Genomic DNA, 72,089 nt, shown 5'->3' with positions numbered 1-72,089 from the left:
AAGTGTCCTAGTTCTACCCTTGGCAAATCGAACTAGGGTAGACTTTGGATTCCAGATCTAGGTAGTATGGTCTTTGTCGGTTAATGCTTATTCTCAACATGTGGGATGTGCACTCTAGTATTGGATGGTTTCTACAATGTGTTGGTAGTGGAATGGTACACTATCTAAACATGGCACGATTAGCCCTTGAAGATGCTAGGATGAGTTTCGTATCTCTTTTCCAGACCGTTATGTAATGTTCTCTAAATGTATGATGATCTCCAAAAATGGCTTTAATGAATAAGGTTTTGTTTACTTAAAGTAGATTCTTTTGATGAATTATGTTGAATAGAATGAATCTTATCTATGGTAGCTTTGAAGATTGCTTAGGTAGGCTTTAAGAGGGTGTATGGACGGTCACTTGTTTTTAACTTAGATAAGTCATAATTAACCTTAAACTGAGAATCTAAATGATGTAAAGTCTTATATTATAATATGGACTATGTGATGTGTGATAAAATGGAATAACATTACTTACGATTGTCTTAAGGATTACTTAGGTGTGCTTGAAAAGGGTGTATAGGTTGTATCTTCTTGTCTTACTTAGGTGAGTCTTAGGATAACCTTTAGTAGGGGGTCTAAGTTAATATGGTCATGTGAATAATGTTACTTGAATATGCGATATATGTGATGTTTGAATTGAATTATGTCTCTTAAACTCTTATTATGAAGGTCTTTTTTTTATCATAATGCCATGAAATCATGTTTCCATACTAAATTTCTTTTTTACATATTTTTTGCATGTATTCCATACATAGTGCACTCAATAAGCTAAACTATTTTTTCTCTTTTTCACTAAAGGGTAGGGAATTGGAAGTCTTTATATGTCATGGATGATGGACATGTTTCTAAAGGTTGCAGATGAAGTATTCCTGAGTCCTTATAGATTTGAGCACAAGACCCATATGTTACTTTTATGTCATTAATTAATATTTTAAGTATTGTCGAGCTTAGTTCCTATGATGTAGTCTAAAGTATTAGATGCTTTATGAGACAAAAGTGTTGTAAAGTTTAATATTTGTAAACAAATATTTCTCTTTCTTGTTAATTAAATTATTCTTCGTGTGTGAATAAATATCTAAATTCTTGCTTATTTTCAGTATATTATGCAATGAATGATCTAAGAGGCTTGTGTGAAAATTCTTTGAGTTTTGTACATTGCTAACTTCTAGGGGGTGCTCCCCGAGTCGTTACAAAAATGATAGGGAAAGACCCAAGAGGTTACGCTATTGTTAATTGTCGAATGGTATCATGGATGCCTTCACGGATCATCATGATCATTACGGCCTTTCAAATGGGTCGCGAAGAATTTCTACATGACAACGCTTCACTATTTCGGGCATAATATTTTACCCCAAGATTGGAATGGTGAGAACTTTGTGATGTTGGAAAGACGAATAATCCATTTAATTATATAGGTCATGGACCTCCTAATTTATTTTCACGTAAGAGATATAATCATTTTAAGTTCACCATACATTCTAAGTCTAATGAAAAGCCCTTCAATTGAGTCTCCACAAGCCGTGATTTCTTCCATAAGTCGGGGTTCCTCTCACAATCATGATTAAATAGCTAGGAATCCTTTCCATTAACCCCTAAAAATCTAAGGTAGTACTTGTAACACTCCAAAATTCCATTACCTTAGCTAGAGTCTTGCATGTTTAACTAAGGTTGGTAACACTGTTATATGACATAAAATAATCATTTAGAATGTTTTAGAGTCAAAACGTCAAGGAATGTCGATGACGTCCAGAGACTAGTGAAATAGGTGGAAGTATACTTTTGCATGTTTCATGGGGTTTTAAGAGTCAGAATTGAATGAAATTTGGTAGAATGGTGTTAAACATGGATTAGAGTGTTTTTAGGGTGGCAACCTTTGGGTATGACTCGCCAAACACCACTCTATGGGTCCTTAGAGAGGACCCTTTCGAAATCCTAAAACGTTGTAAAATGATAATGGCTGCCTACGAAACCAATCGACGATTCGTCGTCAGATCCACCTGGCATCGATGTACAACTTAGGTAATTCCTTAGAAATTTTTAGAAGGTTATTGAAAGAACGGTGTGCAGTATAGGGGCATGAAATGACCTACAAGCCGTAGGTCGGGGTCTGGTAGGTCAGGTCTGGTTTGGACTTTTTTATTTTAAGTTGAGTCTTTTAATTAGTTAGTTGGTAATTTGGTTAATTAAGGGTTAACAGGTGTATAATTATGTTAATAAAGGAACTATATAAAGTCATATCCCTCATTAAACTAACACAACTCACTTCAATTCCAAACTCAAATCTCTCTTCTTTCTATCTACTCTCTCTTTCCCCAAAGAAGACCATTAAAATCAAAGGTCATAGATCATCTTCAAGGGCTATTAACTTATGAAAGCTCTTTACCTTTGAGACTTCTTCCCCCCAAAGGGTTCTTGAAATTTGATATCCAAAAGTTTAAAAAACATGGGTTTCATTCAATCAAAAGTTGATCTTCCAAATTGTATTGTCCTTGATTTATTTGATTAATATGGATGTATTATGATTAATTATTGGTTAATTAGGGTATCTTTTGATTTTATACGTAGTTCTATGGAAGAGATCAGGAATACACCTTATTCCCCTAACCCTAGGTTATGAATAGATGTTAAATTTGTTTCTAATGACACAATTGACTTATTTCTTGTGTTAATTACTATTATGTGATGTTATTAAGTCTATTAATTGATAAATATTGTTTTGTGATGGTAATACCATGGAAAAAGTCTTGTAAAGGTGAATTGTTAAGACCTATGACGTTGAATACTTACTCTAATTGTGACACCTTGTAGTTGATGATGATGTTCAACTGAAGTATTAATTGTGATTAGATTAGATATGTGATGTTAGGATGAAGGTAATTTAAATGTCTTGAATATAGGGATTGTTAGATTATGATTAAGGCATAATGATATAAGGTTGATTGTGAATTACTTATGTGCAATACTATGACATAATGATTAAAATGTGTTAATCACACATATGAGGGTCGTAGTTATCATGAAATTCTTAATGATCTAATGATTATTATATACAAGGGGTTAGTCTCCTATGGCCTATACTAAGTTATGATGATCAATAAAAGGCTTAAAGACATTTTAAAATGGAACTCTAGGTTAGTACTTAGTGAATTAGTAGTGATGAGTCTCTCTTCCCAAATAGTGAAGGTAGGTTCACTACATTCTTATGAGATAAATATTATCATGCTAATGGAATAAATAGGGTCACTACTAGGAATACTACCTAGTTGATCAATCTAAAAAGCTATGTTCATGTTTTGGTACTACCTTGGCAAGTTGTCCACCTTCTTTAGAAATAGGGTTTCATGACAACGGATTCCACATTAAGCTCATGTGGTCTACTTCAGTTAAGGCAAGTGTTCCTGAAAGTAAAATGAAGTATTAAACTGAACAATAACTAGGGTGACATAAGGGGTTTGACTTAGTAGGCTATCTTATGTATATTGGTTATCTTGTTTAAAAGAGAATCCTCAGTAAGCTTCCCATGTGAGAAGCCTATGTAAATTCCCTATGAGTAGTATCTGATAATTCTATGTAAACCTCATTATGCATACGTAGAAGTTTTAATTTTCCACAATTTTTTACCTACGAAATATTATGAAGTATAGTAAGAGGCTAGTCTTAGTCCTCTCTGAAGGGTGCTCCCTGATTTTTAAAAACTTGGTATTACAGCATGAGGTTAACTAAACTTATGATTGATGTCACACTAAACGACATCTATATAGATTCTTATGCATAATTATGAAGCGTGCCACACTTATGAATGAGATACTATGAGATGATTAGAAAATTCTCATTTTTTTATTCCTACGTTGTGCCTCTAGGGTCTTAAATCTATGTATTATTGTTACCTAAACCTCTTTATGTGGTTATAGGTATGAATACACGAAGGGCTACTGCGAGGAGAGTGGAGGAAGATTTGGCTAATGCAGGAGTTCCTCCCCAACATAACCAAGCCCCTCCACACGACAACCAAGTGCCTCTAGAAGACCAAGCTCTGGTCATTCGTCCACCTATGACGGATAGAGAAATAAGGTCTAAATTTGTGACTTTTTGCTAAATACATGAATACCCATGATCAAGCGGTATCCACTCAGGCACAAGTCATGACGTGTCAAGCCAATCGGAAGATTGGCCCTCTTATTAAACAAAATGATAGTACTACGGCTTCCTACTTGAGAGACTTCTTGAGGATGAATCCTCCTTTGTTCTAGGGGTAGAATCTGAATGAAGACCCCAAAACTTCATTGATAATGTCTACAAGATTCTTTAGTCCAAGGGTTTTACTTTAGATGAAAAGGTCAAGCTAGATTCCTACCAACTCAAGGATGTATCTCAAAAATAGTTTTACCATTGGAGAGATAATATGTCCTTGAGAGCGGGTCTTATCACTTGGGAGGTATTTAGAAGGGCTTTTCTTGATCGTTTCTTTCTTAGAGTGAAAAGGTAGGCAAAAGTGAAAGAATTCATCAACCTTCCTCAAGGAGGTATGAGTGTGTAAGAGTACTCCTTGAAGTTCATTAAATTGTCCAAATATGGTCCTTATTTTGTATCTAATCCTAGGGATGAGATGAGTCACTTTGTGATGCGAGAGTCTGATGAGCTAGTGGAATAATATCGTACAATGATGCTACATGATAATATATGTATATTTCTAGGTTGATGTTTCATTCACAATAAGTAGAGGAGACACTACTCAAGAGGAAGAGTAGTGAGTTTAAGAGGTCCAAGTCTTATGAGGGAGGTACATCCAAGAATAGGCTTGAGGTTCAAGACAATCCTATGTTCAAGAAAAGGCTTTTTGAACAGAGTTCCTTCTATCTATACCAAAGCTAACAAAGTTAGAGTGCCCAACCTTAAGTCTAAAAAAGACAAGAAATGGGAATTAACCTAGAAATAAACCTACTTTTTCTAAGCTTAGTAAGAAGCATTGGCATGAGTGTCTAGTTGGGAGGGGGAATTACATTGGTGGTGGAAATAGTGGCCATAATGTTAGGAATTTACCAAGTGTTAGAAGTCAATAGAAGGGTAGTGGTAAATGTCAAGCAAGAGTTACTAGTTCCGAAGCTCCAAAGACGAACCACTTTTATGCTCTCCGATCTAGGGTTGAGCAAGAAGAGTCTCACTATGTGGTGACATGTATGTTACAAGTCTTCACTATTGATGTTTATGCTCGACCTTATCCGGAGTGCTACCTTTCCATTTGTCACTCCTCTAATGTCTAAAGGGTTTGATGTTTTACCCGATATTTTTATTGAACCATTTTCGGTTACTATCCCGATGGATCTAAATCTTTGCCCAATAGAGTTACACAGTTTGATTTGGTAGATCTTTATATTGTTGATTTTGATGTTATTTTTAAAATGAATTAGTAGCATGTTTGTTTTGCTTCCATTGATCGTATAAAAAAGGTGGTGAAGTTTAATTTTCCTAATGAACCCGTCTTATAGTGGAAGGTGGTAACTCAATTCCAAGAGGTCGTATCATTTATTTTTTAAAAATTTGTAAAATGATCTCTAAAGGGTGTCTTTACAATATTGCAAAGTCAAATATCTTGAGTATGACATTCCTCCTATAGCGTCGGTCCCCTAAGTGAAGGAATTTTCGGAATTCTTTCCCGATGACTTGCCTAGAATATCTTCCGAACGGGAAATATACTTTGGTATTGACTTGTTACCCAATACGAATAACATTACAATCCCTTCTTACCATATGGATTTGACAGAGTTGAAAGAGCTAAAGTTTCAACTCAAGGACTTATTAGATAATGGTTTCATTTAATCTAGTATTTCATCATGGGGAGCTCTAGGGTGGTTTGTTAAGAAGTAGGGTAGATCCCTTAGAACAAGTATTCTTTCCCCGGATTGACGAATTGTTTTATCAACTCCATAAGGCAAGCTACTTTTTTAAAATTGACTTGAATTTAGGGTATCACCAACTTAGGGTGAGAGGTTAAGATGTACGTAAAAAAAATTTCAAACTAGGTGTGGTCACTATGAGTTTCTAGTAATGTTTTGTGATCTCACTAATGCCCCAGTGACTTTTATAGACCTTATGAATAGGGTGTTTCGAAAATACCTAGATTCCTTTGTCATTGTATTCGTTGATGACATCTTGGTACATTCTAAAAAAAGGGTGAACATCTAGACCACTTGAGGGTGGTATTGCAAGTCCTTAAGGAACACCTATTATTTTCCAAGTATAGCAAGTGTGAGTTTCGGTTAAAATTGGTTGCCTTTCTTGGTCATATTATCTAAAGTAAGGGTATAGAGTTTGATCCAAAGAAAACAGAGGTGGTTAAGATTGTCCAAAACCAATGACCCAAACCAACATTAGAAGTTTCTTTGATTTGGCCGATTACTATAGGAGGTTTGTGGATGGGTTTGCGTCCATTGCTTCTCTCTCAACTACCTTGACCAAAAAGAGTGTTAAATTTGAGTGGTCAGAGGCATGTAAAAGAAGCTTCCAAATCTTGAATGATAGTCTCACCTCCGCTCTGGTGTTGACTTTACCAATGGATACCAAGGTTTTTGTGCTCTATTTTGATGCATCCCGAGTGGAATTGGGTTGTGTTCTTATGCAATATATGTAGGTAGTATCCTATGGCTCTAGACAACTAAAGGTGCATGATAAGAATTATCCATCTCGAGATCTTAAATTAGCAGCTGTAGTGTTTGCTTTAAAAATATGGAGGCATTACTTGTATGGTGTTCATGTGGATGTGTATACCAACCATAAGAGTCTTCGATATGTGTTTACTCAAAAAGTATTTGAATCGCCCTCAAAGAAGATGGTTGGAATTGTTGAAACATTATGACATTAGTGTCCTCTACCACCCCGAGAAAGCCAATTTGGTTGAGGATGCTCTAAGATATATGACAATGGGTAGTGTGCCTCATGTGGTAAAAGGTAAGAAAGATGTAGTGAAAGATGTTCACAGGTTAGATCGATTGGGTGTTAGGTTGGAAGATTCTCGAATTGGTGGTTTAGAGGTACGTAATAACTCCGAGTCATCCTTAGTTGTTGAGGAGAAATCCAAACAATATCTTGGCCTGCTGTTGATTGAGTTGAAGAAATCGGTACTTAGTAAGTTGAATGAGTTATTCTCCAAAGGAGGGATTGTGTGCTAAGGTACCAAAATAGATTATGTTTACCGGATGTTGATGATTTGAGGAATCGGGTGCTAGAGGAAGTTCATGGTTCCCGATGTTCTATGTATCTGGGTTCCACCAAAATGTATAGTGATCTAAGAAAGGTATATTGGAGGTAGGACCTAAAAAGGGACATAGAAAAGTTTATATCTAGGTGTTTGAATTGCCAAAAGTGAAAGTTGAACATATCTAAATACTAGTGGTCTAATCCAAGAAATTGGTGTTCCTATTTGGAGGCAGGAAGAGATTAGTATGGACTTTTGTTGTTTAGTTTCCTCGAATTTTGAGGCAAAATGTCTCAATTTGGGTTAGTGTGGATAGGTTGACAAAGGCTTCTCACTTTATCCCCGTTAAGTCTACTTATTATGTTAAAGATTATGCAAGAATTTACATTACTAAGATTGTGAGTCTTAATGGGATCCCTTTGGGAATCATATCGGATAGAGGCGCACAATTCACTTCTTATTTTTGGATATCTTCCCAAAAAGGGTGAGGTACACAAGTAAAGCTTAGCACCACTTTTCATCCCCGAACATATAGTCAAGCGGAGCATACTATTCTAACCCTAGAGGATATGTTGAGAGCTTGTGTGATTGACTTCAAAAGGAACTAGGACGATCACTTTCCATTGATTGGGTTCTCCAATAATAGTATCTACCACTTTACTATTTCAATGGTTCCATTTGAAGCACTCTATGGTATGAGATGTAGGTCTCCAAATAGGTGGTTTGATGTTTGTGAGTCTTCACTCCTTTGTTCCCAAATAGTCTATGAAGCTTTCGAGAAAGTTTGTGTTACAAAGGATAGGTTTAAAATAGTCTATGGTCGGCACAAATCTTATGAAAACAACAGAACAAGAGATATTCAATTTGAAGTAGGTAATATGGTGTATTTGAAGGTTTCACCTATCAGAGGGGTGATGAGATTCAGCAAAAAGGGGAACTTATGTCCATGATATTTTTGTCCCTATGAGGTTTTGCAATAGGTTTAAAAGGTTGCATATGAGTAGAGACTACCTAATTAACTAGCTTCGGTTCATCCGGTATTTCATGTCTCCATGCTAAAGAAGTGTATTGTTAATCCCATATCCGTTCTCTCTAAAGAAGGGCTAGGTGTGTATGAGAGCCTTTCCTATGATGAGGTTCCGTTGAAATTCTAGATTGCCAATTAAAGAAGTTGAGAAACAAAAAGGTGGCCTCCGTAAACGTCATATAGAGAAACCACCTAGTTGAGGGAGAAACATGGGAGGACGATGCCAACATGAAGTCCCGTTATCCTCATCTTTTTCCTCAAAATTCTAGACAAAGATGAAGGTAGTGAAAATCCACTTAAAAAAATTAATAATTATAATTTGACTTTTTTGCTAAAATATGCATAATTATGATAAAAAGGTTCATGTTAAAATGAGTTCTCATGGAAAAATTCTTTGTTGCTTGATTTGCACTTATTTAAGTTATATGTATAGTTGCCTTCACGAAATTGTATTGAGCATGTTCATGTATTTTGAAAGATATTTAGGAATAAGTGACTTTTGATGTTGTGTTTAGCTCATGTAGTGATCGAGAAAGTAAGACTCGTGTTGTGATGTTGAGCTCTTATATGTGGTAACTGGTGTTTTGAATTTCTATGTGCAAATGCCATGATTATATGTTGTATGTAGTTGTGAATTACTCCTTTAAATTGTATATCATCTTTATTATGCATGTTTTTTTGTTGGGCTGCTATATTGAGTCTATCATTTCCCTTACAAATATTTTAGTGTCATTCGGGAAAGAATGTTCCTAAAAAGGGTATATTGTAACCCTCCGAAATTCCATGACCCAATCTAGAGTTTCTCATGTTTAACTAATGTTTTTAATACTGTTTGAAAGCATAAAATAATGATAATAAATCATTAAGGAAGTTTTAGAGTAAAAACATCAAGGAACGTCCATGACGTTCGTAGACTAGTGAATATGAGCTAGTGTGTCTTGGCATGTTTCATGTGGTTTAAGAGTTGGAATTCAATGAAATTTTGTATAACGGTGTTAAACATGTATTAGAGTGTTTTTAGGGTCTAAACTTACGGGTATGACTCCCTAAAGACAACCCTATGGGTCATCGGAGTGGACCCTTCAAAAATGCCCAAAAGATGACAAATGACAGTGGCTATCTACGAGACCAATCAACGATTCTTTTTGAAACTTGAGTTAAAAACTTAGACATTTTCAAAAATTCACCAAAAACCAAGACTCTGTCGCCAACGACGGTGTGCAGTACGAGGGCGTCAACTTACCTACGAGTCGTACATCGGGGTCTCGTAAGTAAGGTCTTGTTTGGACTTTTTATTTTAAGTTGAGTGTTTTATTTATTTAGTGATTAATTAAGGGTTAATATGTGTATAATTAAGTTAATCAAGGAGATATATAAAGATCTAACCCTCATTAAACTCGCACAACTCACTTCAATTCCTAACCTCAAATCTCGCTTCCTTCTCTGTACTTTCTTTTCCCATAGAAGACCATTGAAGAACAAGGTCAAAGGTCTTAGGGATAAAATAATTCCACTTTTTTATCCATAAATCTTCAGGTAGTTTTAAGGTATGGAACCTGTTCACCTTTGGGTCTCCTTTCCTGAAAGGTTTCTTGAAATTTGATTTCCAAAATTTGAGAAAAACACAGGTTTCATTTTTATTCGGAAAATGATCTTTCAAATTGTATTTTAATTTATCTCTTTTGATTGTTATGGATTTATTATTATTTATTATTTATGAATTAGGTTAGTTCTTTATGTTAGACCTAGTTCAATGGAAGATATCATGAATTGACGTTATTTCCCTATCCCTAATTTATGAATTGATGTTGAATTGGTTAATGATCATGCAATTAACTTAATTCCTGTGTTAATTACTTATACAAGATTTTATTATGTCTATTAATTGATAAATATTGTTGGTTAATAATAAGACCATGGAAGAAGTCTTGTGAAGTTGATTGGGTAAGACCTATGATCTTGAATACTTACTCCAATTGTGACGAATTGTAATTTATGATGATGTTCAATAGAATTATTAATGGTGATTATATTAGATATATTATGGTATGATTAATGTAATTGAAATGCCTTTTTAATATTGATTGTGAGATTATGATTATGGATAAGGTTGATTGTTAATTACTTATGTGCCTTATTATGACATGATGATGAAAATGTGTTAATCTCACTTATGAGGGTTGTGTTGGGAAGTTCTCATGCAATTCCTAATGATCTACGGATTATGATATACAAGGGGTTAGTCTCCTATGTCGTTTAATAAGTTATGATGATTATGAAACGCTTAAAGACATTTCAAAAAAAGGAATCTAGCTTAGAACCGAGTGTCTCTTACCATTTAGAGAAGGTAGGTTAACTACATTATCATGATATAGAAATACAATGCTAAAGCATAAAAAGGGTCACTACTACTTCTCCTAGTTGTTGAACTATGTAGCCCTTATAGAAATACTAGCTAGTGTATCAACCTTTAACTATGTAGCCCTTATAGAAATACTAGCTAGTGGATCAACTTAGAATGCTATGTTCATATTTTGGTACGACCTTGGCAAGTTGTCCACACCGGACTCCACATTTATCTAATGTCATCTACATCGTCTATGGCAAGTGTTCCCAAAAGTAAAATAAAGTAATAAAGTGAACACTAACTAGGGTAACATAAGGGGTTTGACTTAGTCTAGATAAGGGTATGGGACTACCAATACATTGCACTAGTTGTCCTAAAGCGAAGTCCTAGGAGTTTGTTCTTATTTTCTTATAAATTAAATGATATGCAGATGCTGACTTTACATGTTGATGATCCGATATGATGTAACTTTCACCTATAAACATGTTATTGGTCTATATTGTTAAATATGATGATGACTACTTTTGATGCTATGATATATGAACTTAGGCATTGCTTATAATTTTTTGTTTGGTTTACATGGATGAGGGGGGTTATGGAACTTCACTTAGTCATTGCACTAGTAAGATTGGTGATGGGTTATGAGTAGGGGTCTTGCATATGTAATAATTTTATCAACAATTGTACATACATTGTGATTATGACATTATTTTTGAGTCTCTTTGGTTATGTGCTTCAAGTATGTTACTACAAATGTTGACATAACTTTGTTGATAATGTTGATCTTGTGTTGTATATAGACTTGTCTTAAGGAATATATGATTATTGACATATATTTGGTCATGGTTGTGCATAATGCTTTCCAAATGACATAGCATGTTCTCTAAAAAAATGGTCCCTTCCATGCATGTCTCAAATATTTTATGTGCATTGTTTACATACATGGTACCAGTGGTGTACTAACACATATTTCTATGTTTTCTAGAATTATGTAGGTTGCGATAATTGATGTTTAGAAGTCTACATTTAAAGAAGACTTGGACACTTTCCTCCAAGTAGTTGATATGTCCTAATGTTCGAGGATTATAGGTTTTCAGTATTCTAGCGATGTCGTTGCCTATGTTTAGAGACATTGTTCTTTGCTTTATCATTTGATACATTGTTGCAAGCCTATATGACAAATTAAAATTATGTTGGCTAAGTCAAAATATTGTACTCATTTTTAGATTGTTTTATCTGAAACAATCATAGTAGCCTATCTTATGTATATTTGTTATGTTGTTCAAAAGAGAAACCTAAGTAGTCTTCCGATGTAAGGTGTCTAAGTAGACTCCCTATAAATAGTATGTGAGAGGTTTACGTAAACCTCATTATGTATAAGTAAAACTTTAAATCTTTTGCAGTTTTTAACCTACAAAATGTTATGATGAATGCTATGATGCAAGACTTAGTCCTCTACGAGGACGATCACGCAGGTTGCGCATAGGCTTGGTTTACGATCGTGTCTTCTCTCCGAACCTTCCCACGATCCGTGAAGTGGCTCGTGTTAAGGAGTATGTTAAAGGTAGACTTTCGTTTAGCCACTTCCTAGCCCTTAACGATCCACACCACGACCCATGGTGGTTGTCTTGGAATGTAAGGTAGTGTCCATGTAAGAGTGGAATTCCCTAGTACTCTTCCTTGTCTCTTTCCCTCTTCCTTTGCTCTAACCCTCAAACCTATCACTCCTTTTTTCCTTTGATATTTTAGTTTCCATATTAGTTTTCTTATCATAGTATGCTTATGTTATGCTAGAATTTTAGCTTGGGTCATTCATGGTCCTAGGTCCCGTGTTCATGCCTAGGAGGTAACCTCAAGGCGTGACAAAAGTTGGGATTGAAAACCATTTAAGCATTGCAGCTCGATTCTGCTTTTGATTTATAACCCTCACTCTAATGCCTTCACAAGATAAATCTATCATCCAACATACAAAGATTATACTACTGGGATGTATTATTTATTGGGACATGCTAAATTTCATTGCATCAGGGACAATAAAAATTATATAATATTTCTATTCCAAGTTCTTATCTACGAACTATTTAGCGGAGCGGGTATGACCTTTATGGCAAGGAGGATTGTTGAGGTTTCATATTTTTCTTCTTGTGACATTCGTTGTATTGAGGGGGGGATAAATGAAAGATGAAAATGAGAGAACGAAAAAGACTCTAGTAGAAACTTCTCGAATTTTCATTGTAGTGTCCGTGGAGGCCGACATTACTCACTTTACTCTGTCATTTGAGACAAAAGGAATACCCAACTTTTCCATCAACCTCTCCTACTAGTACTTCTTATTCATCTCGAGCATACCATGACATACAAAATTTTCAACCTTCCCCATTTGGATGATGAGCGGGCTATCGAGAATAGGAGGTTGTCTACTATGTGATCAACAGAGATATGTCTAATGCACTGGCTCCAATTCCTAAGGAAATGAGGGGACAAAATGAGCTGATTAAGGCCCAGGGCCTGACATTGGATTGTCTCACCACTAGGATCGAGGCATGTATATAGAGCGCTACATAGACCATTGATTTGAAAACCTTGAATTCTAATATTGCTAGACTCTGACATGAAATAGATGATTTAAATCAGATCGGCACCTCAATGTTGTAGGGCAATATAGATGTTCTCAAAGAACTATTTTTTATATGCTATCTGCTTCTTAGATACCTCCAGCTACTGTGACCAAAATACAGTTGTATGTGATGATGATGTAGAGTATGAAATAGTCAAGATAGATGAGGAGGATCTAGAGGCTTGTTATGAGGTAGTGTATAAGGACTTAGAAGATTCTGAGGGTTACATGGTCCAAATGGTTACAGAGACTTCCGTTCGTGCCACATCCATGATTGGGTCTAGACAGTTTCAACCCTCGCAAGAGGACAAGGAAGATCTTTTTAGTGTTGGCATAGAGCTGGACACTTTGGCCAAGGTTGATGCCGCCGTAGCAACACAAAGTTGACCTTAGGCCTATCCCGACATTGAAATTTTCTCCCTCCCTCCATATTGTGCATTGTTTATACTTTCAGTTTCTATTTTACATTGGAGATTCTTTCATTATTTTTGTGGGGTAAAGGTATCTATATACCTATACTCATGATTTTATTTTCTTTTTATTTCATTATTTGGGATAGTGATTTATGTTTTTTTAAACATCTCCATAATTTATTTAATAGTGAATGTTTGTTGCGGATCATTAGTCATTCTCTTGATTTCTTGGGTTTTATATCATTGTTGTTCTCTTAAAATTTTAATATCTCTTTATATTAATATCGATGACTTGAATATTGCTTCTGATGAAAAGATATTTTTGTACAAGTTGAACAAGGCAATTTATGATTTATAAATTGTGTGAAATCTTAGCATTTCACTTTAACTAGTTAGATTATCAAGGTGAGTCTTGCAATGACCTTTGCACGTTAAATTAGCTTGTAGAGTTGTGATCGATGATTCTTTTTATGTCATGTGTTGTGTGGTTTCCTTGAAGTTGTGCTTGATGATACCTAGAACTTGCCCTGTTGGTCAATTTTACTAGACTTCGTGAATGAAGGAAATGATCTTATGTATTAATTCTTTAGAGTGAGCATAATTATTATACATTTTTGTGGCCACCTTCTGAGCATGTGAATCTATATTGGGACAAGTTAATCCTACGGTTTTCTTTGGATAAACATGAATAAAAATTACATTGTCTTCCCCACCTAAAACCTTTGTGAAGCATTGGATTATTTTATTAGAAAACATAGGCCAAAATCATAACTTAAGAGTATAGTATGAATAAGTAAAGAAGTAGAGCAAGATATTCGTTAAATTCATCCTTGAATGTAGGTAGTGAAAAAAATGGAAACCTTCCATATTTTGTAAAAAATGATTCTTTATCGATTGTGCATTGTTGTGGAAATAAAAAGGGGTTTTCCATTAGCTATAAAAAAAACTTGTATGGCATGAAGAGGCCAATGATGAGTTTTGAAGATTAAAAGAATTATAGAAAAGGAAAAGAAGTGAAATTTGAGTACAACTTCATGAAGGTAGAAGTCATGAAGCAAAAATGATCATACATGTACACTCAGCCCAAAAAAAAGCCTTGAAAGACCTTTTTGATCTTTGATCAGTTAAAGGATGTGTTGGTTGGAAAATACGTGCAAACCTATGTTTAAAATCATCCATGTTTTTCTCATTAGGAGTGTGAGAGTTGATGACGATTCCTCAATTATAATCATTGATTAGCTTTGTGAGAGCGTTGAGTCATTCTATATGTAAGGGCATTCGAGTAATCCAGTTGAGCATGAATTAGCTTTTGAAGTTTGAATTTAGGAGCTTAAACTCTAATTGATGATGGATAGTTATAGTTTGAAACATTTAGAGCACAAATTAACATTACATGTTTGAATTGAACCTTGATTGCAGTCATGTTTAGCCTCAAGGCTCACTATTTGTATACATCCCTATTGACCTGATCGATCTAGAGTTTTACTTAAAGACAAGCAATAGTTTAAGGTGGGGTTGATGGATCAGAAATTTCAACTAATGTAGGGCTTATTATTCAATGAATTAGTGTCCTAAATGCCTTTTTTGCACATGACCGATATTAATTTTTATATGCAGAAATGAAGGCTTAAGAACAACACAAGGAAATTATCAGGTGAAAAAAAGTGAAGCAGTTGGTTGAAGGTGAAGAGCCCATTGATCAAGAAAAATCAGTAGAATAAACAACATTTCGTTACTCACTGAGTTGAACTGCAGTGGCGGTTCAGCTCGCCAAATCATCCTGAAAAATTGGACGCAAGAGTCAAGTCAAAAGGCGAGAAGAGGTGCATGCTTCATGATCATCAAGTGAATCAGCAATCCTGCTGAGATTTTTGGGGATATTTTTGAAACGTAACAAATGATTTTTAAATAGACAGAGAAAGAATAACTCAATTTTAATAGCTTTTTACATACGTTTACATTATTGATAACTATTAGAGAGGATGTGAGCTTTGATTTGAGGTTTTAAAATTTTAGTCTTAATTCTTGTATTTAGCATTGTAGATTATGAACAAATCTGATGGATAATCTCTTTTGTAAGGAATTCTTGCTTTTTTCCTTACTTGGATAAAACAAATTCCCTTAGGGTTGTAATCACCTCATCGAATAACTAAATTATCTTATGAGTATTGTTTATTGTTGAATTTAATGTTGCTTTGAAATGGCCTCAGTTGTTTATTCAAGTTTTTAGTGATGAACTAAAGTTGCAAAGTCAGTTTTATCTTCTTTCTCTAATATTTCTTGAAAAAAGTCTTAGAGTAGAATGAAAGATTTATGTTTGTATTGCTTTTTGTCTTTACAACCCAACTTGAGAAAGTGGGTTTAATTAAGGAATTGAGTTTCTTTGTATTGTTAAACTTGTAAAGGTTCGGAAGAACATGCTTGAAACATGATAGGTTATTGAAAAATGGAACCCATTGAGATTCAACAACTTAATGAAATTAATAATTACCCATTTAGAGAATTAATATTGCATTGATCACACTCCTAAGGTCAGATGTCAAATCGCTAGGCTCACGTGTTCATTATATTTATCATCAATTGATTACTAAATCCTCCCTTTGGTTTTTATAATTCAAACTCCTTGATATATTTTATGTTGCGTGGCCTTTTACTCCTACAAAAGATTAGAACTCTTATTTACTTCGTACTTGAATTCTTTACCATATCATTCCTTGTAGGCTCGAACCCATGCTTATCGTTAGATTTATATTTGTTAAAGATTGACTACATTGTGACCCAAATTAAGTGTAGTTGAACATTTTCATTGGGAATATCTCGTTTGTGTGCATAGGGTCCCGACTAAATTGTAAACACCCCTTCAGAGATTTTCAAGCTACCAAAACTAGCTTCACCTAATGCAAGCCAAAGTCACCTTCCCATATTTACAAGCCCAGGGTCGCGATACCATAGTCCTTATAACAAAGGAAGCCATATTAATTGTCCCTCATCAGTATGCAGGATTTTCCTTCCATGATTACAAAGGTTCAGTGTCCTCTTTCCATAATCATGGGCCATTTCACAAATTTGTGTGGCCCTTCCACGTTCGCAAAAAAAAAGTTTTTCTACTATTTAAATTAGACCAGACCCTCAACTAAAAACTATAAAGATATTTTAAAGTTCAGTAATTCTCTTAATTTCGTTCAGTTTTGGGTGGTTCAAAGTATTGTGCATCTCCAATTGTAATGGCTACCCTATGGTGTGAGTAAATAGTATTGGGAGATCATCATTTGAGGTGAATATTTTCTTTATTTGTATGCCTTAGCTCATTTCATTACACCAATTTGTGGAAATTATGCATAATGGTTGTTTTATTAGTTTCGAGCCTCATATCATTTCTAACTTATAAACACAAGTTCCTCGCATTGCTCAAGACCTATAGATGGAGTAAATTTTGGAACTTCTATCACAGGTACATAATTCTTTTTTGACTTAGTCTATTTCTATTTTTTGTGTTTTTCGGATGAAATTATTATATTGATCTTCTGATGTAATTTTTTATGGCGTCACACTATCAGAGGCAAATAAGAAGGGTAAAGCTCTGGTATTGATATTCAGACGTGCGTCAACCTAAAAGTAATCTAATAATTCTTTTCTGGTGTGTTGAGGTTTGATGTGTTAATGTGTTATGATAAGAGTGAATTGGGGACAAGGTACCTAGTTGTTATTTTTTTTCATTTGTTACATACATTTCTTAGGCTTTACTAGTCGTATTTCAATTTTAAGAATATGTATTGGGGTACATAGGAAACCCAATGCCCAATATTTAGTAATATTGGGCATGGTAGAGAAAATTGGATTAAGGGTGTTAGCCAATTTTTATGTATTAACAAGTAACTTAAAAAACACTTTGGTTGAATACCGCAATTAAAGATTGTTTAGGAATTGTACCTGCAATGAAGACCCTAAACTAAAATGCTTAGTTCCTTAACTCACACATTAGGTACGAGACATCCAAGTGTCAAGCCTACGTATCATAGCACATGATCATTTAAAATGATCACTTAGAGTAAGCAAACTCCAAGGATATAGTGAGGATCTTTGGGACAACAAAAAATGAGCAGCAACACATGTGCTAACCGGCCAAGAGACAAGCCGAATAGAATAAGCTTAAGGCAATAAGGGGCAGGCGCACGTGTGTGGTCAAACCATGTGGGCCTGAGCTTCCTAAAGAAATCTAGGATCCAACTAACTTACCTAATTATCTAACTAACCTATGATTAATTGAAATTAACTAACTAGTGCACCCGACAACCTAAGACACGGGTGATACTAGCCGAGTAAGTTACTTATGAAACATCCTAGTACGTTACCTAGGATGGTCCAAAAGGGTTAATTATGGTCCTTAACGACTTAGGGGTATTTTAGTTACTACCCTTGGTCACTTAATTAATTAAATTATCAACTTAATTTATTAATTTAAATGGTCAAACAAAAATCCTTAAGCAAACTTTCAGAATTTGGCTAAGTCAAATGTTCTCTTATTTTTAGTGAATTTAGGAGGGGCATTTTTGTAATTAGCTAATTGATTTATTTAATTCAATAAATTAGTATAATATGAATTAGTCATATTCAGTTTTGAAGACTTAGAGTTACGTTCAACAACTAGAAACTCTTGACTCAAAAAACAGTGAACAACGTAAAAAAACAGAAAATTCTCCTTAGGCAATTTAAAGGGTATTTTTGATGATTTTTCGTACAAAGTAGAGGGTGATCTTCATAGATTCAATTCTATAGTAAGGTATAGGTTTTCTCTTTTGGATTTCTTTCCCAAAGAGGCTTCTCAAACGTTTTGAATTCAAGAAATGAAACAAGGGGTTTTCCCAATGAAATTGTCGAATATTCATCTCCCTAGTTCTCCCTATTTAAAATTTTAATATTATGTATAATGAAAATCTCGAGCATGTTTTTGGTATGTGGTGCAAACTGATAATTTTATGTAGGTTTCTTGATTTGATAATGTCGAATGAGACCTATATGGTAGACCCATATGATTAGAGTATTATTTACATAAGATTAAGAATGTTTTAATGCCTAATTATGATCGAGAAGATGAAATTTGTTATGATTTTTTACGAAGTTTAGTTTACTGTTAAAAGGTTGCTTGTCTTAAATGATTAGACTACTATAGTATATACATGAAGTTACTTGAATTGGATAATGATATTCTCATGACCAGTGTTTAGTGAAAGTTTGGGATATGCCAATAAATTGCTTACAATGTTCTTTCCAAAATATAATATAGCATTGGCTAATGACTAAGTTATACCAAATTAAGCATGACCAATGTAACTCAATGAAAGTCATAACCAAGGGTATTACAATGAGTGGGACTTGGACAAGTCCCACTATACCCTATTTAAATGAACTTGTGAACATAGTAGCACAATAAAGAGTCTCCATAACTTTAATAAAGAATGTTAGCTCAGATGATCCATTTCAGTAAGAAAGATTTCAATAATAAAGAAAGAACGAAAGAAAGAAAGTAAAATGTTCAAACTGAATAGCAGATCAAAGAAGAAGAAATCTTAGTTTGAAGTGAACTATGTAAGCAAGAGCTTAAGATATCAATAATCAGTGTTTGATAAGAATAAAGTTTTAAACATTTATTGGCTTATTCCAATAAAGAGAGTAACACAAATAATGAGCATAGCCAATAATTATTGTATAATTCAAATGATCAAATAATGGGCATAGCAAATAATATTTTCTTCATATCATGCAAATGATCAAATAATGGGCATATACAATAATCTTTATGTTATACAATGATCAAATAATGGGCATAGCCAATAATCTTTATATATCATAAAAAATTATCAAATAATGGGCATAGCCAATAATCTTTATATATCATCAAAATTATCAAATAATGCGCATAGCTAATAAAGATTGGCTTATAAAGACTTCATGCACAAAGTAAGCAACATCATAAGTTTTAACTATATGCCCTAACATCTTTATATTATGCAAATGATTAAATAATGGGAACATCCAATAAATATTGGCCTATAAAGACTTCATGTTCAATTTAACAAGAATGGAAGAATAAACTTATGAGTAGAGTAGCCAAATCATTTTCTTAGTCTTTTGGATAAATACCTGATTCATTGTAGGAATGGAACTACAATGAATTATTGCACTTGTAAGTAAAACGTAGGATCAAAGGAGATCATTGAACTACACATCAAGAAGAAGAAAAAGAATGAAAAATAACGTAAGGCCAGAAAGGTGAGCTCTCGGCCTAAGGGAGAAAAATTATTAAGTTTTGTTTTAGTTGTTCTAAAAATATGTTCATGATTCCAAGGTCTTATGTTCATATACAAAATGAGTTGTGTTCTTTGAATTCATGAAAACATTTCATATTCATAGAATGAATCACACATAACGATTTTGGAAAGTTTAGTGACTTCACTTTTTTCCAAAATGGCATGTTTTTATACGAAGAACATTCATTGATCATGCATAGTACTTATGTGTTTATGTTCTTCTACCCATACTTAGTAGAAGTGTGTACTAACCCATTTACTATTACTATTTTTATAGGCGCAGGTCTAAGAGAAGATTGAAGATTCATTTAAGTGGTTGGATTAGTGATCTCCTGACTTTGGTAGGTTTTCTTGACTTCAAGGATTCCTACGTTCATCATTGTAGCGTTAGTTTATTAGATATAACTAGTGGATATTGTCCCTAGCGTTTCATTTCAATCATTTGTTCAAGTGTTTGTTTTAAGACCCGCTTGGCAAACTATTATTAATATTATGATTCCTTATTTCAATTGTTTCATCTATTGATATATGGTTGTTAGTATGATCTTATTAGTATACAAATCTTATGAATAATTATATGAAATCTAAGTACACTTCAATAAGTATTTAAATGTTTTAAATTTTCAACAAATTTAACTGTATGATTGTGACGAAAGCTATGAAAGGGCTTGTCTGCGACCTTTGAGAGGTTAACGACGGCGGTCTCATCTGGTGTCTAGATTTCGGTTGTGACAAACTTGGGAGCGTGAGGTTAAATTACCTAGGAACTATGGCTCAAAACAACCACGTTGCGTGGTTTCTAGCCTATGGTTGTCAAGTGAACCACAATCATGATTTAAAGACTCAGTGATGTTATGAATCATCCTTTTTTCTACTCATTATCTTGATGTCTGGAGCTTTGACATTTTGTATCAATATAGTATCTAACTTTCTTCTTGTGAGAGTGTAAAAAATGAACATAAGAAGAAACACAGGGAGAAGAGCTGAAGAAGCAGCTGCAGGAGGAAACCAAGATCCTCCTCAATCTCCAATTGCTGGAGAGCAATTTCCTTTCAGCGCAGCAGCATTGACGGATGGAGAAGTAAGAGCCTTACTTGATTCAGATTACCCAGGCCGTCACTGCCCAGGCACAGGCTATCACATCTTAGGACACTAGAGAGGGTTATCTGGGGAGAACCCACATACTAGCACTATGGCTAGTATACTGAGAGATTTCACCAGGATGAATCCTCCAGCCTACAGGGGTTTGTGGACAAGGTCTATAAGATCTTTTTGCTATGGGTGTTAATAAAGAGGAGAAGGCTAAGTTTGTTGTATACCAGCTCCAGGGTATGGCTCAGGTATGGTACAAGATGTGGGTAGATGTCCGAGCACCAGGAGAAGTCCCCATCACTTGGGACATTCCCAACACTGCATTACTAGAGAGGTTCCTTCCTAGAGAGAACATAGAGGCTAAGGTTGAGGAGTTCATCAATCTATCAGAGAGGTATGTCAGTCAAGGAATACTCCTTGAAGTTTGTTAAATTTCAAAATATGCTTCTTCCCTGGTGTCCAAATAGCTGCGATGAGATGAGCAGGTTTGTGGCTGCTGTATCAGAGGATCTGGATGAGGAATGTAGGGAAGCCATGTTGCATTATAAGATGGAGTTCACTAGGTTGATGTTGCATGCACAACAGGTGGAGGAGAGTTGTCGAAGGAAGAGAGGCCGAGAAGGCAAGAAACCTAGACCCTTGGATCAGGATAGTTCTAGCACTGGTAGGAGTTCGTTTGGAGTCCACGACAATACTAAGCTCAAGAAGGGCAATGATAGAAATGCCCAGCGTGATAGAACGCTCTGTGGTAAGTATAGTCGTTCACATGGAGGTGAGTGCATGGTAGGTTCTAATGCTGCTATTGGTGTGGCAAGAGTGATCATATGATAAGGGACTAGCCACATATGAAGAATCATGCCAAGGCAGATAATCAGCCTTAGCCTAATCCTACTGCTGGAGTTGATCTTCCCAAGAGGAACAGGTTCTCTACTTTGAAAGGTAGAGAGGAGTAGGAGAAGTCAATAAATGTGGTCACTGGTAACTAGCATGTGTTTTGTTTTCCTTTGTATGCATTGTTACATCCAGGATCCACCTTGTCTTTTTTTCCTCCTTTAGTTTCTAGTAAATTTGACTTGCTTCCTGAGATCTTGCATGAACTTTTTCTAGTTATTAGTCCAATAAGAGAAAGCATTAGAGAAAAAAGAGTATATAGAGATTGCCCAATTGATGTTCTTTATAGAGTAACCTAGCCTGACTTAATACAATTAAAGATGCTTGACATTGGTATAATTTTTGATATGGATTGGCTCCATAAATGGTATTCTACCCATAAATGGTATTCTACAATAGATTGTTGAAACAGCGTAGTAAGGTTTCAGTCTCCTAATGAGTTACTGCTGGAATGGGGAGGGAGTAGTTAAAATCCAACAGGCCAAATAGTTTGCAGTCATAAAACTAATAAGATGCTATCTTAGGGGTATTTATACCACTTAGTCAGAATCCATGATTTAGAACATGAAGCTCCTTAATAGACTCTGTGTCTATAATAGTGTGTTTTATACCTGCACTATTTGAGATAATATGAGTTCATTCTTTCATTCATGTTGCTATTTTGTATTAAAGTCGACATGATTTTTTTGTTGCATTAGTTGTGATGTGCATTGAGTAAAAGTGATATTGAGAAATAAGTTCCTCAATCTCATATGTGAAGCTTCAAATAAACTTTGAGTGATGTGCATCATCGAGAGTAAGTTGTGAATCAGATATTCACAAAGAGTAAAGTTTCAAGTATGTTGATCCTCTTTGATTTATAAAGATGTGTAGTGTCATTCGATGACGAATGTTCCTAAGGGGGGGGGGGATAATTTAACATTCCATAAAATTTACTTGTCTAGTGAAGAGTCTATAAATTTTAAAAATATGTTTTTGGTACATAGGCATCACAATGCCCAATAATGAGTAATATTGGGCATTTTAGAAAAAATTGGTTTAAGGGTGTTAGCCAATTTCTATGTATTAACAAGTAACTTAAAATACACTTTTGTTCAATGCCCCAATTATAGTTTGTTTAGGAATTGTACCTACAATTAAGACCATAGCATATGGTCAATTAAAATGATCATGCAGAGTAACAAGTGACCAAGGATATAGTGAGGATCTTTGGGAGCATAAAAAATGAGCAGCAACACATATTAAAGCACATATGCAACACATGTTTAAGCGCACGTGCAAGAATATGTGCTAACCGGCGAAGAGACAAGCCGAACCAAATTTGGTTAGGCCGGATTAGGGCAGGAGCACATGTGGGGTCAAACCATCTGGGGCTGAGCTTCCTAAAAAACTCTAGGCTCCAAGTAGCTTACCTAACTAGCTAGCTAACCTATGACTAATTGAAATTAACTAACTAGTGCACCCGACAACCTAAGACCTATTCGGGTGACACTAGCCGAGTAAGTAACTAAAGAAACATCCTAGTACCTTGCCTAAGATGGTCCAAAAGTGTTTATTATGGTCCTAACGACTTAGGGTTATTTTAGTTATTACCCTTGATTTTTTAATTAATTAAACTGTCAACTTAATTAATTAATTTAAAAGGTCAAACCAAAATCCTTAAGCAAACTTTCACAATTTGGCTATGTCAAATATTCTCCTATTTTTAGTCAACTTAGGAGGGCCACTTTGGTAATTATCTAATTTATTTATTTAATTTAGTTAATAAGTATAATTTTAATAGGTCATATTCAGTTTCTAAGACATAGAATCACCCTTAACAACTAGAAACTCATGACTCAAAAACTGTGAACAACGTAAGAAAAACAGAAAATTCTCCTTAGGCGATAACAAGGAAATTCTTCATGAGTTTTCGTCCAATCTATAGGGTGATATTCGTAGATTCAATTCTACAGTAAGGTATGGGTTTTCTGTCTTTGATTTCTTTCCCAAAGAGGCTTCTCAGACATTTTGAATTCAAGAAAATGAAACTAGGGTTGTTCCCAATGAAAATGTCAAATGTTCATCTCCCTAGTTCTCCCTATTTAAAATTTTAATAGTATGTATAATAAAAATCTATAGCATGTTGTTGGTATGTGGTGCTAACTGGTTATTATATGTTGGTTTCTTTATTTGATAATGTCGAATGAGACCTATGGGGTAGACCCATATGATTAGAATACTATTTGCATAAGATAAAGAATGTTGTAATGCCTAATTACGTTCGAGAAGATAATATTTGTTATGAGTTATTTACAAAGTTCAATTTACTATTAAAAGTTGGCTTGCAAAACATTATGAGACTACTATAGTATATGCATGAAGTTAATTGAATTTGATAATGATATTCTCATGACCAGTGTTTAGTGAATGTTTGGGTTATACAAATAGATTGGCTTACAATGTTATTTCCAAAATATGATATAGAATTGGCTAATGACTAAGTTATACCAAATTAAGCATGACCAATGTAAATCAATGACACTAATAACCAAAGGTATGCCAATGACTGGGACAAGTCCCAATATACCCTACTAAAATGAACTTGTGAACATAGTAGCACAAGAAAGAGTCTCCATAAATTTCATAAAGAATGGTACAAGACTGTAACATTCCAGAAAATGTACTCGTCAAGTGAAGAGCCTATTATGTTTTAAGAATAGGTATTGGGGGTACATAGGCATCCCAATGCTCAATATTGAGTAATATTGTGCATATTAGAGAATATTGGCTTAAGTGTGTTAGCTAATTTCTATATATACACAAGGATGTGTAATAATATCCAAGCTTGTATAAGAAATGTACTTTCAATGAAAACCCTAAGCTTTTTCTCAACCTTACACATGAGGTACTGGGCATCGAATTGTCAAGCCTAGGTACCATCACACATGATCATTTAAAATTAACATGTAGATTAAGCAATGTCCAAGGACATAGTGAGGATTCTTGTACAAGGATCTAACTTTTAAAATGCAAATTTGTAAGTGCAGGGTTGATAATGTAAGCAAAAACACATGTGAAAGAACATGTGTAACAGGCCGAGGGGACCACATGACCAAGCCAACCAAATTCGTTCAGGTGGTTAGGGGCAGGCACGCGAGTGGGTCCCTTCATGTGGGACCGAAATCCCTAACAAACACTAGACTATAACTAAGTAACCTAACTAGCTAAGTCATATAGGACAAACAAAAATGAACTAGATAGTGTGCCTGTAATACTAAGATCTAACCAAGTTACCTTAACCGATTAACTAACTAAAGAAACATCCTAGTACCTAACCTAGGATGGTTAAAAGGGTTAATTGTGGTCGTAATGACTTATGGGTACATTAGTAATTACCATAGCTCTCTTAATTAATTAAATTAGCAACTTACTTAATTAATGAAAATTCACAACCAAGGTCGACACCCTTAGCCAATTTTATAATTTGACTAAGACAAAAGTTCTCCTATGTCTAGTCAATTAAGGAAGGGTGATTTAGTAATTAGCTATTGATTTATTAATTAAATTAATTACTCTAAAGTAGAACTATTCCATATCTGTTTCTAAGACCTAAAACTCACAATTATTCAATTAGAAACGCAACACAAAGGCAATCAGCAAAACGGCGAAACACAAAAGTTCTCTTAGGCGATTTCAAGGTATTCTTCATGGTTTTCGTGCAACGTGATCTTCGTAGATTCAATTCCACATAAGTTATGGGTTTTATCTCAGGGATTTGTTTCTGCAGGAGGCCTTTCAAACATTCTATGAATTCAAGAATATCAAAACTAGGCAATGACATTGTTGAATGTCGACCTCCCTAGTTATCCTTGTTTTCTATTCTAATAGTATGTAGATGTAATATCGAACATATTTTTTGTAAGTTGTTCTAATTGATCATTATGTGTAGGGTTCTTGATCTGTTAATTTTCTAATGAGTCGTATAGATTTGATTCGTATGATTAACATATTAGTTACACGAGTTAAAGAATATTGTAATGCCGAATTGTGTTCGAGAAGATGAATATGTTATGAATCGTTCATGAAGTTTACTTCACTGTGAAATGTTGACTTTCTTAGAATGATGAAATTACTATAGTACATTCATGAAGTTAATTGACTTGGCTAGTGATAATATCATAGTTTGATTTATGCCAACAAATTCGCTAGCAATATATTGTCCAAAAAGTTGAATATAATTGGTTTACTATGTCATTTCTAAAATGTGATATAGAATTGGCTAATGACTAAGTTAAAAAAAATTAAGTATGGCCAATCTAACTTTGAATTCATAACCAAGGGTATGCCAATCATTACAACAAGTCCCAACATACCCTTTCCAAAAGAACTATGAATATAAGTTAGTACATTGAAAAATGTTTATAATGTTCATAAAGAGTGCTATCAAGCTTTCAAATGTCATTGAACAAGATGAGTTGAGTAATGACATAATTAAAAGTATAACAATTATGAAAGTGATAAGAATGATGTGTTAAAAGAATTAAGACTAGTCTTATATACACCTAGACAGTTATGTTAAACATACTCACATAAGAGTGTGTTAATAATCATGAGACAAGTCTCATTAACACCAAGATGATAATGTAAGGTTAAATTCACATTTCTTCAAGTAAAGAAAGGGATGAGTGATTATCCAAAGACTTAAGTAAACTTCATAAATTGAAGAAAACTTCCATAATGTTTTAGTTAACTCTAAAAGTTATAAAGCAAAAAAGAAGCTGATAAAAGCACCAATAGACTAGCAATGAGCCTGTGCCAGCACATGTAAGCCTCATGATATGAGGCTCCACCAAGAGTGATAAGAGTTTCCAAAACACTCCTAGTCTTCAAACTATGTTGTCAGCATAGGAACTAGCCAACGGATTCTACCTAAGAGAGCTAGGTATGATGCAGTTTCACTTTAGCTGGTGAAACAACCCATTTTTGGTGTGGGCAGACACTGGATTTCATGTTTAGCTCTCATGATCTAGGTCAGTTAAATGCTAAATAAAGTATTTGGTTAATTTTAGATGTGAACCCCCTCTTTTTAGTGTGGGGAAGATGCTGGACTTGGTTTAACTTTAGTCGGTGAACCACACCTTTTCAGTGTTGGCCAGACACATGATTTCATGTTTATCTCACATGATATAGGTTCACTTTGATCGTTGAACCGCCCTTTTTCAGTTTGGGGCATACACTGGATTTCATGTTAGCTCGCATGATCTTAATGATAAAGATTTCTTTAAGAAAGTAAGAAAGAAAGAAGAAGAAATGCAAGTTCAAAAAGATCTTACTAAGAAAGAGCTTAAGTATGTCAAATCATCCGTGGTTGATAAGAATGAAGTTTTAACAAGTTATTGACTTGTGCCAAATCAAGATATATATTCCAATATCTTCATATTATGCAAATGATCAAAGAATGGGCATAACCAAATAAACAATGGCTTATAATGATTTCTTATATTATGCCAATAACGGGGAGTAAGACACAATGGAAAATCAACGCCCCATAATATTCATAATATGAAAATAATGAAATAAGTTTCCTAGACAATAAAGATTGGCTTATGAAGATTTAACGTTCAATTTAACAAGAATGGAAATAATAACTTGTAATAAGGGTAGCCAAATCATTTCCTTAGTCTTTCGGATTCCTTGCTCGATTCATTATATGTATGGAACTATAATGATTAATTGCAATTGTAAGTAGGACAAACGATTAAGGAGACCATTGAACTACATAACAAGAAGAAGATAAAGAGTAAAAAATAAACTAAGTCCTGGGGAAATAACTCTCGGGTTTGATAGGAGTAAATTTATAGTTTTTCATTCGAGCTGTTCTAAAATTATGCTCATGATTCCAATGTCTTATGTTCATATATAAATGAGTTTTTTTCTTTGAATTAATTAAAATATGTCATATTCATACCATAATTCATAAATATCGAATTAAGAATGTTTAGTGACTTCACATTCCAGAAATGGCATGTCAGTATAGGAATTGTTTTCCTTGATCATTCATAAACCTTACGTGTATATGTGAATATACCCATACTTAATACAAGTGTTTACTAACCCTATACTATTACTATTTTTTAGGCGCAGGTCAGAGAGAAGATAGAAGACTCATTGAAGCTGTTTGGACTAGTGATCTCCAGACTTCGGTAGTTCCTCTTGAGTTTTAGGATGCTACATCTATCATTCTAGCTTAGCACTTTAGACATAGGCAGTGGATGTTTTCCCTTGCATTTCATTTCATACGTTTTATTTAAAAAAATTTATTAAGGCCGCGTGACAAACTATTAGGATATATTGATTCTTTCATTAGAATTTTTTAATAGATTATAGATGGTTGTTTAGTTTGAGATCATTAGAATGTTATTCTATATAGTAATCATATGAAGTCTATGTATATTTCACTATGTTTTAAAAGTTTTATATTTTTTTGCAAATTTAACTATATTATTGTGATGAAAGCTAGAAGAGGCTTGTCTGCGACCTCTAAGAGGTTAACGACACCGGTTGCATATCGGATTCCAGAATCCGGGTGTGGCAATCTTGGTATCAGAGCATGAGGTTAAATTATCTAGTAAATAAGGATCAACATAACCACATCGCATATTTTCTAACTTATGGTTCTGAAGTGTGCCAAGATCATGACTTAGAGACTTCAAGATGTTAGGAATTTTCCCTTCTTCTACTCTTTACCGTGTTGTTTAGAGTTTTGAAATTTTGTGTCAGTTTAGCATCTAACTTCATTCTTGTGTGTGCATGAATAAACATAAACACAAGGATAAACACAAGCAGGAGATTTGCAGAAGAAGATGTTGGGGGAAACCAAGCACCTCATCAAGCCCCTAGTACTAGAGTGCAAGCGTCTGTCAACCCAGCTGCGTTGACAAATGGAGAAGTAAGGGAGGCACTAGTTCACATGGACCAAGCCATCACTACTCAGCCACAGTCTATCACAGCCTAGGAAACTAGAGAGGGTGATCCCTAGGAGAACCCACATGCTAGAACCATGGCTAGCAAACTGAGGGGACTTTACTAGAATGAGACATCAGTCTACTTTGGGTCCAGAACGAATATGGATACTCAAAAGTTTGTGGATGAAGTTTACAAAATTCTATGTGCCATGGGGGTGAATGAAAAGGTTAAAGCTGAGTTGACTGCATATCAACTCACACATGTACCTCGGTGTTTTACAAAATATGGGTTGATGGCAAAGGACTAGGAGAAGTCACCATCACTTGCGACATTCTCAAGACAACATTCCTTGAGAGGTTCTTTCCCCTCGAACAGAGGGAGTCTAAGGTTTAAGGGTTCATCAACCTCCGATAAGGAGGTATGTCAGCCAAGGAGTATTCCTTCAAATTTGGTAAGATCTCGAAATATGCTTCTTCTCTGGTGTCCAATAGCATGGATGAGATGAGAAGGTTTATGAATGGTGTATCGGAGGATCTAGACGAGGAATGTGTTTTCTAGTTAGCATTATTACATGTGTATCCTCATCTCATATGATGCCCAACATAAATCTTTTCATGTGTGGATTGGCTCCATATGTGTTATACTATCACAGATTGTCGAAACACGGTAGTAAGGTTTTAGTTTCCAATTGAGTTAGAGCTTTAACGGGAAGAGCGTGGTTCAAATCCAACAAGACAAATAGTTTCCAATCATAAAGCCAATAAGATGTTATCTAAAGGGTATTTATACCACATAGTCAGATTCAATGACATTGAACTTGAGGTTCCTTCCATAGACTCTATGTCCATAGTGAATAAGTTTCACGATATCTTTCCAGAGGATTTACCAAGATTTCCTCCTGAATGTGAAATTGATTTTAGTGCTGACTTAGATCAAAACACCACACCAATTTCCATTCCTCCCTATAGAGTGACTCAAACTTAACTCAAAGAGTTAAAGTTGCAGTTAAAAGATCTACTTGATAAGGGCTTCATCAAGCCGAGCATATCCCCATGGGGTGCTTACGGTTGTTCGTTACGAAAAAGGGTGGAACCCTTAGAATGTGTATCAATTATCGCAACTAAACAAAGTCACTATAAAGAACAAATACCTTCTTCCAAGAAATGATGATCTACTTGATCATCTAAAAAGTTCAAGTTTCTTTTCTAAAATAGATCTCCGAATATGGTATCACCAGCATAGGGTAAGACAATAGGACATTCCTTAGACTGTCTTCCATACTAGATATGGTCATTATGAGTTTCGTGTCATGTCATTTAGTCTCACTAATGCTCCAGCCACATTTATAGACCCTATGAATAGGGTTTTCCATGAATACCTTGATTCTTTTGTCATAGTATTCATAGATGAAATCCTCATATAGTATAAAGACCAGAGAAGAGCTTGAACAGCATTTGAGAATGATATTTGAAATAATCAGGGAACATTAGTTGTATGCAAAATTCAACCAATGTGAGTTTTAGCTGAGATAAGTGACCTTCCTTTGTAGTGTTGTGTCTGACCTAGGTATGGAGGTTGAGTCGAAAAAGATCAACACAATAATGAAATGCCCGAGACCCCTGATTTATATTGACATTCCGAGTTTCTTAGGTTTGGCTAATTACTATCACAAGTTTGTTGAGGGTTTTTCCTCTATTGATGTACGATTGATAGCTTTAACAAAGAAGAAGGCTAAGTTTGAGTTGTCTGAAACATGTGATAAGAGCTTCCTAGAGCTCAAATACTGACTCACTTCAGCCCCAGTGCCAAAATAACCGAGGAGTGGTGAAGGGTATGTGGTATATTGTGATGCTTCCCTATTAGGTTTGGGATGTGTTCTTATGCAGAGTGGCAAGGTGATTGGATATGCATCCAGAACGTTTAAAGTCCACAAGAAGAATTACCATACTCATAATTTTGAGTTAGTTGCTGTGGTCTTTGCGTTAAAACTTTGGATACATTACTTATATGGAGTACATGTTGATGTTATTTGCGTTAAAACTTTGGATACATTACTTATATGGAGTACATGTTGACGTATTTAAGGACCATAAAAGTCTTCAGTATGTTTTTACACAGAGAGAATTATATTTTCATCAGAGAAGATGGCTAGAGCTGCTCAAGATTATGACATGAGTGTTCACTATCACCAAAGTAAGTCCAATGTAGTGGCCGATGCTTTGAGACGATTGAGCATGGGTAGTGTGTCTCATATTGATGATGAGAAGAAGGAGATGGTTAAAGAGGTACACCAATTGGATAGGTTAGGTATACGGCAGGCAGATACACCTAGTGGGGGTGTTTCAGTTCATTCCAGTTCTAAATCCTCATTTGTACATGTCAAAGTAAAGCAGCATCTCGACCCAATACTCATAGAGTTGAAAGACTCAGTGTAGAGTAAGGTAAATCAATTATTCTCCCAATGGGAGGAGTGTGTTCTTAGATACCAGAGAAGATTGTATGTGCCCAATATTGTTGATTTGAGGCCTAATATTATTGGCATGGGCTCATGGCTCCAGGTATTCTATTCATCGAGGTTCTACCAAATGTATGAAGCGAGATATCTCTATGTTTGTGGAGGAGTGTCCAAATTGCCAACAGGTTAAGACCGAACACCTAAAGCATGGAGGTCTTACGCAGTCGATAGAGATCCCAACATGGAAGTAAGAGGCTATTAATATGGATTTTGTGGTTTGTCGTCCCATGACTAGGAAACTACATGATTTCATTGGGCTAATTGTTGACAGGATGACTAAGTCTTCTCACATCATACCTGTTAAGTCTACTAACAGGGCTGAACATGATGCCAAGTTATATATTTATGATATAGTGAGATAACATGGTACACCGTTATCTATCATCTCGGATAGGCGAGCCATGTTCACTTCTCACTTTTGGAGATCTTTCTAAAAGAGCTTCGGTACATAGGTGATGTTCAGTATAGCTTTTCATCCCCAAATAGATGGACAAGCAGAGCGTACCATTCAGACCCTTGAGGAAAAGCGGAGAGCATGTGTTATTGACTTAAAAGAGAGTTGGCATGATCACTTTCCCCATATGTAGTTCTCTTATAATAGCTACCTTCAAGTATTAGGATGGCACCTTTTGATGCACTATATGGAAGGAGATATAGGTCTCCAGTTGTGTGGTTTGAGGTAAGAGACTCTTCCATCCTTGGCTCTGAGATCATACATGAGGCTGTGGAAAAGGTGAGAATGATTAGAGATAGATTGGATACAACTTACAATCGTCAAAATTCCTATGCTGATAACACGAAGAGAGCTCTTGAAATTGAGGTGGGTGATCAAGTCTACCTTAAGATATCATCCATGAAAGGGGTGATGAGGTTTGGTAAGAAAGGGAGGTTAAGTCCAAGGTATATAGGTCTTTATGAGATCTTAAAGCGAGTAGGGAATGTTACCTATGAACTTAAGTTACTATATGACTTGGCTTCTGTTCATCCAGTATTTCACGTTTCGATGCTTAAAAAGTGTCTAGGCGATCCAACACTCATTCTATCGGTTGAGAGATTAAGAGTCGATTAGAACCTTTCTTAGGAAGAGGTTCCAGTGTAAGTTATAGATCGCCAAGTGAAGCAAGTGAGGAATAAGAAAGTTGCCATCGTAAATGTGTTATGGAGGAACCACCTTGTGGAGGTAGCAACATGGGAGGCCGATGCCGATATGAGATCCTGTTACCCTCACTTGTTCAGTTCTTGAGATTAGATGTACTCTTCCTAAGTCTAATTTTGTTTATGAAACTCTAAATTTTTAGTGCACTAGTGGGTTTTGGTGTTTTAAGTCCATAATTGTGTGTTTTATACTTGCACTATATTAGTTAATATGAGTTCATGATTGCATTATATTTCTGTTTTTGTATAGTGTTGATATGATTTTTGTGTTGCATGAGTTTGGATGTGCCTTGAGTCAAAGTAAGACTGAGAAGGAAGTTTCTCAATCTCATATATGAAATTTCAGATAATCTTTGAGTTTTTTGCATCCTCCAGAGTATGTTGTGAATCAGATATTCACAAAGATAAAGTTTCAAGTATGTTGATGTTTTTATGAAAATGCCCTCTCTGTTTCAAAATGATATGTAGTATCATTTAGAAAATATTGGATTAAAGGTGTTAGCGAATTTCTATTTATACACAAGGGTGTACAATAAAATCAAATATTGTTTAAGGAATGTAACTACAATGAAAACCCTAAGCTAAAAATACACATATTGATTCTCAACCCAACAAAAGAGGTACGAGGCATCCAAGTTTCAAGTCTAGGTACCATGGCCTATAATCATTTAAAATGATCATGTAGATTAAGCAGTGTCCAAGGACAAAAGAGGATCCTTGGACAAGGAGCAAACTTTACAAATGCAACAATAGAAGTGCATGTGGGGAAAGTGGACAGCAACACATGTGCAAGAACATGTGTAACCGGCCAAGGGGGACCAGACGACCAAGAAAATCGAATATGGTTAGGTGGTTAGAAGCAGGAATGTTAGCGGGTACGTCCATGTGGGGCCTAACTCCCTAACAAACTATAGTCTCTAACTGAATGACCGAACAAGATAACCAACGTAGGAAAAACAAAAATTAACTAGCTAGTGTGCCCGTAATCCTAAGATCTAACCAACTGACACATACCGATTAACTAACTAAAGAAACATCGTAGTACCTAACCTAGGATGGTCCAAAAGAATTAGTTACGTTCCCAATGACTTAGGGTTACTTTAGTAATTATCCTAGGACCCTTAATTTATTAAATTAGGAACTTTAATTAAAGGAAAATTCACAACCTAGGCCAAGACCCTTAGCAAATTTTTAGAGTTTACTAAGCCAAATGTTCTCCTACGTCTAGCCCATTTAGGAGGGGTATTTTTGTAATTAACTAATTAATTTATTAATTAATTAATTAGTCTAAACTTAATTTGTTCCATATTAGTTCCAAAGACCAAAAACTTACTATTATTCTCATAGAAACGCAATTCAAAGGCTGTAAGAAAAACGTAGAAAGACAAAAGTTCTCTTAGGCGATTTCAAGGTATTCTTCAAGGTTTTTTTTCTAGGTGATCCTCGTAGATTAAATTCCACATAAGGTATGAGTTTTGTCTCTTTGATTCCTTTCTCCAAGAGGCTTTTCAAACGTCTTATGAAATCAAGAATATAAAAACTAGGGTTGTTCCCAATGACATTGTGGAACATCCATCTCCCTAGTGATCCTTGTTTTCGTTTCTAATAGTATGTAGATGTTATATCGAACATGTTGTTGGTATGTGGTGCTAATTATCATTATATGTAGGACTCTTGATATTTCAATGTCTAATGAGGGATATATATGTGATTCGTATGATTAGGGTATTAGTTGCATCAGTTAATGAATGTTCTAATGCCTAATCGTGTTTGAGAAGATGAAGTTCTTATTAATTGTTCATGATGTTAATTTCATTTTTAAATGTCAACTTTCTTAGAATGTTGAAATCACTGTAGTACATTAGTGAAGTTAATTTACTTGGCTTGTGATAATATAATAGTTTTATTTATACCAACAAATCGGCTAGAAATATATTTTCCAAAAATTTGAATAGAATCGGCTTACTATGTTATTTCTGAAATGTGTTATTTCTGAAATGTGATATGGAATTGGATCATGACTAAGTTAAAACAAATTAATCATGAAGAATTTAAATTCTAATTCATAGCCAAGGGTATGTCAACCACTGGGACAAGTCCCAACATACCCTTTTCAAATGAACTATGAAGATAAGTAAGTACATTGAACAAAGTTTATAACGTTCATTAACATGTGGTACAAAGCTACCAAATGTCATTGAACAGGACAATGTGAGTAATGACATGATTAAAAGTTTAAGAATTATGAAAGTGACAAGAATGAGGTGTTAAAAGAAGTGAGACAAGTCTCGTGCACACCAAGATAATTATATTATAGATACTCGCATAAGAGGGTGATAATAATTGATAGACAAGTCTCATTAACACCAAAAAGATAACGTAAGGTTAAATTCACATTTTATCAAGTAAAGAAAGGAATGAACGCCTATCCAATGATTTAATTAAACCTCATAAGTAGACGCAAGCTTCCATTATGTTTGAGTTAATGCTAAAATTTATAAAGAAAAAAAAGAGTTTGGCAAAGCACCGATAGACTAGCAATGAGCTTTTGCCAGAACATATTAGCCTAATGAGATGAAGCTCCACCAATGTGGATAAGAGTCTAAGAGAATCTCCTAGTCTTTGAACTATGTTTCCAGCATAGGAACTGGACAGTGGATTCCACCTAAGAGACCTAGGAATGATGAGGTTTCACTTTGTCCGATGAAACCACCCCTTTTCAGGGTGGGGAAGACACTGGATTTCATGTTTAGCTCACATTATCTATGTCGGTCAAATTATCAAGAATGTATTCAGTTCACTCTAGCCATGAACCAACTCTTTTTGGTGTGGGGAATACACTGGATTTGGTTTCACTTTAGCCGGTAAGCCACCCCATTTCGGTGTGGGGCAGAAAAAGGATTTCATGTTTAGCTCACAGGATCTAGGTTCACTTTTCTCGGTGAACGACCCTTTTTGGTGTGGGGCAGACATTGGATTTCATGTTTGCTCGCATGATCTTATTTCTAATAATTTCTTTAAGAATGTAAGAAAGAAAGAAGAAGAAATGTAATCTCAAAGTGAGCAAAAAAAGCAAGAGCTTAAGTATGTGAAAACATTAGTGGTTGATAAGAATAAAGTTTTAACAAGTTATTGGCTTGTGCAAAATCAAGATATATGTTCCAATATCCTCACATTTTGAAAATTATCGAATAATGGGAAAATCTAAATAAAAATTGGCTGATAATGACTTCTTATATTATGAAAATAAAGGAGAATAAAACATAATGGAAAATCAATATTAATAATATGAAAATGATGAAATAAGTGGCCTAGATAATAAAGAATTTCTTATAAAGAATTCATGCCCAATTTTACAAGAATGGAAAGAATAACTTGTAGTAAGGGTAGCCAAATAATTTCCCACTTCTTTTGGATTACTTGCTCGATTCATTCTAGGTATGTGACAATAATGAATCATTTAACTTGTAAGTAAGACAAGAAGATCATTGAACAACACAACAACAAGAAGAAAAACACTGAAAAATAAACCAAGTATTGGGGAAAGAGCTCTCGGGTTTGAGAGGAGAAAATTTATAATTTTGCATTCAAGGTATCTAAAATTATGTTCATGATTCCAAGGTCATATGTTCATATAGAAAATGAGTTGTGTTCTTTGAGTGCATTGAAATATGTCATATTCATACCATAATTTACAAATAACAAATTAAGAAAGTTTAGTTACTTCACTTCCAGAAATGGTATCTCATTATAGAAAGATCTTTCCATGATCATGCATAGTCCTTACGTGTATTTATTAATATAACCGTACGTAGTACAAGTGCGTACTATTCCCATACAATTACTATAGTATAGGCGCAGTTCAGAGAGAAGATTGAATACTCATTGAAGCGGTTTGGACTAGCGATTTCCAGACTTTGGTAGGTCCTCTTGAGTTTGAGGATGCTACATCTATCATTCTAGCATAGAACTTTAGACATTGGTAGTGTATGTTGTCCCTAGCGTTTCATTTAAGATGTTTTATTCAAAGCTTTGTATTAATACGATTTGGAAAAATATTACGGTTTATTGATTCTTTTATTTGAATTGTTTAATCGATGAAATCTATGTATACTTCACTATACAGTAATCGTATGAAATCTATGTATACTTCACTATGTTTTAAATGTTATAAATTTTCCACAAATTTAACTATATAATTGTGATGAAAGCTAAGAAGAGGCTTGTATGCGACCTCTAAGAGGTTAACAACCCCGGTTGCATTTGGATTCCCGAATCTGGGTGTGACTACCAAAGACCATTGAACAAGATAAGGTGACTAATGACATAAGTTAAATCTTATGAGTTATGAAATTGATATAGAATGGGGTGCTAAAGGAAGTGAGACAAGTCTCACTTGCACCTAAACAATTATGTTAAAAGTACTCATATAAGAGGGTGTTAGAATTCGTGAGACAAGTCTCACTCACACCATAATGATAATGTGAGACTTAAATTCACATTCATAAAGTAAAGAAAGGGGTGAAAAGTAATCCATTGAGCTATGTTAAAGATACGCACATAAGAGGGTGTTAGAAATCATGAGACAAGTCTCATTCACACCATAATGATAATGTATGATTTAAATTCACATTCATCAAGTATAGAAAGGGATGACCAGTCATCCATTGAGCTAAAGGGTGTTAGAAATCATGAGACAAGTCTTCTTGACACCATAATGATACTGTAAGATTGAATTTCACATTCATCAAGTAAAGAAAGGGATGAAAACCCATCTATTGAGCAAAGCATACCTCTTACTAGAAGCAAGCTTACATAATGTATGAGTCAACTCTAAAAGTTATAAGTAGAAGATATTGAGCAAAGCAGTGATAGACTAGAAATGAGATTGTGCAAGCACATGTAAGCCTCATGAGACGAGGCTACCACCAAGGTGGATAAGGGTATCCAAATTCTCCTAATCTTTGAACTATGTTTCTTGCATAAGAACTAGCAAGAGGATTCCACGTAAGAGAGCTAGGTAGTATTCGGTTTAGCTTTGGCCGGTGAACCACCCATTTTCCTTGGAGAAGACAGTGGATTCCATGTTTAGATCACACGCTTTATATCGGTTAAATTCTCAAGAAAGTATTCGGTTTCTCTTTAGCCGTGAACCACTACTTGTGGGATTGGGGAAGACACTGAACTTGGTTTCACTTTAGCTGGTGAACCACCTCATTTTTGTGTGGGGAAGACACTGGAATAGGTTTCACTTTTGCCGGTGAACCACCTCCTTTTGGTGTGGGGACGACACTAGATTTCATATTCATTAATATGATCTAGGTTCACTTTAACCGGTGATCCACCTCTTTTCACTGTGGGGAAGACACTGGATTTCAAGTAAGCTCACATGATTTATTTCAGTAACAAAGATTTCAACAAGAAAGTAAGAAAGAAAGAAATTAATATGTTCAAAATGAAGAGCGGATCAAAGAAAAAGAAATCTATGTTCAATATGAATAAAGTAAGCAACAGTTTAAGTTTATCAATCATCATTGTTATCTTTATATCATGCAAATGATCAAATAATGCGCATAGCCAATAATCTATTCTCATATCATGCAAATGATCAAATAATGGGCAAAGCCAATAATCTTTATATTACGCAATGATCAAATAATGGGTATAGGCAATAATGTTTATATTATGCAATGATCAAATAATGGGCATAAACAATAATCTTTATATCATCCAAAATGATCAAATAATGGACATAGCCAATAAAGATTGGCTTATAAAGGCTTCAGGTCCAATTTAAAAAAGAATAGAAGAAATAACTTGTGAATAAAGCAACCAAATCATTTCCTTAGTCTTTTGGATTACTAACCTAATTCATTGTAGAAATGGAACTACAATAAATCATTGCACTCGTACGTAAAACATAGGATCAAAAGATATCATTGAACTACATACAAGAAGAAGAAAAAGATTGAAAAATAAACTAAGGCTGGAAAGGTAGCTCTCGGCCTAAGGGAGCAAAATTATTAATTTTTTGTTTGAGTTGTTTTATAATTATTTTCATGATTTCAAGTTCTTATGTTTATATATAAAATGAGTTGTTTTTGAAATGCATGAGAAATGTCATATTGATAGGATGAATCACAAATAAGGATTTTGGAAAGTATATAGACTTCACTTTCCAGAAACGACATGTTGATATCGGAAGAGCTTTCCTTGATCTTGTATAGTCCTTATGTGTTTATGTGCATACTTCCATACTTATTACAAGTGTGTACTAACCTATATACTATTTCTATAGGCGCAGGTCCGAGAGAAGATTGAAGATACATTGAAGCGGTTGGATTAGTAATCTCCAGACTTTGGTAGGTCCTCTTGAGTTTGAGGATGCCTACATTTATTAATATAGCTTTAGTAAATTAGACATAGCTAGTTGATGTTGTCCCTAGAATTTCATTTCAAATATATGTTTGAGTATTTGTATTAAGGCCGGTTTGGAAAACTACTATTAATATTACGATTCCTTATTTCAATTGTTTAATCTATTGATAAATCGTTGTTAGATTGAGCTTATTAGTATATCACTCTTATAAAGTAATTATATGAAGTCTAATTAAACTTCAATATTTATTTAAAAGTTTCAAATTTTTCGCAAATTTAACTGCATAATTGTGATAAAAGCTAAGAAGAGGATTGTTTGTAACCTCTGAGAGGTTAACGACGCCGGTCTCACAGGGTCTAGATTTCTGGTGTGACAGTGTCGTTGTTTTATTGGTTTATCATCATGTTCATCGTTAGTCTAGTATTGGACATATTGCTTTATACATGCGATTCTTGTCGAATTTTAGCCTTGTCTCTTCTCCAACATTAGTTTTGAGGGACTAGATTCATGTACACATGAGTCGTACACTTGATCGGATAGTATGTGCCCTAGTTTAGGAGTTTCCATGAATTGTTTGATAATCTATTTCTTCTCTATGTATTTATGTTTCACCTTTTGATTTGAAATTTCTTACACCTAAAATTTGAGAAAGGATAGAAAGGGATCAAGACGGAAAATCACAAGCCCAAAACTTGAACATGGTACCCTATACGGAGCCCTAGACGGGCCATGAAGGGGACCACAAGCCATTTTTGTTCTTATAAAATCGTTCCAAAACTTGTCGAAAAAGGTTCCCTTCTAACGAATTGTGAGCTTCACGTACCGTAAAAGTGGACATGAAGGGTGTTAAGTATTTATGGTTATCCCCTATATACCAATCGAGAGCAACGTGCATCAAAATTGTCGGAGAAGTGCCACATGGACTATGAAGTCACGTGAAGAGATTTCATTTAAATTAGAGTTTATGGTTAACTTCAAATGATCATATCTTTTAGAACAAAAAGAATTAGGTGGCCCATGACCTATCAAATAAAAGTACTCTGAATCCTCTTTCTAATGCCACCAGCTTTTACCATTTCAAATCTCAGAGTAAAAAGTTATGCTTAAAATATTAAAGCTATATTAGGAAGCATTTATGGATGAACACTTTGACGGGCCTTGGTAGTCATGACAACTCGTTTTGGCTTCTGTGATGCCAATTCGGCCCTTTGTAGTTAGAAACTTTTGTGTCTTTTCCCAATTCCTTTGACTCAATTTTTACTTCTAATCAAAGATCTATATAATGATTATAAACCCCTAAATTACTCAAACCCAATTTATTCTCTCAAATTCTCAAACTAAGATCAAGCTCCTTCAATAAGACATTTCTCTCTCTAGAAATTTAGGGAGAAAACAAGGGTTTTAAGATCAATCCTCCAAATCATCCATTTCTTTCATGCTTTTTGCATCAAGTCATGATAGGTTTCATCCATCAATCCCTTTACTCCATAGAGTTAAAAAATTCTCCAATTTTCAGCTTAGCAACTTCCAATTGAAGTTAGATTTTTCTTCCATTTCATGGGTTCTTTCAATGTTGATTTTAATGATAGATTTATGAACTTCTATTCATGAATTGAAGTAGTTACATGTTTTAAGTTGGTTTCCCATGACCCCATGTTTTCTATGTTATGTTGATGTAATGTGTGTCTTGAACTATAAAAGATGAATTTATATGAAAATATTCATGTCTTCTCATTATGAAAATGATATAAATTGATTTTAAGATGCATTGACATTGAAGACATGCTGATGCTTATCAATTATTGAAAAGAATGTATGTTCATGAAATTATGTTTCTGACAGAAGAAAGCATACAGACAATATTGTATATATGTTCTATGAAGCATAACAAAATGATATGAATGACATCTAAATTTTACCCTTGTTCTTTTTGGTTTATTTTTCCTAAATTAGCTCTTGATTAGTATTACATTCAGATATGTAATCAATGCTTATAAACCACAATTTTGAGACTATTTCCATTAGTACTTGTAGGGCATCTCAAGAATCAATTGAATTAAAGTTGGCCCTAAAAACTATTATAAAAATATCATGGACGGTGAAATATTTTCTCATGCATGGCTAAGAAGGTATCATATGATAAGACAAGGGCTGACTACTTTTGTCTTTTAAAGATACGATAAGTCAATACATAATAACTAGTCTGTGGGATTATGTTAAGTTACAAATAGATATTCAGATGGTAGTAATCTCTTTATTTTTTACCTATGTGCCCCTATAGGATGATTGTATAGATATACATCACTAGTTGATCCACTTTAGCTCAGATTCATTGTTTTACCTTGGCATATAAGAAAACCCTTGTTAGTGTGGGAGACACTTAGGGATCAGGTTATATGTAACATGGTTTTATAATATAAATTTCTAATTCCACAAACGGTTTTACTTGCATTGATCGTGATTTCGTTATATGTTTCTAACACTACTCTCTTGTATTTTGCATCGGCCTTTGTGTATCACGAAAATATCTCGTTAAACATTATTTCATACTTTTATGCGTTGCTATCATACTAAGCTCCTTTTGTACTAAAACGTACTCTTTCTTACATGTCTTATCCTAAAATATATGGTTCAATGATTCCTGTTCATATTCCTTTGCCAGGATCTCTAAGTATATAAAAATTGATGATTTGTGAAGCCTCATGATTCAATGACCAAGCCTTTATTTCATTATGTCTTTTTTTTAGTTTTTGAACTTGATTTGTAGGTTAAATCTCATTTAATCTTATGTACTAGATCGATTTACAATGATGTTTAGATTTTTGTTTTTATCTATAAAACTTTTATATAGTGAAACTTTATTTTAAATATTTTAAATTTTATTATTTTTCCGAGTCATGCTAAGTGGCATTTATGAGGGCTCTCAGGTCTTATACACCATGTCACATCTTGGGTATACTTTGGGTCCTAACAAACCTTGTATTTTGAGAACAAAGTTTAGAAAGGCCCTAGGATTTCTCATAAGGCAAGTCGGGTAGAGTCTTGTCCATGAGTGTAAAGTGTGTCATATTTATGAATGAGAGGATATAAGATGTTAAGGAAACTCCACTTATTTTATTACTCTAAATTCATATGATAGAGTGTAACTCTAGGTGTCTTTCTCCCCTAAACCCTATTTGTGCATTTCAAAAAATCCACAAAAGATTCCCATGAGAAGGAAAAAGAATTTTTGTGAACATGTAACCAAAGGGACGGAGAACCCTTTTTCCAAGAAAGTAATTAATGATGATTGTAGAGAAGAATTTTATGAATTGTCTCAAGCTACCATAGCCCGTAAAATATAGAGGGTTTTGCTCCCCTGAACCCAATTGTGGGTACAACATCAACAAGGGTGAGGAATGTTATTAGAAAAATCCTCTGGAATTTCATGGATCTAATATTAAGTAAGATCCTCAAGAATTCATTAATGAGGTGTATAAGGTGTTTATGAACATGGGAGTGAGGTCAGAGGAAAGGCTGAATTTATAGCTTATCAACATAAAGGTGTCGCTCAATTTTTGTTCCACAAAGGAAAAAAATAGAGGATAGTGAATGAAACACCCCAAAAATCCAATGACCTAAGCTAGAGCCTCACAAAATGTGACTAAAAAATTGTTAAAATGATGTTTCTATACCTAAGCTAATGTAATTAACCCGATTTGGGAGTATTAGGGTCTAAACGTCAAGGGACGACCAAGACGTCTAGAAACTAGTCTTTGACGTATTGATACGTTCTAGTATGTTGTTTTCATATGTTATTTAGATTATAGAATCATTGGAGAGGAACCTAACACCTAGATGGACATGTATAGGGACAAAATGTCGGGGAACAACTTCCCAAGGATCAACCTATGGGTCCTTGAGGAGGATCCCAGCTTTAGCAACATGCTACCAAGGCAGTGTGTGGGCAAAACCTAGAGGGAGTCACTGCCCATCCCTGATATGCTCCACAAAGGATCAAAAATTTGAGCCACGTGGCTCATCTCTCTGTCCAAAAATTTATCTCCATAAAAATCAGAGAACACCTCCGCGACATAAATTTCAAAAATAAAAGTCAAGTGTGACCTAATTAAAAAGGTTGAACTAATATTGGGGTGTTTTGGGTACTTTAGCGGTGTATTAAATATTGAATTTGAGTTATTTAAGACCCATTCCAACACCCAAAAAAAATACCCAAATCAAAAATCCAATTCCTCTCAATTTTTTCTTAAATTATCTCTCCTCCATTAAAGAACCTTTAGCTCCAAGGAAGAGAATAAATTATCAAAGGTTTCAACCGAAATTTATTGGATAGGAATTAAATAATGTATGGTAATTTCATCCATGATTCTTCTATCATTCAAGGATCCGATTCTCAAAGGCTTTTCAAAAGATCTCAAAAATTCTAAAAACGCTATTTTGAATTCTAAAGCATGGGTTCTTGCATTTAAAGGTTTAAATAGATGAGTTATTATGTTTTTAATGTTAATTGATGGTTTTATGATTAAAAAAACTCCATGAACCCATGAATTTTTAATTCCTTAATTTTGACTTTTATAGTGGGTTTGATAATTGTGATTGAATATGGATGGAGTTATTTATATTGCTTTATATTATTGATTCTTATTCTTATATATCTCTATGGATGTGGAATTTTGATTTTAAGGATGAGTAGTTGATATTGACCTTATGGTCACGATGATGGGTAAATTCTATTATCATATTGGAAGTTGAGTAATGATAAATAGTGACATTGGAGAATGGTGAGTTTATTCAATTGATTATTATAGTTGGACTGATTTTGTAAGGTTTTGTTAACTTCTAGTGGAGGTGCTTACTTCTTATTCTTATTTGGAGTTTGATCTTTATAAATCTATGATGTGAATTGAGATTTGTTATGTTTCTATTTGGAAGATAGGCATATTGTGAAGTTTTTATATCATGCCAAGACGAACTTTTATATGGCTATGTGCTATTATTAATGAAAGCATGTTTCTCTAAAATGTTGGTATGTTATAGACTATGAAGAGTCTCTATGTTTTGACATGGTATCTTGTTTAGGTAGATGTAGGTGTCCCTACTTGATACATGAATTTTAAAAGAGGTGTTCTTAAGTATTTCTTGAATTGGTAGACCTATGAATGCGTCCCCTTTTTGCTGAGTCTAGAACTCTAACTTAATGTGAAGCGTCAAATATGCAAAAAAGGTTATAATGAAGATAATCGGATAGCATGGTACCGTTTTAGAATGACCTATCCTAATAAACCTTTATTGGTATACCCTTGTGGACCCCTTCTTCGTAGTGATACTATGAGGTTGTAGGGATTAGAGATCTTACCTTCTCAAATGTTATTATGTGAATGAAATTACTCTATGAGAACCAAGGAAAAACACCGAGTGGATATGCTGAAGGTAGTAGCTCTACTTGAGTACGAGAGTAGAGTACAAAGAAGCCTTTTAATATACCCTAAAACATGTGCCTACATGGGATGTATCCTTACTTCTACTTTTGGCAAGTAGAACACCTTTCAAAGTGTGGAGTTTCATCACGTTGGATTACATACCTAGCTAGTGTTCTCTATCTTAGTTAATGCTTATTCTCATCGTATGGGACGTACACTCTAGTTATTGGATATGATCTACAACGTGTAGGTAATGGAATGGAATGCTATATACACAGGGAACGAGTAGGCTATGATCATACTCAAGTGAGTTCCCTAGGTCTCCTCAAATTTTGGGTGAAGTCCCTTAAATGTATAAATCTCTTCTTTACGATCTTTAGTAATTACTGTTCACTTGTTGTGGTTAGTGTTGGAAAGGAAATATCCTTATATTTTGTTGACTTATGGAACACTTGGTTATGTATTGAAGAGGTAGTATGTTCAGTCTATCCATGTCTTACTTAAGTTTGTCTTAGAAAAACCTTACATAGAGGGTCTAAATGATTAAATGGGTTACATAACGATTATGATCTTAAGGATTGTATGAGTATTACCTCGTGTTGTTGATCATGGATTTTGATGATACATTTTGCACCTGTATTATGAAGGTGTTATCAAAATAGCATGAAAAACGTATTTCAACTTAATTATCCCCTTTTGCATGGTTTTCTTGCATGTTCACTATACTTAGTACTTGATTGAACTAAGTACTTATTTCTCTCTGTGTCTACAAATGTAGGTAGTTGCAAGTGAGGGTTAGTAGAGTTGAAACTTGGGAAGTCGATTTCTCTAAAGATTGGTATGTCCTTATATGTTCGAGGACATCGATTTTGTTCCTAATATCTTTTATTAAAGACATTGTATTAGACTATAAATTTCTTTTCAATATAAGGTTCATGGCCCTATGATAATGACATGTGCCTAAGATTGTTCATTATTGATACCTAGTTCTTCTTATGTTTTTCTTATTAACCGTATAGTTAAAAGTTTTAATCCGCACTACTTTTCATACTTATCCAATAAATGAATGTTAAGTTCTTGTATAAGACCACCGAGAGGTTGAATAATATAGTGACCCTAAAAAAGAACAAGGTGAAACAAGAGCCTATCATGTGTGTCCTAAGTTTATAATGCCTTAAAATGTTGAATTATAGTGTTAAAAGTAAGTGTTTAGTTTTATAGAGTTTGGAAGTGAAACGTCCAAGATGTTTGGAAGTTATATGTTAGACTTTTGACTCGCTTGTGTGTTATAATGTGACTTTGCTTGTTTTAGAGTAAAATTATTTTACCCATGCATATTTCATGATTCTAACCTAAAACTGATAGAATTTTGTTGATGCCATGAAGGCAAACTTTCTTTGTTTACGATGTATCCTTATAGGATTGATGAGTTATGCATATAATAGCTTGAGAATAAATATTTAATAATGATCATGAAATCTAGGGCTTGAGAGTAAAGCTTATGATAGGAATTGCTGGTAATTGATATCATTGTTGTGTAAGGGATTCTTATAAATATTTAATGATGATCATGAAGTCTAGGGTTTGAGAGTAAAGCTTATGGTAGGAACTGTTTGTACTTGAAACCATTATTGTGTAAGGGATACTTTCCGTATGAATTGTCAATTATGAATGAATGAATGTGAAGGGCTTGCTCACATGAATTAGAATAGGTTGAAAATATTGCTCACCAAAGTTTAATCTAGACTAAAATATTGTGCAGTTTATGAGGCTAGACGCGATTACCCTTGACCTACTTATCAAAGGATATGACGTGATTCCCCTAGTTCTTAAAATTGAACAAGAGCTGAGATCCCGTTTTCTTATTATTATGAATGGACATGGGACGAGTTCCACTGATATCTATGCAATAATATTGAGTCCATTACCCACATTATATCATTAATAATGTGGAGGCGAGTACCCGCACCATATGATGAGATTGTGGAGGCGAGTACCCGCGATCAAAAAGTATGTAAGGATGGAGGCGAATGCATATTATCCTCTTTAATCTATGCTAAGAGGTGAATCCCTGTGTCTTTAAATGTAACTATTAATAAGGATACTACCATGTATATAATAATTAACATGGATTATTTGTTGAGATGTGATCCATCAGGTACTATAGGCGGATGACCAAAGTCTTGACTGGGCATGAGTAAGGTTTCTTGAGAAATGTTCCTTTATTATTATGATGTTTATTTATGTTCATTGATTATGCTTTGCATTGACTAACCAAGACGTTAATGTTGTTTATTCTAGATATATATTTATTACTTAATTGTACTAACACATACTATGCCTATAAATTCTAAAATGTAGGGTCCAACAACATTAAAACTTATTCTTGTGGCTAGGATCTAAGTAGCTCAAGGATGTGAATATTGATGATTTTATATTATATTTGAGTATTTGATAACCACTTTGTTTTATGTCTTGGACTTTTGTATGGATTGTTCCAAGGATTTTATTTTTGATTTTAGATGGTTTCAGATAATAGTATTCTACTTGCACTTCTGTTTATAATGACTTCGATTGTATTAAAGAGTTTTAAATTTCTGCTCATTTATATTACTGTATGGTATGAAATGTCAAGTGGCTTGTATGAGGCTTCTCCGAATCTTATGCTCCTTTTTGAATCTAGGGGTAACCTTACGTCGTGATAAACATAGTGTTAGAGCATAAGGTTTAGAATGGTTCTAGGATGTCTCAAACCACGTCAAGTAGAGTCTTGTTCATTGGTGTGAAGCGTGTTATATTAATGAATGAGAGCATGCCACATTTTTGTATAATAGGATACAAGATGTTTAGGAAACATCATTTTTTCTTTTCTCTAAGTCATTCCACGGATTTTAATTCTATAAGGTTTTCTCCTACTCCTTACCCGATGGTTTTTAGGATTTGACTACTAGAAGGATGGAGGGAGAAAATAATGGGTAAGAACTCCCCTCCCCCCTAGCTCCTCCTCAAGCCCTAATTGACCATTTAACTAATAATGTAACAAATCCAGAGTTTAGATTAGTGTTCATAGTGTTGACTCAAGCCCTGACCATTCAATCCAATAGATTTTTTAGCTCCCGTGAACTCTTATGTGTGTACAGAGGCGAGCAGAGTGACAGAACTTTACAACGATGAACTTTTCAGAATTTTATGGCTCTAAAGTTGAGAAAGATCCTCAAGAATTTATCGTTGAGGTCTATAAGATACTAGATATTATAGGGGTGACACCGGTAGAGAAAGCAGAGTGAGACATTTATCAACTGAAAGGATTTGCTCAAATTTAATTTAATAGTGGAAATAGGCAAAACCAGAAGAAGCAAGTCCCATAGAGCGGGAGAGACTCAAAAGTACTTTTCTTGACATATTCTTCCCACTAAAGATGAGAGAGTCCAAGGTTCAAAGGTACTAATTTTGACCAACCTTAGGCAAGAAAATATTAATGTGACGGAGTACGCTTTGAGGTTCATTGAAATATCTAAGTATGCTTCTTCTATTATGGTGGATCGTAGGACCAAGATCAATAAGTTTGTATCTAGTGTTCCTTACTTGGTTTTAAATAATTGCAACACTTCTGTGCTTATTCATGATATTAACATTTCTTGCATGTGGTCCATTCCCATTAAATTTAGGAAGAAAAGGTTAAGAAAGAATCTAGTGAGGCAAAGAAGGAAAGAACAAACTATGGTAACTTCTAACATTCTAGATTTTGTGGATGAGGTCGTTCAAGGTATGGAAAAAGGTTCTCTCGGAAAGGTTGTTCAAATGCGTTTCCATGTTCTAAAAATTAAAGGATGTGTAACCCTAAACCTTAAGTAGATGGTAGTAAGTCCTCAATGCCTACTTGTGCTGAATGTGGAAGAATCATCATGGTTAGTGTCTAGCATGATATAGTTCTTGTTGTAGGTGTGGTAAGATAGATCATAACATAGGGAACTATCCCACAGTTTCTAAGAAAGAGGGAGATACTCCTCCTAGGGATTAATACAACCCTCATTTGATCCAAGTTGTTCGGGTTGTAGTGTTCCTAAGAAAAATTGATTCTATATTCTCCAAACTAGACGTAATAGAGAGAGTTTACTTGTTGTTGCTATAGATATGTTAGATGTTTTTCAAATGTATGTTTATGCTTTTCTTTATCCTGGTGCTACTTTGTCCTCTATGACTTCCTATGTGGGTTTAAAGTTTGACGTTCTCCAAGATGTCCTATTCGAGAATTTTTCTATTTCTACCTCCGTTGCTTATTTTTTGTTTGTTGAGAAGGTGTATAAATGGTGTTCTGTCTCCTTATCCCATAGAGTTACTCTTTCCAACTTGGTAGAACTTGATATGTTAAACTTTGATGTCATCGTTTTTATGGATTGGTTTCCTTTATGATATGATACTATATATTGTATAACTGGGGTAGTCAAGTTGCTACTCCCAAATGCGCATATCCTAGAGTGGAAGGGGGTCAATTCCATGCCTAAGAGTCATGTTATTTCTTGTATTAGAAAATGTGAATTTTGTCTAAGGTTTGTATTTCTTTTCATATTATTTCAAGCAAAGGTATAGAGGTAGATCCTAAGAAGACGTGTGCACTGAAAATTTGGCCTAGACTTCTATTACATTGGGACATTAGGAGTTTCTTCATTTTGGCTTGTTATTATCGACGATTTTTTGAGGATTTTCTTTTCTTGCCTATCCATTGACACCTTTGACTTAAAAGAAGGCTAATTGTGTATTTTCCAATGAATGTGAAAAGAGTTTTCAAGATTAGAAAGATAGACTTGACTTTTATTAAAGATTAAAAATGGTTTTCTGGTATATTTTATTCCTAGAGAATTGGGTTGGGATGTGCGCATATGAGAAATGAAAAGGTTATTTCCTATTTTTCAAGGAACTTTAAGGTTCATTAGTAGAATAATCTGACCCTTGATATTGAATAAGCGGCGGTGGTTTTTTCCTAAATTATGTGAAGTCATTATATTTGGGGTTTGCACATCGATGTGGTCAGCAATATACAAACCACAAAAGCTTGCATTATGTGCTTAATTATAAGCATATGAATTTTCACAAAATAAGTTGGCTTGAGATATTAAAAGATTATGATATCAGTGTTCCCTATCACCCTAAATGATTAATATAGTAGTGGATGCTCTTAGTAGGTTGTCTATGGGTAGTGTTGCTCATGTGGAAGATAGAACAAAGTTGACATGAGATGTGCATAGATCGTCCCGATTGGGTGTTCAATTGGTAGACTCCTCCAAACATGAGATGTGCATAAATTCTGTGAAAGCTAACCAATGTCCAGATCCAAGTTTGGTGGAATTCAAACAAAATGTAATTTTTCTTTTTGAGAAAAAAGAGGTTACTAGACATGTGAAAGATATGTCAAAAGAGCAGATGCTTTTATTTGAAACAAAAGCATTAGACGAGACATACCTTCTAAGAACTCTATTCACAATGGGGTTCAGTAGTCCCTAAAAAAGAGATAGTTCAAGAATTAAGACCTTGATAATGAATTTTTTGACACTAGACGTAGACTTCTAGGGAGGATGAATCTGAAGATGACATAACAAAGATTTGAGTTGGCTACACTTAAATACAAAGTAATCTCCGTACTCAAAAATTCTATTGAGTCTTTCTCCAACGGGGGAGATGGAGTACTCAGACACCATGGTCGATTATGTGTTCCAAATGTTGATTAGCTAAGGAAACAAATTTTGACAAAAGCCCATTGTTCTCGGTATTATATTAAACAAGGATCCATCAAGATGTACCATGATTTGGAGGAAATATATTGGTGGAATGGCATGAAGAAGGGTATTGCGGAATTTGTAGATAAGTCTCCGAAATTGTCAATAATTAAAGGTTGAACATAAAAACCAGGAGGTTAATACCAAGACATTAGAATTCCTACTTAAGATATGAATATGGACTTTAAAGTGAGGTTTAGATGAACTTGGTAATAATATGATTTGATTTGGGTTACAGTAGAACGAATGATGAAATTATCTTGTTCCATTCTCGGCAAAGTTTATTATGTCATGGAAGACTATTCTAAGTTGTCTTTAAGGAAAATAGGAATATTTCATGGTGTGCCATTGTCTAGTATTTCTGATAGGGGTACTCAGTTTATTTCTCAATTTTGGGAGTCATTCCAAAAGTGTCTTGGCACCAAAGTGAAGCTTAGCTAATCTTCTTACCAACAAAAATAACAGGAAGTTGGAGCGAACAATCCAAATGTTATAACATATGTTGAGTGCATATGTCATCAACTTCAAGGGAAGTTGGGATGATAGCTTGACATTGATATTGGTTTCTTATAGTTATAGTTACCATTCTAGTATTGGTATGTCCCCCTTTGAAACTCTTTATGGTCGGAGGTGTAGATCTTCCACGAAATGGTTTGAGATGGTGAGGTTGCCTCGATTTTACTCGAGTTAGTTCATGAGTACATAGAGAATGTTTTGACTAATAAAGAGGTTTAGAACTACCTAGATCCGACAAATGTCCGATGTCGATGTTAGAAAGAGAGACCTTGAGTTTCAGGTTAATTAGTGATTGGGTCTATTTGAAAATCTCAAGCATAAAAGTTGTGATAAGAATTGGGAAAAGGGAAAACATAGTCCCTAATATGTTTCAAATCTTGAGACGTGTTTGTAAGGTTGATTATGAATTTATTTGAAATTGATTTGGCAATTGTGCATCCGATGTTCCAATCTCTATGCTTAAAAAGTGTATTGTAAATCCAACATCCATAGTTCCCCTAAAAGGGTTGGGAGTTGAAGAAAGTCTCTTTTATAAAGAAGTACCGATTGAGATTCAAGACCGCTAACTTAAGAGATTAAGAAACAAGAAGGTTACTTTCATCAAGGTATTTTAGAGAAACCACTTATTTTAGTGTGCTACTTGGGAGGATGAGGCCGATATGAAGTCCCGATATCCTCATCTTTTTCCCTCTACTCTAACTTGAGGTAACGAGGTTCCTCTTTTTTTTTCTTTATTATTTGAAGTCATATGTGTCCATGATTTCCATATGTTATGTATGGTCATGAAAACTTGTGTATATCAAGAAAGTTAGTTTGTGTGGTGATTTCCCTCATGTTGTAATAAATTGAGTATGAGTTGCATATAGAATCCATGAGATGAACTTATTAACATGTTTTAGATATGTTTTATTCGATTAATTGCATATGATGTCCATGTGATTGTGTTTAGAATATATTTAGATAGAGAAGGTATTTCTTCCTTAAATATATTAAATCTGAAAATTTCATGCATATTGGGTTGTTACAAGTAGTTCCCACTTCCTTGTGGTACATTCAGAATGTTTAGCTTCGAGATGAATTTCCTTCCTAGTTGTGTGCATTCAGGTAGATTGCACGCATGACGGGTTACTAATTTTGAGTCTTTTTATTAGAAAATATGCTTAGTATTCCATGCTAGGATAAATTATCCCCCCGGGGGGGGGGGGAGGATGATAAATAATGTAACACTCCATATTTTAAAAGAGGCAAATCTATAAATTTAGGAGATCGCAAGTGCCCTCCACGACCCATGGAGTGAGCCACGGTTCATAGGGAGGGTTCATGGTTGTTCACCCCTAGAATATACTTGGGCCTCGGGATCATAGACTAAAAAATGGACCGTCGTCCAGACCACGGTCTCTGCTCCAAAGCCCTTAGGCCGAGGTACAGAAATTAAGTCGATAACCACTGAACTATGCTTGACCAGCACGAATCGTAGGTCGATCCACGGTCCGTGGGTCAGCACTAGTGCTTATTTTAAGAGGTGATTCTGTCTTTTTGTTTTTAATTAAACAAAAGTGGTGTCATTTTTCCTAAGAATAGTACACATATATAAGTATATTTAAACCCCAAAACCCCTCATTTAAGATATTCTCTCAAAATCACATAAGAATTCCCAAAAGTCCTCCCAAATATTCTATCTCTAGACGTTGGATGAAGAAGGAAGTAATTGTACCTAAGTCAAGATCAAGTCTCCAATATTCAAGATTTTGAGAGCAATGTAATCAAGGATAATATCTTTTCATCCATGGATCTCTCATGTCAATGGGGTCCCCTAGAATTCCCTAATTTGATGAATAACTCCCTATTCTTACTTGGTTTCTTCAAATATTTTGGGTTATGATGATTGTTGATCCGATTGAGTGAATTGTAATTGGTTTTTATATAATTAGTGTAAATACATGTTACAAGATTGAAATATCATGTACCCATACCTTTTCCATGATCTAACCTATAATTCATATAATTGTGTTTACTCCATGAAGGGAAACATTGTGGGTTTAAGATGTATCCTTATACAATTTATGAATTATGACTAGAATAGACTTATAATAAATCTTAGATGATTATCATGAAACCTAGGTCGTGAGAGTAAATCTTATAATTGGAATTATTGGTAATTGATGTCATTGTTGTGGAAGGGATACTACCCTTATGAATTGCTAATATGAATGAATGAATGTGGAAGGCTTTCTCAAATGATTGATTCGAGGTTCAAAGTATTTCTCACCTTAAATTAATTTAGCCTAAATGATTATGTATTTGATGAGACTAGAGTCCATTACCTTTGAACTCTATATGACAGGATATGACGTGATTCTCCTACTCCTTAAAATTAAACAAGAGGTGCGTCCCTATGGTCTAATTATGATTAATGGACAGGGAGGAGAGCATCCATGATCCCAATGAAATAATGTGGAGGTATACATCCATATAATATAATGAATGATTTGTAGGTGAATAATTGCATCATATAATGAGATTGTAGAGGCAAGTACTTAGGATATAAGAGTAAGTATGGCAATAGGTGAACGCCTATTAACCTTAATTTGCTAGGAAAAAGTGTGAATCTCCATGTATTTTAAAGTAATTATGAATAATGAAAATATGAAGTTAAGAATGAATAACGTCAATTGTTTCTAGAGATGCCTTCCATGAGGTAATCTTGACTATAGGCGGATGACCCATGTCTGGAGTAAGGATGAGTAAGGTTGGTTTAGAAGCATTCCTTTCTTATTATGATGTTAATTTATGTGCTTAGTTATGCTTATGGTTTGCATTAAGTAACCACGATATTTATGTTGTTTATTCTAGCTATAATATTTACCACATGATTGTAATAACACATACTTTGCATACATTCTTATCGAATCTATGGTTCGGCAACATTGACACTAATTCTCGTAGCTAGTATAATATTTATCTCAGGAAGTGAGGATTGGTGTCCTTATTGGATTCAATGATGTGATCACCACTTTCTTTTATGACTTGGACTATTGTATGGTTGTCTCCCAAGATTTTATTCTTGATGTTTAGATGGATTGTCAAAATCGCATTAGACTTCCGCTTTGTTTTACAAAGACTTCGATTTTATTGAAAATTATTAAATTTCCAGTCATTTAAATTACATTATGTTATGATATGCTAAGTGTCTTTTATTAGGCATGTCGGTGTCTTCTACACCTTGTTACATCTAGAGGGTACCCCATGGTTGTGATACATTCATTTCACATTAATTATTGATCCTTCTTACTTTCTGGAGGATCCCTTTTTGCATAAGTTTATCATTTCAGATGTTAGGATTATGGGGGTATTTTCTCGACATCCCTCATAGTATTAGCAGCTTTATTGACATATAGTTATAGTTCGTTAGTCTTTTTATTTTCATTTCGTTTACATTAATACTTAAGTTTCCTTATTGGCTAGTTGAACATTTCTTCACAACATTCTAGTTATTTCATGAATTTATGTCTTTTGAGTAATGTCTTCCACAGATTAGTAAGCCAACCGAAGCCAAGGGTTATCTTGGGCCATAAATGGTTCTCGAGTGTCAATCCCTCTTAGGGTGTAGGCTCAAGGTTAGACACATACTTAGTGCATTTTTGTACTAACACATATTATTTCTTATATTTATCATAAAATGTAGGGTGAGACGATTCTGATTTGCACATCAGCGGCTATGATCTCTTAGTAGTTGAAGATTGAAGATTGGTTAGATCTCATACTTTGAGGAACAAGCCTTTATTTCATTATGTCTATTAATGTTACTTTTTTAAATTAATGTACAGTTTACGTCCAAATTTCTTCTTATGTACTACATGGCTTTGAGATGATTCTTAGATTTCCCATTTTCTAAATAGAAATTCTATTCTCTAAAGTTGTCTTTCAAATCTTTAAAAGTCTATTGAATTTTATGATGTATACCAAATGGCTTGTATGAGGCTTCTTAGGGTCTTATTTCCTTGTCACGTCTAGGTTTACTTCGGATGCTGACAATGTTTTTCCATTGTGGCTTATTTTGATTGTTTAGATCCCTTTTGGAGTTGACACACCCCTGGGTCACCCTTGTTTGCTGGGTTGGGATTGTACTGGCTGGATGGGAAGCATAGATTGATTTGTCACTCTTTCTAGTTGGGCTTGGAGTTGAATAGATTATTGGGTAGTTGTTATTACTAGTGATGGGATCCAGATATATGGTTCTTGAGATTGGATTTTGTTGCACTCTTTCTATTAGAATATTTAACTATTCTATGTACCTATCGAGTTTATATGTGTTTTATGGGGTTTTACTTAAACTTGTGCACAATTTTATTTTTCTGGGATTATGGGAGATTAGTAAGATTTAGTTTAGAATAGTCAGATTTAATTTTTATTGTTTCATAATCTCTCATTCATGTTCTTTTAGATCTCTTTCAGTTTCTATATTTTATCTTATCATATTTTCTTTACCTTTCATGCTTAGTTGGCCTGTGATGCTAAGTACCTTTAATTTTGTACTTATTTTACGCTTTGCATCGGGTTTGTGCTGTAGGTCCTAGTACTAACTACCGCGAAGATTTTTCATGCCATGATCAAGTTTTGGGATTCGGAGACAAGGGTGTACACTTAGTGTCCTAGATAAACCTATTTTCTTCTGTACTTATTTAGCTAGTCTTTTGCCTTTTGACACAAGCTCTTTTTTCGTCCCATTTAGGGACTTTTTAACGATTGGGGAGCACCACTGAATATAGAAGTATACAAATTTGGGACTTATCCCTTACAACAATGAGGAGTCTAGAAATAAGAAATACAATAATGTCTTCAAACATAAGCAAACAAATAAAAAGCTAGAACTTAAGGGTCTTGTCCTCAGACTTAAGAAATCACCAACATGGACATAAAATTCCAAGAATCCTTGAAAAGTGACGTTGATTCCTCAACGACCCGAACATTCATTTTTTGGGGAAAGGGGAAGAAAATATGGGTTTGTAGATCAAATGTACTAAGTATTGCTTCCATTCATAAAAATCATCAATGCATGTATAAAAGGATTTTTTAGTAAAAACATGTTTTGACAGGTAAATCCAATATGCACATAAAGTAAGCTTTATAATCAAACACAACGTAATATCATCCCAATATGTATACTACTCAAGCAATACTTGTGCAATGCAAAGAATAGAATCCTATAACACTATCCAATTCTAAGTATCACATTAAGTAACCTACTTCATACATAGAATCATTATTTCATAATTCATCATAACTTGCTTTATTCATAAAGATCATAAATAGCCTCTAATAGACGAGTAATAATCAACATAATCACAAAGTAACACGACTAGGGCCATCCCTTAGGATATCACAAGCGCAATGCTAAGAGAATTCTCATACCCTAGATCACATCATGTAGAACCCTTTAAGAAAACCCTAGTTAGAATTTATATATTTCGTTTATTTATTTAATTTTATATTAGGGAAAGAGGTGGAAATAACCAACATTACACCATGTGAGTTATATGGAATCTGGTGTTCTACTCACACACCAAAAATAGAAGGTTAACACTTAGCTAAGGTGTAACCTTTAGTGCATAGCTATCTAGGTGGATCCACTAAGCTAGAGTTCTATGTGGACAAATAGTTAAGAGTCAAGGAGATTGTTACTAGAAACCCTAACTTGCTGAACGTGGGGGTTTCCATGTCATGAGACAACACATGTCTTAGGGAATATGGAGTTACTAAATGTGAGATAACACATGTGGGAACGGACTTATTAAACGTGAGACACCCATCTCATTTGCATGCCCTTTCGTTGCTAAGCATCTAATCCCTTTAGTAATCCTCTTTTGTAATCCCAAAATTTCATGTTAAACCTTACTAGCCTCTTATGTAAATATCATACAATAAAAGTTCATAAGTGATAAGAAGCGAGAACAATCCCTTAACATTTGAAACACTAGCCAGTAAGTAAACCATTCATTTTAACAATTCATTATAATCATGAGAACTACTTTTAATAAATAGAACTTTCATACCACAACATACATACATAGTTCATAGCTAATTCAAGCGTATAGGGTTAAGGATGAGGGGACCTTGTCATAAATCACATAACACCGCATTAGCATAGCATCATTACTATCCAACAATTTCATCTTTCGTACTTGTATTCAAGGAAGAACCAAAATTAATGTTTCTTGCCATAAATGGGACTTCATTCCTCAATCACCAACAATGCATAAAAAAGCACATAATATAAGGTAATTCGTGAAGAAAATACAGAACTAACATCAATTTATTCAATTCACATATTAATAATCATCAACAATTCACCATATCCAATCCAAGATTTTTAAAATTAAGGAAGAACATGGGGCCAAGGGAATCTCAAGTGAACAACAACAATTAAACACCATTAATTTATAAGAGTTCATCACAATTGATTCATAATTTTGTTTTTCAAAGAATACCCATGTATAGAGAAAAAACCTAGATTTTGGGGATTCATGAAAACATCTTTGGAGGGACCTCTTGGGGAAAGGAATCCAAACAGTTAAAGAAATTGTACCTTAATGAAGACTTTCTCTACCAAATTGATTAAAAAAACTTGTAGAATCGGTCTTCTTCTTGTAGCTTCAATGTTCTTCAATAGAGGTTCATGTAGAGAGGTAATTTAGAGAAAAGTGGGAGGAATTTGGTTTTCAATTTGAGATTTGTTTTTGGTGTGGGAACTGGGTGTAAAATGACTTTAAGTCAATATATAAAAAGCCCCAAAAATACAAAAAACACCCCTCACTTAGTTATACTTTTCAAATAAAGGTCAAACTTGACTTCCAATTAAGGACCCCATCTAGATCTACGCCCCACTTCACGACCCGTGAAGAGCTCAACGGCTCATGGTGATGCTCGTGAAGTGTGAGGTTGTAGCCTCCGAAAACGTCCCACCATCTTAGATTATAAGTGATTTTCATGATCACCTACCCTTTCCCGTCAAAGTACACAACGACCCATCAAGTGGCTCGTGGTGCCATGGGTCGTAGTCCCTCCAGACGTCCCTTCACTCATATGAACAAAGGCAACTCCATGCCCATCATCACGAACCGTGGAGTGGACCACGAGTCGTGGTCTCCATTGTGAAGGTTGGGGAAGTGTCTAATCCCCTTGGAGCTCCTCTACCCATGCTCAGGTCAACTCTATGACCAACCTGACGGGTCCTGAAGTGGACCACAGATCTTGGTCACGCCCGTTGATCTTGGGGAAGCCTTGACTCATGGCCTTGGATTTCCCATTAAGTTAGGAACTCCTACCTTATCCTTGAACTCCTTATCAATTTGTTTAGGTATCTGTATGCATATACATCGCTTCATCATGGTCAAACCTCTTACTCAACTCCTAAAAGGAATCCCACTAGAACTAGCACTACAATTGACTAGGTTATTAGTTTACGGGACGTCATTGTTGTTTCTTGACGTTTGGTCTCTGATAATTTCAAATCAAGTAAATTACATTAGTTTAGATTTATAATCATCATTATTCATTATGTGAGGCTCTAGTCGAGGTCATTGAATTTCGAGGGTATTACAGACATGTACTCTTACTTGTGGACAACTCTTTACTTATGACTTTTAGGTTCTGCGAGGGGTCTTTTGTGTATATCTTTTGGTTTTGTTTGTCTATGGTTTTTTTTAGTTTTATACTTATAGTGAATACTTGTTGTTCTAGGTTACTGTTTCTCTTACCGGTTAACGGGTTATATTAGGTGACATTATGACTCGGGGAATCAGGTAATGAAAAACCACTCTCTAATTTTTAATAATAGATGTCACGACCGGGGAGCACCCCCTAGAAGTACAATGGTGTACTTGAACTCTTGGAAGTCTTATACAAGCCCGTAGTTATGATTCATCGCATTTTCATAGGTAATTTAGCGGGAAATATAAAACATTCATAGCATATCATATGGTAGAACATCATTTTTATTATATATAAAATATCATAATACATAGTTAAAGACTATATCTCTTTGTCATCTTAGACTCAACATCATTACAATATAATAGGGACATGGCTCATGCAACATAAATTCATTAACTAAATTGTTACAAGACTTAATAGAAACTTGATATAGCAAATCCTTAAACTGAAGGATTCCTTTCATTGAACTCGGGAATCACATATAAAGACCTTTACTTTAGAGATATCCTTTAATCTTCTATAACCTACACTTTGTGTAAAAAGGTAAAGAAGAATGGTGTTAGTACAAGAATTCACTCAATATGACAACCATGCAAAAACATGCATTTACAATAGGATATTTTACACTAAAGCCATGAATAATCCCTTTTTATTGAAAACTTCAAACAAAAATTGATACCTTAAGCACCATACAATTCATATACTTCATTTAGGCATATACAATAATCATAACCATAAAACCATACATTGAATTTAAAGCCCAATTAGAGACATATTACAGTAACCTTACTTCGCTTACAATAACCTCTTTTTCTCATTACAGTGAACTCATTTCAGTTTAACTCCTTAACATTCCTAAGTAACCCTCTAGTGATACTTGGTGTAAAATATATATAATTTTCCATTAAACTATCCATACTCAAGCATCATTCTAAATCCACAAGGTAATCATACATACAATCTTCATTAATCATCAAGCATTTATACCTATACATAGAGGCATAGCATATCATGGTAGTACAACTTCACATACCATCCAACGTAATGCATAAACTTCATACAAGTCTTAATACATGAAATCATGTAAGTTAATACAATCAACAATATCATTCTAAGCAATAATCAACAACACATACTTGCACTTCACTTCATAAACCATTATAGAACACTACTTATAGCCTCATTCTAAGTCTACTAGTGCAATGTACATGTGAAGTCCCATAACCTCATACATAGTAAGTAAACCTACAAGAGACCAGAATCCTTAACATGCACTTCATACATCCTCAAGACAAATATATACCTTCATCATATGGTCAATAAGACCCAGGTTGTGCATATAAGGTAAGGCCACATCATATAGACTCATTAGGATTCATACAATGCATATCTTCACAACATGTTGAGGGCACCACAATTAATGCATAAGGACATAAATATAATCATATACATTAGAACACATTTCCATAACTCCCCTCAAAAGATACTTGTGCAATGCATAGGCAAAGTCTCATACCCTCACCAACACTAAGAAACTTCCCTTATTTTATCCTAGTTAGGGTCCTTACTTTATTTCCATTGTCTTTTTTACTTTTGGGAAACTACAGTCTTAACCGACACTAAGACCATGGGTGCTAAACATGGAATTTGGTGTTGTATAGCCTTACACCAAGGGAAGGAACATTAACATTATGCTAGCATTTTAGTTGATATAGCTTGTTATATCCTATTAGGCAAGTGTAGTTTACGGTACTTTGAAGCATATATGGAAACCCTTTTTATGACAAATGGGGCATGTGGTTATCCACCTCATGAGAATTATGGTGAACCTGCCTTCCCTCATTGGGAAGGAACACCCCTCAACTTCAAGTTCACTCAGTGCTAAGCTAAGTTTCCTTTCATTGAAAAGCCCATATTATTGTTACTTAAAAAATTAGGCTTTAGGAGAGTTAAACCCTCATATTATTAGCTCATAGGTTATATATGAGAAAGTCCTTTCATTAACATATATCATGTTAGAAATCCTATCAAATAGACATGGTATATTCAAGCACCATCTAGTTTAACATACCCTTAAGAACACCTTTCAAGAGCCCATATAATAAATAGATCATATTTAATGCATTGTATACACATTTTCATGTGTGTGTATGCATATATGTGAGCAAACCTTTCACATAAACACCCTTAGACCACACATGTTCATATTTCATTTTATGCATGGATAAGGGTATCGATATAAATATATGAGTAATCCCTTCATATAGCCCATTTAGATAATACACATATTCATACTTCATCATATCACATACTTGACATCATAGCATATAAAATATGTTGATAACATACTTATGTATTCATATTCATGTTCATAACTCACAAATCTAGGAACTATCCTATCAAGGCACATATGTGCAATGCATAGACAAGGTCTCATACGCTTGCACATACTAGTACACAAATCAAGTCATCCTAGATAAGGAATACATAACATACTTCATAGTACACTTTACATGCATAGTAGTAGACATTAGAGCATATGAGAATACCCTTTCATTAGACACCATGAACCTATACTACTTGTAAGCATGCATGAGGTATAAGTTTGTGTACATTGTTTAACATGATCATACAATGGGTATCAACAACACATTTAGGAATCCACCCTCTTAAGACTAGAATGACCATTAAACAATAGACCATACAACACATAATAGATTAGGAGACAAGACTACTTCAACCTTTATATTGAAGACTCCCAACATTAACTAATCACACCTTCATGTAGGGGTCCATATTTAAGGGGTCATTCACCAATTATACTTCATCATTTGCAGCATATAAACCATACCTAACATGCACACCCACATAATCATAACATTAGCTACACAACCTATATCATACACTAGAATAGAAAGTACGGATAAGTTTCACATAGTGTGATCATCATAACCACACATTTAGGTAACATAAATTTGACTTCATATATTAATTGAAAAGAAGTACACACAGCCACCATAAGTGGACCGTACCACACAATGTCATACCAGGCCAATTAAACTAGCAATCACACAGAAAAGTAGAGAAGCAGGTGATCTTACCAATTCATCAACCATTGATCACAATTCATCAATACTGATATTTCATCAACAATTTAAGAATAGGGAAGTATATAAATGTATCCTAACATAAACGAAATCATGCTTCATTTATCCTAGAATTAAGATCACATTATGTATATTACATTATCAATCTATAGAGGATAGAATAACATAGATCAATCTTACAAAATCTCCCTTGCTTTGATCTTAGATGATTAATTCTCATAATTTATTAACAATTAAAGAATATGGAACTAACTACATGTATACTAAAATAATCGAAATCCACAATTCAATTAACATAAGATCAAGATTACATTATATACACTACATAAACAATCAATAGGACATAGAAGAACATAAGTCAATATTATCAAAATTGTACCCACTAAACATATTTCATAATCAATTTACATGATAGGTAGTAGATCTAAGCAATTCAACATGCTATAATCATAATTCAATCAACATAAAGTCAATATTATATGCTAATTTGAGAATCCGAGGTAACATGAGTTCATTATGCAATTAGATTGAAATTCACTTTACAATAATTAAATTAACATGAATTTATCATACGCCATATTTTGAAAACTTTTTGAGAAAGAACTCATGGTTAGATTGGAAGATTGGAGGTTTTGCCATGAACTTTCACTGAAAGCATTGGAAGGGACTCCTTAGAAAAAAATTTAGCAAAGCTTTAAGGATCATTATACCTTGTTGTAGAAAAGAGCCACGAAAACATGGTGAAGAAATATTGAGAATATACCACCATCGATGTTCTTGAGCTTCATCTCCAATAGAGGTTTCTAGAGAGGTTTCATTTTGTGAGGGAAGTCTAATTTAGAAATATGAATTGGGTTTTGGGGTTTTGATCTTTTTAACTAATTTAGTACAAACAAAAAGAGATAAATTAACCTATTAAGGTCAATTTAGGAAGTGTGGTGAATTTTCCATTAACCCCTCAATAAAACGGTTCACCTGGTAGTTGGATTGCAGGCTTCATCGACGGAGAAATCTACGCCCCGTAGGACCACCGATGGTCCGTTCTACTGGCTTTCATTTGGGTCTGATACTTGGCATTGGTTGATATGTCTCCTATCCTAATTTTTTAATTATTATCACCCATGGATGGGGTGTCACCACACCTACTGGCCATTGTTTGGTAGGAATAGGTAGACACTGTCAAGGAAGAGTCTAGGCAGCCTTTGGGTCCTCCTTGAAGGACTTTTGCAGGACTCTTAAGGAGTCAAACCCAGACGTTTACAACGTAAATATACTAAATAACATGCTAGAACCTTCCACATAAGTTTCATCCAAAAAAGACAGGTAAAAAATGCTAAGGCACACCAACACACACATGCACGTCTCTAGGCTAACTTTAAAACCTCATCGGATGTTCTTGGACGTTTGACCTCCATATAGCTGAAAATTAAGCATGCATACCTAATTCATTTTGAGGGTCTTTACAATAGAGGGTAAATAATAGTTCCCCAAATTAGGAGACTACTATTCATATTATCTATTTAAATTTTTGATTATTATATTATTATTTCTATTATATAATATTCATAATTAACATATTATTAATCATATAAGACCATTAATTGAATCTCTAATACTAATAATTATTTTTTAGTAAGACATATTCAATAAAATGTATGTGCAAAAATACAGTTCAATTAAAGGTTCGAATATACAATATTCTGAAGCCCATAGCCTCCAAACCCTCATCGCTGGCCCTAATCAAAAGAAGTTGAGGTATTATTTCTTAGAAAGTTGTAATATTATTTTATTATAGGCTATCTTTTATATTCAATATACTTGCATTTTGCTTAGAGTTTGTTTGGTTTTTTTACGGTGTCCTTTAGTGAGATGTGTTTGTTTACAAAAAAAATGTTAATACTAGTTGGTATTACTGATGAAAAATTCATTTTCTTGAAAGATATAATTGTGTAAATCTTGTGTTGATACTTGACACTTTTTATTAATACAGTTATAATGGTTTTGCATAGCATAAGTGAAAACGCTAGCTGATCCTATTAATGACAAATTTGATTTTCTTGCTAGATCAATTTGTGTTTATCTAGTATTGAAAATTAGCTTTAATGTGGTGATAGGTGTTATATAGCATAAGAGACTATACTAGTTGTTTCTCTTGATGATGAAATTGACTTTCTTGCAAGATCAATTTGTGTTGTTCTAGTTTTGACATTAAGCCTAAAATTTTATGATAATTCGTTTGTTTAGTATAGTTACCAACACTAATTGATCCTATTGAAAACAAATTGATATTTTTTTCAAAGATCGGTTTTTGCCCATCTAGTGTTGAAACTTAGATTTATTTGGTTTAGTTGTTTGAATAAGTTTGTATCAAATTATAGTTATTCTCATGTCCTAAACTTTGGTTTAGTTGTTGGAATTAGTTTTAAACTAGTTAACAAATAATGTAGTTTAGATATGGAAAGAAGATTAAATGAAGTTTAATTAACCCATAGTTTGATTTATTATTTTAAATTATGTTATTTAGTTGGTTGATATAGTGTAAAATTATTGAGGATTAAAGTAGCTTAATTTGTCAAATAAATTTCAATTAATGCCTAGTTTGATTTATTATTTGAAAGAATGAACTTTATTTTGTGGTTTAGTTGTTGAATTTGTTTAAAACTAATTTAACCTAAGCTTGTTTAGTTATTGAAATAAATTCAAATACGAACACTAGTTTATCATTCAATAGAAATAATATGATTTAGTTGGTGGATTTACTTTTTGAAAATATTTAAAAACAAGTTAGATTAATGTAGTTTACTAGTTAAAACAAAATCAGATAAAGTTTAATGAACGACTATTTGATTTATTATTTTAAATAATATGGTTAGTTGTTGGACTTAGTTGTTGAAATTTTTGTAAAATCAGTACGATTTAATGATATTTAGTTGTTACAATAAGCTCAAATAAAATATAATTAACCTCTAGTTTATTTAAAATTTAAAATAAGATGGCTTAGTTGGTTGATTTAGTTTTTGGAATTAGTTTGAAACTAGTACGAGTTAATGTTGTTTAGTTATTAAAATAAGTTGAATTCTATTTTAATGAACCTCTTTTTGATTCATTATTTAAAATAATGTCTTTTAATTATTGGAATTAGTTTTTGGAATCATTTTTAATTAAGTTAGAGTTAATGATTCTTAGTTCTTAAAATATGTTCAAAAAAATATAATTAACCCTTAACTTGATTTATTATTTGAAATAATGTGGTTTAGTCGGTGAATATAGTTCTTGAAATTGATAAAAAACTAGTTTAGCATTAATGTACTTTAGTTGTTCAAGTAACGCTTGGTTTGATTTATCATTTCAAATAAAATGATTTAGTTGGTTAAGTTAGTTCAAAAGTAGTTAGTGTTAATGTAGTTTTTTTGGTGAAATGAGTTCAAACATAGTATTGTTAACTGCTACTTTGAATTATTATTTGAAATAATGTGGCTTTATTTGTATATTTAGTTTTGGAATTCGTTTAAAACTAGTTAAGAGTTGTTGCGGTCTAGTTGATTGAACAAGTAAAGTTATAATTATTATTAAATTACTCTATTTTAAATTTTAAAGTTTTCATTATTGTTAGTGTAGATGGTACATAATTGTAGCTTGATGTACAATAGAAACAATCTATATCGAGTGGGTATGATTCAAGAATTTGCTGAAGGTGTCACTCATTTTGCAAACCATGCAAAGACAATTGATTCTTTTTTAACTTCAGGGTTAATTAGGGTCCTTATATTAACTATGAATGAATGATATATAAAAAAACTATAATGTTTTTTTTTGCCTCTTATGATGGATGAGTTTAAATGAGTGTATACGGTTTGGACTAGTCATGGTGAGGTTGAAACATACAATATGTTTAACAGTAAAGGTATATCAGAAGAAGAACCCTTGGTTTTTTTGTTGATCATCCACAAGATTTGATGGCATAGATATATAGGCAGTGTTTGAAATGTATAGTAAAATATCTTCGGTCAAGGTAGAGTTGTTTCAGTAGCCAAAAGAGGGAGGACAAGAGATAAGGAGATTGCAACAACAAAGGAGGTAGAAAACATGAGACATGTGATGCTTTAGTCCCAATTATATTTTTTTTCGCGACATGTTATTTCTCGATGTTCTAGTGATGCATGTCAACGTCTAAAGGATTCTCGTGTTAAATAGAGTTAGGGTGATTATTAGTGTATTGAGTCTGATAAGGAGCGCGAGGGTGGTAAGGAATAATTGTATCGATTTGATATTTCAAAATTTATAGGTATAGTTAGTACAGATTTAAATTATTTGACAGTATTTTTTTAATGTAATTGTATGAAGTTTACTTTGAAACAGTTTGATGTAAATGTTCCGAAATATCTTATTGGCTGCACTTTGAGAGGTTTTTGTTGAAATATATTGGTGGCAAAACAAAAAAATAACATCAATGTCCTACACTATTTAGTATTTTGAGGTTAGTGTTCACTGTTTTTTAGTAGTGGGCCTTATACTTGCTGATTTTAGAGCCAATAGGCCTCACTTTTTCTCTAACAATTATTCAGATGGCTTAGCTCCTTATAGACTGAGGTATTAAACTTGGGTCTGATACAATGAGTCTTATTTAGGTGGATAATCAGCTCCGATAAACTTTTATCCTTAGCTCCCTCTTTCTATGGCCTAATGGTTCACGATTGATATGAGTTTGTTTTTTCTTTACTGACTTTTGGGACTTGTACATATTTATGGAGGAGATCTATTGTTGTGACTTCCTGTATCTAGGAGGGATTTATTATTATGTATATATTATATTGCTTCTGCCCTTTTCTCTTGTAATCTAGTAAATTTCTTGTTTTTTGTTAAGTTTCTACACTTAAACACATTATTTAACGCTCCCAGTTGTCTTGCCCACTACTACATCATAGTAGGTACCACAATGACCTTAAAAATCTGGTGATGACAAAATACAACAAAATACAGTTTGCTAGTAAAAATTTTTAGTTCGACAAAATTTTTAATGAAGCTAAAGTTCCTGTCCCAGAGAATTCTCAAGGAAGCTAACTATTTGGAACAATATGGATAAATCTTTAATACAAAAATAATTATTTAAGATTACCTTATTAACATTTTTTTTGCACGTTATTTGTAGAAAACAACCATCCATTTTCCTCCACATGATATTCTCATTTTCTTTCAAAAATATTGTATAATCTAGATAGCAATTATGATTTCATAGGTTTATAATTGAGCCTAGTGTAGGAATTTTCATTATATTGGGTCATGTCCATTATTCTCTATCATTTTCACAAAGACACCAAAGAATCCATCTCAACAAATATATAAATATAGAGATTATTATAAAAATCAACATCTTCATATGACTCCCATAATATTGCGTCATGAAATGTGTTACATCAAATTTCTCATCATCCAGGATCAATGAAATAATTAAAAAGTTATCAAATTTACTTCCAACATTTTCCTCAACCAATCTAGTTTCAATCAACAAAAGTGTCAATCTAATGATACTTGATATTTTTCAAACAAGTGATAACCATCTGGAATAGTGCATTCTTTTTCAACGAATTACTCTTCATAGAATATATTAAAACAATGTAATGACTCTCATTTGAATTTAACATAAATATATCAATTACATTATAATCGTCACTAACAGAATCATAAACAAAATCATATAGCGTTGAACCATAACATCTAACACGTTTCAACACTTAAGGATTATGTTTTTTAATAATTTTATATTTTTGAATAACTGGAATCCATATAAATTTTTGATGCTATACACTATGCATAGAAGTCATTATAAGAACTTCCAATGGATATGAACATATTGTCACATAAAAAGTTTGGTAGATTGAGAGAATCAACATAAGAAATCACAGTCATTGCCAATGCATTTATTGAAATGATGATGAATGCTAGCATCTTATATTCAATCAAGGAGATGAACCTATTTTTTGACAAAAAATAATAGGACTTTCAGAATATTAATATCAAACAATCATTCGGTGATTTGAAACTTGATGAAGTTGGGGCCATGGATGATTATACAACATGATTTGTGCACAATCATTGAGCATTGATGATATTAACCAAGGAGTCTTTAGAGAATGCAAGTTATCACATCATCTTGAAAGCCGACTCTTTTCTTGTGTCTCGGTACTCATAAGACTTATTTGCTTATGTTTTTGAATTTTATTTTTCCATTTATACATATTTTTATAGTTTCATATGACTGCCAATTTGTGCTTATCTGTCTAATATTTTTGAATAAAAAGTGAAAAATTGAGATAGATAAACACAAATAATCAGCCATATATATATATGTATAATTGGTAAAAGAAAATCTAAAGTTCTAAGTAAAAAAGCCAATGAGTTCACACTCAAGAAAACAATACATACGTTGGAGATGATGTGATCACATGAATCCTCTCAAAACTCCATTTTGAATCTCTTCAATGCTTCAAGATTCTGTATATATCATGGTGTTCAATCATCATTGACACTGATTTCATGACGTTTCAAATCGACGAATCGTTGTCAGATGTTAATCTTCAACATATCCTATTAATTTCTATGAAAATGAACCGATCCCTTTGTTTAGAGCATAACACGTTAGAATTGAACATCAGTATAATAAATGCATGATTATTAAGTGTGAATTCTCATATTGTTTCTTTGAAGCTAACAATCGTTTTTATGCATTGATGTGTTCTTGTGACAACTTGATATGTATGGTGTATAACACCATATTATTTATATGAAATTCATATATTCAAAAAATATAAAATTGTTAAAAACCATAGTGTCCTTATGTTTTAAAAATATATTAAAGGTTAGAAGTCAATACTACATGATTTTGTGTATGATTCTGTTAGTGATAATTATAAGATAGTCGCTAGATTTGTGATTAATTCAAAAGTATAGTCATAGCACGTTGGCATAAACTATGTGAAGAATGTGTCTTGGAAAAATATTAAAGCTATTCCTGTTCTTATCTCTTGTTTGACCAAAATCAAGTTTCAGTAGATGGTGCATATAGAATGATGGAAAGTAGACCGGATGAAGGAAATAGAAGCAGTGAAATTAATAATTTTGCCATTAATTTTATAGAGTCTAAAATGTGTGTTTCATGAGATTATAGGGTCTTAAAATGACTATTAATAGTGTTTAGATGATGTTTTTAATGTTTGGAAGTGTTTGGATGTGAAATGTGCAGGAACATCCAAGACGTGCGGAAACTAGTCGAAGTTGAACTAGTGTGTCGTAATGTTTAATAGTGGAGTTTTGGAGAATGGTTTAAGGGTGAAATTTAGTATCTATGGGATCCTATATATAGAATTACATGTAAAGGGTCAAAACGCCCGAGAACGACGCCCCGAAATCCAGCCTTAGGGTGCCCAAGGAGGACACAAACATGGGACAAGCAAGCTGCCGAGCCAGCCAAGAGTTGGCAGTGGATGCGCTACAGTTGAAGGAAAAAAAATTTTGCCTGCGATGCAGAGAAATCTGGAACCATTTTGTATAAAATATTTCCAGAACCAAGAATTGAAAATGCCTCTGCAACGTGCAGTGTGTTCCTAGATTTTGTTGTGTCATTTTAAAGTCAAATTAGAATTGGCTAAATGGTCCAATAAGTACAAGGGTATTTTTGGCACTTTATAGAATTATAATTGGGGGTTATTTTAGGGGTTTGAAGGATATTTAAGCATTGCAATAGCCATTTAGACTCTAGACTCCAAAACAAAACTTTTGTCTCCTAAAGTTCTCCCAAAACCACCAATGAAGAAGAAGAGAAATTTGAGGCAGCTTCTAGGAAAAATTAACAAAGAAATCAAGTTGGGTTTAAGGCTATTATATAAGATAAGTAAAGTTAGTTCATCCATGTATTCTTCAATCCATGGAGCCCCCCTAGTTTCCCTTTAAATGGTGAATCCAAAGAACCCACATATAGAGAGGGTTGTTATTGCATGGTGGGTAAGGTTTGATTGTGATCCCAATGAAGTGGGTAGAATTCAATAATGTTCATATGATGATTATATGTTCTTCTCATGGTGAGTTTTATTATTTGATGTTGAAGGTGATCATGGTGATTTTAGGCCATTGAAGGCTAGATGAAGGTTCTAAGTTGATCTTCTTAAATCAGTTGTATTGTACACTATTTGATCATTATTGAATCACCAAGATATGAATTGAACTAGGTCTAATTGATTAAGGATTATCTTGACCTATGAAGTTGGAATTGAACCTATATGATCATGCATGACTACAATTATCTTCTAATGATCTACTTGGATGAATTAACATGTAATTTAGTATATATCATGATAGATTGATCATAGGGTTTGTATTTCATTTTTGCCAGGGATTTAGGGGTGAAGTCATTATGAAGAGATTGTATTGATGTTTTCTTTCTCTTTTATATTAGAAATGAACTATTTAGGGGAAACAAGTTTCCTCACATAGATTGATTCTTGATTTACCTAATAACCTTGTGTAATATACTTGGTAAGATAAGACCAAGGTGTGATAGCTTGAGATAATAAATCTCATGATAGATTGATTTGATGAATCTCATGATAGCTTGGGATGGAGGAAGTAATCTCTATCATGAATAGCTTGGTCATATGTTCCGAGGATGCTTGATCATGTTTGCTTGGGGATGGTGTTTCCCATGATAGCTTGGGATTGTGTAATGTAGCTTTCATAAGAATATCTATAAATAAATGACTAGAGTGACTTCATGATAGCTTGACTTCGTTAGGCCAAGAACATGTCATGATAGCTTACGGTAAAAGGCCTATACTCTTCTAATGATTAGCTTGATTTGCATGTAAGGTTTATTTCGTGAATTAGCTTGAGTTTGGTTTCTCATGATAGCTTAGGGTTGAGGATTCCTTCTCCCTTATGATTAGCTTTCATATGCATGATTGGTTGCATGGTGGTTAGGTTTGTACTTATGTATCCTCCCTTGTTAGCTTGAAGTGTATTTGAGATACTCTCCATATAGTAGGTCTATTGTGATAGTAAGTCAAGCTTAATATATAAGACTTCAAAATAAGTCAGCTTGAAGTAGGTTAGTTTAGAGGAGTACTTAGTAAGGACGGTAGTATTGGATGCCATTCATACATGGCCCAAACATGACTTGAATCTACCTATGACATGACTCCTATGTGATGTATGTTTAGCTTGGATAGTAATTATAGTTACATTCCATGACATGGTTAAAGTAAGATGATAGTCCCTTGGAAATATGATATAAGTTTACTAGAGACTCATATGATGACATGAAATAGAATAGGGTGACTTCAAGATATGCTTAGTGTGTAAGGTAGAATGGGATGTTTCACATGTATTCCAAAAGTGTGATTTGAGGTCCCCTAGGGTCATAGTGCTAATATGACATGAAAAACTTAGGTCTTACTTATGAAAGTGGATTATGATCAAGAATGACAAAATAGAGGTAGTTAGCTTTGGTAGTAGTATGGGATGCTACCTTAGTCTTGCAAAAGTATACTTGGAGGTGGCTTTTGATATAGTTCATTTGAGCAAGAAGGATAATGATTTAATTATGAACTCAAGTTTTATGATTCTTTATTACGCTTAGGATATTAATGTTATGTTTATGACTTTATATGTTATGATTATGCCTATTGTTGACTAACCCAGTGAGATATCTTATACTTGGTATGGTAGTTTCCCTACTTAGAACATATCGTACTAATGCATGTTTTCTTCCTACATTCTAATCCAATGTAGGGTCTAATGGAGATTGAGTTGCTTGAAGGTTAGAGTTCCCAAGACTTGTCAAGAAGTTAAGATTGGTGAGTCCTCATAGCATCCGAAGACACGGCCAATATGTTCTTTTCAATGTTACACTTTTATAGGATGTGACCCAAGACATTTGTAATCATGTTTTCATAGAGGGTTTTGATACTTATGTTTAGAAGTTTTATGAAATGATTCTGCATTTTGTTTTGAAGAAAAAGTTATGATTCCGAGCTACTTTTTGTATATATGCAATGAATGATGTCTAAGGGCTTTTACAAGACCCCCGAGAGGTCAAGTACACCGTGTGGCGACTTAAGAATACTTCTACTTCTAGGGTTATTGCGGGTCATTATATTTTTTAGTTGGTGCATTTAGTTGTTGGAAGTAGTTTAAAACAAAGCAGAGCTAATGTAGCTTAGTAGTTGAAATGAGGTCAAATAAAATTTAATGAACTCGTAATTTGATTTATTATTTGAAATAATCTGGTTAGATGGTGGATTTAGTTGTTGTAATTAGTTTAAAACTAGTAAGATTTAATGTTGTTTAGTTGTTAAAATACATTCAAATAAAGTTTAATTAACCTCTTGTTGTGGCTTAGTTGGCGTATTTAGTTTTTGGAATTAGTTTATAAATAATTAGAGTTAATGTTGTTTAGTTGTTAAAATAAGTTGAAGTAAAGTTTAATTAACAACTTGTTTGATTCATTATTTAAAATAATGGGCTTTAGTTGTTGAATTTAGTTATTCGAAATTTCAAAACTAGGTACAGTTAACATTGTTTAGTAATAAAATGAAATTCAAACAAATATAATTAACCCCTAGTTAGATTTTTTTTTTGAAAT

The 72,089-nt window shown here is 33.9% G+C and overlaps 1 protein-coding gene across 1 annotated transcript; it reads left to right on the top strand.

The window, feature by feature from the left end:
* The first annotated feature begins 32,011 nt into the window (after positions 1-32,011).
* On the top strand, positions 32,012-32,461 carry LOC138341997 (uncharacterized). Its single transcript, XM_069294177.1, has one exon. It carries the CDS (start codon positions 32,012-32,014, stop codon positions 32,459-32,461), a length of 450 nt encoding a protein of 149 aa, XP_069150278.1.
* The last annotated feature ends 39,628 nt before the right edge of the window (positions 32,462-72,089 follow it).

This window comes from Solanum lycopersicum, chromosome 2 (assembly GCF_036512215.1).
Source record: "Solanum lycopersicum chromosome 2, SLM_r2.1".
Lineage (NCBI taxonomy): Eukaryota > Viridiplantae > Streptophyta > Magnoliopsida > Solanales > Solanaceae > Solanum > Solanum lycopersicum.
Note: the sequence above shows the minus strand (reverse complement) of the source record. Positions and strands in the feature narration are given on the sequence as shown.

Bases quoted from the DNA above. Each gene is read 5' to 3' on its own strand.
- LOC138341997 (XM_069294177.1), top strand. From the start codon at position 32,012: ATGGCACCTTTTGATGCACTATATGGAAGGAGATATAGGTCTCCAGTT.